Source organism: Toxorhynchites rutilus, chromosome 2 (assembly GCF_029784135.1).
Source record: "Toxorhynchites rutilus septentrionalis strain SRP chromosome 2, ASM2978413v1, whole genome shotgun sequence".
Lineage (NCBI taxonomy): Eukaryota > Metazoa > Arthropoda > Insecta > Diptera > Culicidae > Toxorhynchites > Toxorhynchites rutilus.
The window spans coordinates 87,854,843-87,926,931 of record NC_073745.1 but is presented as its reverse complement, the minus strand read 5'-3'; the positions used below and the strand labels follow the sequence as shown (position 1 = coordinate 87,926,931).

The following is a 72,089-nucleotide window of genomic DNA, read 5'->3' as shown; positions in this document are numbered from 1 at the left end:
TGGATTAAACGAAATAAAGGCAGTTGAATTTGTATAGCCGAGCTAAGCGTTTCTTTTATAGTACTGTCCGAGATTTATCTCCTACACATATTTCAATCAAACATGTTCCAACCAAACATGACAATTGAAAATTTTCGGAAAACTCTGAAGAAAATGGGAAAATTTGCGAAAATTCAATTCCCATAGTAGAACATTTCATAAAGACAAGCGTTGTTAGTCCATTTGATGTTTACGCTAAAGAAATTGATCCTTGTTCGAAAGTGGAAATCATTTTTTTCATGTGATAAAACTCACTCCTATAGCTTCTTCTATCTATATAAATAAAAATGGATCGCCGAATGTGTTGATAAGAGCAAAACTCGAGGAAGGAATCGTCCGATTCAGGGCTGTCTTTATTCTATCATATTTTTTTGTATCAAACATTTATTCCATGTAACGGAGAAACATGTTATTTGCAAGTGGTTGGAAAATCTTTGAGAATTCTGTCTGAAAATAATCCTCTTATAACAATATTATAATGACGAGTTTTGGTAGAAGTACTAAAAAATTTATAGTAAAAGGTAATTTTAAAAGTTAGATTAGAAGATCAATCAATGAACAGCTCTGCGATTGGACCCATGAACGTCCGTTTAGCAAGAAAACGTGAATGTGATAACGAAACATACATTTTGGGAGGGATGAAGTTTGCCGGGTCAGCTTGTATGATTATAAACATGAATTATTTTTTGCCAACATGCACGACGAAAAAGAGTTCGCGTGGTGAATAACGGAATATATCGTAGGGACGATTGTTTCTAGAGAGGTTTTCTCGATGACCTTATCGGGTTTCCCGAAGATAACTCTTTGTCGTCACGACTGAAGTTTAATACAGAGTAAGTGTGATGAATAATGGAACATACCACCGGGTCAATTGACTTTAGGGGAATTATTTCGGTTACCTTTTTAGGTTTCCCACATTTAACTCTCCGCCAACGCAATTGAATCTCAATAGAAAGTACGTACGTTGAATACTAGAATATATAGCCGGTCCAATTAATTTCACAGGTTTTCCGTCTCAGGATGCCTGAATATAATCTCTGCCACGTGCTGTGACACAGAAGATTTTCGGATTTTTACTTCGTTCGCATTTACATAATCACATCACTTACCGAAGTGCATCCTGATTATTGCCTTTCCCCACTAACAACTAATCCTTCCATGATAATCACTAGGGAACCACGCTATAGAGGCAACCCTTCTGGCCTTCGGGCGGCGATTATCATACTAACATTCCTTCCCTTCCCCTGGTGACTGTAAGGACGTGGCCGGCGTCGTTATTGACCATTCAACACTTGAATCACCGAAAATTTCACAACGAGAATGATTTGCTAGTCCCAAGCGTCATTCGGTGTGTTCTTTGTGCAATTTGGTTGGTTGAGGTCAATCACGGAGAGCTACTACGAATTGTACAGTCCACCCAAGCTTAAGCTCAAGATTCAAAAGCTTCTGAAATGAAGCTTCTGATGATGCTGCATCCATGCGAGAAAATAGGGCACTGTTTGTGTTGATATCAAAAAAATGCTGAATGAATTCCCTATCTAATGTTATATAATATAACATATATACCAATAACGATTTTTCGTAATTTGCATTTGAAATCACTCAATTTGTCGTTACATTTTTCGTAGAGTGACCCCCCTATATAGAAATCAAAGACGTAGTCCTACGACAAAATCGAATATTTTGTAGGTAGTATAATGAGAAAAATATCATCGTCGTTCCTTTTTGTATCTTTTTCGATGTAATGTCAAAGTGAAAGGATTTTTGTAAAGTATGACTGGTGTACTTCTAACCATGGGGATATACACCATCTATTAATTTGGAACCGGAGGACTATTTTGAGATGAAGCTGTCAATTTCAAGTGAACGACGAGTTCAGAAGATTAGAGATTGAAATCCGTTCAACATACATTCTGATTATACATAAGAGGAATGAAGGATTTAAAAGTTGAAATCCACTTAATTATTCTCACTCGCTCGTCATATCGAAAAGCGAATATAATTGTTTCTTTCCTGATAAGGTGTTATTCAAACTAGGAAAAGTTCATGGTAAACCGCCACGGGAACTATCATTTTAATAGACTGGATTGAATAATTTTCAAGCACTTTAATATCCAACTAATGACACAATAAATAAATTTGATACTCTGGGACTGGTTTATTTGTTAGAGCGATACATTTTACGACCTAAAATGAATGACCTTGCGATAACAATTATGCTATTGAGTTGATGAAACGTAATGTAAACTCTATTATAATAAGAACAGTTTGAACTCAATCAAAGCTAGATCCTAAATCTTTTTTTTTTTTGCGGAATCACATTCAATATCATTTACCCGTATAGAACATTTACCCAACTACCACAATAACCTAAATGTAATATTCACTCTAATTACATGATAGGGAATAAAGAAGGTTATTGGCTAAAAAGCAAACATAAACAAAAATCATAAAACTATGGATGAGCTATACCTATGATATAATCGCAAGGTTGACGTAGGACTGCCGTTGGCTTAGTAATCAATTGTATTTCTTCAATTAGCAATAATCCCACCTCGGATGTTCCTTATTGGGTACGATATAGCCGCTGCGCAGAGCTATCTTTTGTGTGTATTGATTGAATTATAGATTAAACTAGTGAATGAATGAAACTCTTTACGAATTCAATTTCAAACAAATTCCAATTTAAGTCAATTCATGCATTATGGTAATAGTTATCGCAGCAAATAGTTATCAACATTTTGCCTAATCATCAAACGGTATGTGTAGAAGTTCAGTGAGCTGGCGACATGAACAGATGCAGTCTTGAATAATCCAGCCAAAGGGTTGCATTTGTACCCGCTTTTGTAGATCGTGTTAGCAAAACGAATTCCGGAGTGTTAAGATGCATGAGGGTATAAAAGTATTGCCGACATGAATGTATCTGCAATGCCGAGTTCCCCAACTTCTTGGTTTCGGAATCTGTATAGGGAAACACATTCCGGTTTGCAGAAACGCAAACTATGCCAAGGATTCATGCTTTTGAAGTCTGTGTTAGGGAAACATTCCAATTTTCAAAAACGCAAACGAGTACAAAGTACCCGCTGCATGCATCTGTTTTGCTAAGCCAATTTCCCCTGGCTCCATGGTTTTGAAGTCCGTGGTAGGGAAACATTCAGATTTCCAGAAACGGAAGCGAGTACAAAAGTACCCGCAGCTTGTATCTATTTTGCAATGTCGATTTCCCCTGGCTCCATGGTTTTGAAGTCTGTGTTAGGGAACATCTATCCATTCCAGCGATCGTACCTCAATCGTTGCGCAATCATAACTGAGTGAATTTCCGAGCGGCACTCGCTTATATACCGATTGGAGTGATTTCAATAGCCTGTTTTGAAAGCAATTTTAGGGCTATTGAATCAAGTTTTTGGATTTAAAAATAACAAGTATATAAAGCGTAGTCATTTTATCTTTCGAATGAAGTGTTTATCATACCATTTCGTTCAGTTGTTTAGGAGCTGTTCACGCTCAAAATCTCGTTCTCCGGCGTAACGCTTTCGTTTTCGAACCTTTGAACGTATACCCCAGTATAGAAATGAAAGACGTAGTCCTACGTCAAAAATAAAGGAAAGGATCGTGAACCATTGTGAGCTTATAAAATTGCAATTATTCAAACGACGGTCGATGTTAGAAGTTATAATTAACATAACATTAGAACGTTCAGAATGATTATAAAACTAAATTTAACTGCTGTAATTGTCAAAGTACAGCCATTCCATATCAAACCGATATAGTGGTTCTCAGATTACCGTGAAAATGACTTAACTTTTGAACTACAATTAGCTAGTCTACTTTAAAAAAATATTACACTTGCACTTACTCGGTTAAAGATAGAGGGCGCTATATTGTTTTTTTTTATTTTTTTCTTGAAAGCTGACGTTTTTCTACATAACATATCCAGAAATCACAGATGTATTTTTTTTCGTTTTTGGGTTATTTTTTTTTCATTTTCGTGAAAAGTGGTAGTATTGTTCCTTATTGCAAAATATTAGACCCGTATTTTTTTTATTTTTCAAATAAAGTGGCCATATTCGTTTTAGTGTGGTATATTTTTGCACCTTTTTCCAAAAATGACTTTTTTCATAACTTTTGAACTACTGGACCAATTCCAATGATCAACATATCAAATTGAAGCCAAGTAACTAGTCTTCTCTAAATTAATACAATGCTTGCGAAAAATGGATTTTATTTTTGTAGATATTGATATTTTTTTGTTTTTCATAGTTCACATGGTCTCGGGACCAAGGGTATTTTTTTATATATTTTTTCTTGAAAGCTGAGGTTTTTTAACATAACACATCGAAAATGTTATTTTTCGTTCTTGAGTTATGATTTTTCAAAATTAACCGATGGTACAAAAAATCATTGTACATTGTACATTGGGAAAATCTCACTAAAATGATTTGGAGAAAAAACAATGTTTCAGGTGCATTTTTGAAGCTATTTTCGATTTTATTTTTATCAATGCATTGGTAGAACCTATGGCTAATTTTTTTTTTACTCTGCTGAAAAATTGTGGCCAAATACAGTGAAACTTTCAGAATCATGAACTAACGTGGTATTATATAGCGTTGTTTGGACCTGTGATAAGCATTCGATTCCCGAGCACTCCCTGCGGCTTGTTACGAAGATGAGTCCATACCACTGGGATGAATACCTCATTGATGAACCGAAATATCATCTATCAACTGTATTCTGAACCTATCGTTATAGGTAACCATGTGACTTGGATCAATTTAGTATCCTAAATTTAGAACATTGTAATCTAGAATTTGTTAGCTGAATCTGAAACTCAGAATCGATACTATGCACATTAGAGACTGCAATATACCATTAGAAATGCGGAAGCTGAACTCTGGAATGGGAATGGAAACCTGAAATTTGGAAGTTATCAACAGGAATTTTGAATCTATAGTTATTTATTTATTGATGATCTGAGATTTGAAAACTTAATAGGGCATTTGACTCTTGAATCTGAATATGATGTCTAATGTCAGGGTTCATAGTTTGCATTTGAAATCATTATTTCTCGCCAAGGTGTCTGCATATAAATCTGTGTCCAGAATTCAAAATTTAGACACTGTAACGTGTTGTTTTGTGTAGGTTGTGATTTTGGAAACCCCAGTCTTTATCGATGCTCAGAAATGCTTTATCGAGGAACAGAATAAAAATTTGGATTTCAAGCGCATTGTAACATTGTTGCAAAACTGCGAAGCTTAAACATGTTTGTGTCAAGCCGAATTTATTCAGCAAACTACACCAGAACCAGTCCATCAACGATAATTTTTAACAGCCACTCTCGGTATCGCATCCAACCTTCGTCTACATCTTCATCATTCCCTTCCTCCTTGCAGCAGCGCTTCATTTTCGGGCACGTCTCGACGGGCGGCAGGTGCAATGTTTTTTTATGATTTTGATTGAATTTAATTTTCGGCTGGATATGTTTTTGCGGCCGTCCGTCCGTCTCGCCGAAGTCATTTCGAGCTCTGCCATAAAGTGCTCACGCTGCGATAAGATGAAGTGCCGATGTTTAGCCCAAAACAACCACCGAAAAAGGCATTCCGTATTTCCTTTCCAGCCGAATGAAAGCGAGTCTCGGCGTATCACCGGAGTTCCCAACCCGCCACCTCTGTCCGCTGAGTTAATGTTTTGTGGTGTGCAGGATAAAACACAAACAAATGCATGGTTTCCACTCTCATCGACAAGATAAGAGAGAGGAACATAAAACAACAACGGATACACGAGTGGAACGAGCGAATGGAAATTCGAAGGATACGCCGGACGAATGAATGCAAGAATGCTTTGCGGCGTCGTGTGGCCAGGTGCAATTTTTTCCGCTGCCGCCGGATGAGCGCAAACAGCAAAACCCGAAAACAGGTTCCTCTGTGCGGCTCGAGGCTTACTGATTTTGTCCAAACACCGCGTGGCGGTTTCATGATTTGCGTTTTCGCCTGATTGCCTCTTCAACAAAATACAAAATATATAAAAAAAAAGGTTCGAATAATTTCGACATTAGAGACGGCTGCACAAGTGGATTTGAGAAATGGTTCCGGTGTGCTTTTGCTCTCTTCCACTGGGGATATAAATATTTATTGCAGGGAAGTGCATTGCAGTTTAAAAATTGAAATGCATATGGATTGTAGAGGAAAATAATTATAATGTTTGAAATGACCGGCAAGAAGAAAAAACACGTGCCTACAGATTCCAACTACTTGGTAATTAAGAAGCCACGTTATAAACGTTATTTTCTATCTTTTTGATTTTGACTAAAAGTGTGCGGGGTTTTTATTTTATTTTAGAGTGTTTCTTCTATTGAAAACCGATTTTTTTTTGTAGTTTATTCGGTCGGCCAAAAACACATGAACAGGCTGTTAAGCCGTTAGTATGTTAGATATATTGTTTGTTTACATAGTACAGGGAAACTTCGATATAACGTACCCTCGTTATAACGTACCCTCGATATAACGTCACTCGTTATAACGTACATTTTACCTCGATATAACGTACACATTATCAAAGTCCAAAAAAATATTTTTTTTAGGATCTTTTTCTGAAAGAACAATAAATAATCTGAATTTTGATACCAAAACTTGTATTGTAACTTTAACCAACCCCGAAATACAACTGTTTTGTGATTCCGGATTCTAAATGAATCGAAGCTTCAATCAACAGAAAGATGGAAACATCATGAGAAAAGTTGGCTTCGTCTTCTTATTGATTTTATTCATCAACCTTACTCAAACAGTAACACCATAAAGTAATATAAGCTCCGTTTCAAAGTTCTTAATTATGCTTCGATATAACGTACAATTCGATACAACGTACAATTTTGAAAGTAAAATGTACGTTATATCGAAGTTACCCTGTACTGATACTTACAAGCTGCAGTTTAAATGTGATTATACATACTTCTTTCTTTGAAAAATTGTATATATATTCTAATCGAATTTATATCATCTTTAAGTGCCGGAATGCTCCCTTGGCCGAGTGGTTAGCGTCATAACTAACATGCCGGGTGTTCGGGTTCGATTCCTGTTCTGGTCGGGGGAATTTTTCGTCAAAGAAATTTCCTCCGACTTGCACTGTGATCACGCGTATTCTAGAGCTTGCCACTCAAAATGCATTCAAGGCGTGTTATTTGGCATAGAAATCTCAACTAAGTACTAATAAAAATGACGCAAGTAATAAATACTACGTTGAGACGGCGAAGTTCCTCTAGGAACGTTAGTGCCATTGAAGAAGAAGAAGAAGTGCCTGAATATCTGAGATTGCATATTTATTTCTAGGTTCTAATAATTTTTGACATTCGTTTAATATATGACGTATTTTCAATGGTTGTCTACAGTGCTCACAGTCTGGATGTGAGTTATGTGACATGAGGTATCATAAGAGACGAATGAACTCTCAGAGTTTAAAATCTCTATAATTCAAAACCTGAACCTGAGGTATGGATGTGCCAAATTTGTGTATCCCAGTCTTAGTCGTGTTATTACGACATTACGTCTCGTCGGTTTAGAGCAGGGGTTCTCAAACTGTTTTGAGCAAGGGACCCCTTTTCCAGAATTAAGTCATACCTTAGATCCCCATAGCTAAATTTCTTTGAGAATCCTATCTTTAGTTTTTTTTCCTACTGAATAATTATCAATTTGAAAACATTGCAGTTGGTAAAATGAATAAACTTGACATTATTTTTTCACGGAGGCGATCTGGCGTAGTAATAATATGCGCACCTTTCACGCAAAAGGTCACGAGTAAAATTCACACTCCCGACATTGTTCCAAAAAATAGAAGTAATATGACAAACCAGCCAAAAGTTTAAAAAGTCACTATAATACAGAAAAAATTATTTCCTCATCATATTCAACAAAATGAATAGAGATAAAATTTAGTAAATATCAAGTGTAATATAATTATTTATTACACTTGATATTTACTAAATTAATACAAATTAATACAAATTAATCACAAACTATAAAGACATTCAAATCGCAAACCAATCTATCCATAACTACCAAAATATCAAAATACGGTTCACTATTGGTTAGTTAAAGCCTTAAATCTCCGCGTTCGTTGATTTTCAAATGGTTCCTTCAGATTCGCGTTGTTTGTAATCATAATGAAGCCTTCTTCGACAAAGTATGATGATGGAAAAACGAGAAGATATTTTCCAGCAATGTCTCACATCGCAGGATACTGTTTTTCAATGTTTCGTTATAATTAGAACATATGACAACCTTGTGCTCCTGCCTCATCTGTGCTGATGATAATCAACTTTTCTTGCATTATCACCTTGGCTCATTCCATAGATGCGATATAGTACTGATTTATTATTCATTGAAGAATTTGAAAATTTTTAAAAACATTTTAGTAAAATCCTTGTGTAATGCATCCAAGTGAGTGAAAAATGATATTATAACACGGTTTTGAAGTTTTTGTGATAATTTTGACAAATGCAGAAACTGTGAATATTCTCCTCTGCTTAAATTTTGTTTTGAAAGTTTTGTCAGAAGAGCTGATATTATTGATAATCAAGTTGAAATCGTCACCCTGCAGCTGAAACACAAATTCAGAAAAGCTGAAAATCTGCTATGCAATAGATTCCAGCGTGTAGAAGTAACCGAGTAAAGATTTTTTCGTTTTTCTCATATATCAGCAAATAATCCAGTGTTCAAAGAAGAGCTTCGAAGGTTTTTGATAGCACTCATAACCAGTGTTGCCACACGTACAGATTTATATAGAAAGGTACAGATTTTTTGGTTGTTTTTGGTACAGATTCTGTACGGCAAAGATTATAGATTTTCGTCAAAAAGTACAGATTGGCAGAGATTTTTCCGCGTGTGAAATTTATCTCTTTTTTGACGTAGGACTACGTCTTTCATTTCTATAGCGGGGTGTAAAATCAAAGTTTCGAAAACGAAAGCGTTACGCCGGAGACCGAGATTTTGAGTGTTAATAGCTCTTAAACAACTGAACGAAATGGTATGATAAACACTTCATTCGAAAGATAAAATGTCTACGCGTTCTATACTTGTTACTTTCTGATCCAAAAACTTGTTTCAATAGTCTTAAATTTGCTTTCAAAATAGGCTATTGAAGTCACCAATCGGTATATAAGCGAGCGCCGCTCGGAAATCCACTCAGTTCTAATTGAACAGCGATTGGAGCATGTTGTCGCTGTTGTGGTGAAGCTCTTCATTTATCATGAAAGCGCGGATGAACGGTGTCACCAAGAGTCTGTTTGTGCACCTTAGGCCAGAAGGGAATCCATCAGGAGGAGAGTGATGCTACAAACGGTTCCCCGGGAAGATCTCGAAGCAGCCGCTACACACACACACATACACGCACGGAATTCTTTCCGTTTGGATCGAGAAAGATCCGGAAAATAATCTGCCAGTTCCTCTAGGAATTTAAAAATACATTCATGTGAAAGAGTTTATTTGAATGTTTTCTATCCATGTAACACTGTGACCAAATATGTTTCAATCAAGTGCTATTAACAGATGGTTATCGAGTTAGCATTAACCACTGGTGGGCTTCCAGTATCGAGGAAAATGTGGAAATATCTAATCGTTACTGAAAATAATCTGCCAGTTCCTCTGGGAATTTAAAATTACATTCATATGAAAGAGTTTATTTTAATGTTTTCTATCCATGTAACACTGTGACCAAATACATCAGGTTTTGTGATTTTTCAATCAATCGCAATCAACAGGATAGCTTCTGAAGATTATTCTTCCCCATCAGTAGGATATTTCCGTATCCAATATTGGATGCATAAAACCTTGTGCCTCCAACGTAACGCTCTCGTTTTCGAAGTTCTCCAAATATTCATTCATTCAGAATGAATTCAGATTCAACTTCATACAAATGATCTCTAAATCAACGATAGTCCTACGTCACCCTTGCGGTTATACCATAGATATAACCCACTTCCTGTTTTTTGGTCAGTATTATTACTTGAAACCAAATCATATTCACCTGAGAACAAATTTCATTACTGGAAAATAAACTCATAGTAAAAATTGCGCCACGGTGGCATTAATACGTAAGTATTTGTAGTAAGTAAATGTAGACATAAAGTTAGTAACTAAATATAATATTTTATAGTAAATAAATGAGTATTTTTTCATGCTTCATGATTTTTCTCTACAATGAATATTTTCGTAGTTACAGATTTTTGGTACAGATTTTTCGAAGAATAAGTACAGATGAGAAAGATTTTTTCCCCTTCTGGTACAGATAAAAATGTGACAACACTGCTGATAACGTACAGTAAAGACTGATGCGATCAAGGGCTCAGATTTTTTGCTACAAAATGCTGTCTGTGAATCACGCAGTGAATGACCAGTACCTTACGTGTTTGTAACTTTGAGTTAGCTGTAAAACCACGATGAAGACCTGATCAGTCTCATTGTTTTTCAATGGAATAGCTTTTTCGATAGAAAAAAAACCGATCGATTCTACTTTGGTATCAGTCTTCATATATGTAGCAAAAATCATTTCTTGGCGCATATTTTCATCTTAAATATATCGAACATACCCTAACAACAGAGCTTCATTGCTGGGTAATGTAGACTTGTCCAGCTGGATCTGTTGGTCTATAATAAATTGAATAATATTTTTTCCTCTTCGCGACGTATCTCAAGTTTCCTGATATAATAAATATTTTTTTTTGTTACGCCATGCACACAGATGACCATGCATTTTGTAAATCTTTTTTTTAACCACTTTTTTCTAGTCACTTCATTTAGCTATGTAAGTACCTTGTAATCTCTTGAATTAAATTAGAATTTGAGTACATTCTCATTCAAGCTCCAGCATACTTCAGAACGCATATGATCTTGCAACCTAAGGGCTTGTTATATAGTAAAATATCAGGAGAATGTTTGTACAAGAATTTGATGCTGACTTCCTTCGTGTTAAATCGCGTATATGTTTAAAATACAGAGAAATGTTAAACATGCCTGAAGGACTCATACACTCAAACACATTATCTTGCATGAACCTGTTCACGTTTTTTTACTTGCCGAATTTTTCATCTTGTACTTTTTGTACTTTTTTATTTTCATCGCGTGCACACTCATCGTCTTGTTGAGTTTTTTTAAATGTACAGCAATAAAATGTACAGATACTTGACATTTTCAGGCTTACCACATATACAGAATATTCTGTATTTTACAGATTTTTCGCCAAATTTCAGATACAGAATCTGTATACACAGAATTACATACATATAGATACAGAATTTAAAGATATTTTTTCAAATTAAAATCTGAATGTTCAATTAATTACAGTTCATTTTTTCTGTCTACCTTCTTACTAATAAACTTTGTTTTTTTTTACCGTTGAGTCATGAAACTATGTACCTTGATTTATAAAAATGCTGAACCATATGAAATGTCACCTCACTTCTCCATTCCTGCTAAGCATCTGTTTGGGAACACTTTTTGATAATTCCACATTCATCAGCGTGTGTTGAGTGAATATTCTCGCTTCAGAATGCCAACAAAACAAAGTTCTGAAATCGGTTGGCTTTCACAATGATGGACTCTATTTTGAAAGCAAAGAACAATGTATCGGCTCTAGGAGGAGCGTCATGGATGAAATTGACGGAAAATTTAAGAAAAGCAATGTTCACCAAAACCATGTATAAACATCATACAATTTATTATGAGAAAACCTTTTTTATGATTTTTTTGTTGTATTGATACGACTTAAGCAAATCATAAATAAGAACAATAAATTTAAAATGAAAATAAACCATTTTCATTTATTCCGTTAGTTTTATGATACAGATTTATTCAGAAAATTTCACAGGATCAAATGTGACAACCCTGGTCATTCTCATAACAGGGTTGTTCACGCAACATAACTTATGGAGCATCTTGAAAATTTCAAATAAGAACTTGTGTGGTCGACATTTAGACCCCGTCGACTTCCAAAATCAATTTTCGTTTCTATCGACCCCTGGGAAACCGAAATCGACCCCAGGGTTTGAGAAACCCTGGTTCAGAGCATTTGTGCTGTTCCAATAGTTGGTGGATGTTCTTATTTCTCTATATTTTATATTTGTTGTATTAATCTAGTTTTGATTCCATGTTTCCCTAAATTTTGCTTTTACATAACTTTTTAAATATTTCGAGAGAAGGTATGTATTACTCATTGGATCCCTTAAAGATTCCTTAGCTGCGTTATCAGCTATTTCATTGCCATTAATTCCAATATGACTGGGAACAAAATAGGAAGTTATGGTTTTCCCAGTAAGGTACATTTTTCTAACATTTAATATTAAAATGTTTACAAAACCCATTCTGAAGTGCTCTTATGTTCGTTAATGAATCAGTTACAATTATGTTGTTTGTTGAATTGTCTCGTAAAATATCACATGGTTTATAGCGTTTATAGCGGAAAGTTTTACATTGTATGTTGGACAGTGATCTGACAGACGATACTTGTAAACTTTATTATGCTTTTCAGAATAGAAAGAGAAGAGAAACCCATTTTTTTCATAACGTTTTGAACCATCCATATAATAAAACATATTGTTACTTTTCCTTTCGTTGAAAGCAAGGAACTTATTTTGAATACAACTAGATTGCTTTCGGATGTTGGAACTAATCATGGTTCTAAAATGAGAATTTTTGTAAAAAGCTCCCACAACGAGCAGGAAACGAATGGTCCTGTTGATTACTGTTAGCTGGTATTTGTTCCAAAATTTGGAACATGGGATGATTTGAGTTACGTAACACTCGCGTCATCTGCTCGAGGGTATGTTTTTCCCTTCGAGAACTGAGCGGCTGAAAGTAGGTGTCTACTAACTTACTAGTTACTGGACTTGACCTGAATAACTAGATAAACGAACATCATGATGATGAACGGGGTCCAATGAGCTCGACCTCAACAGTCCAGTGAAAATCGATATTGACGGTACGCTTGGCAGGTAGGCTACTCAATGCATGCTGGAGATGGCCAACAGATTGACGGGTCAAGATTTAAAAAAAAGATACTGCAGTTAAATCGAAGAATGTCAAACTCCTCTTGCGTAGCAACATCTCCCCTTATTTTTGAATCTAGGAACAACCATTCAAACTAGGCTACCATACAAATGAAACACAGTTTTCGAGAATTATTTAAGCAAACGGAACCAAGTTTGGCATTTGGAGGTTTTAGGGTACATTAAATGTTTCTATGGTGGTTTGTCACTCTCCCCCCTACCTAAGGCAGCATAACTCGAGAATCATTCAAGCAAACGAAACCAAATTCGGCATGTGGAAGTTTTAGAGGGCACGAAATGTTTCTATGTGTCTATGGTTCGACACTCCTCACCCCTCTCTAAAGAAGGGGGGAGGGGCGATGGTCGCATAACTCGAGAACTATTCAAACAAATTTAATAATGAATGGTTTTGGTAGAAGTTCTAGGAATTTTATAGTAAATGCTCAATTAGAAGATCAATCAATGAACAACGATTGGACCCATGAACGTGCGCTTAGTAAGAAAACAAGGAGGTAATAATGTAGAGGCGAATGAACTGAAAAGTTTAAACCCTCTTAAAGCCAAAAAGAAGAAGAAGAAGAAGGAGGTAATATTCAAGGTATTGATAACAAAAAAATAGATGGGTCTGGGCCTAGGGGCACGGACGAGAACTTGACGTAGGACTGTGAATGGTTGTTGTATCGGTGTTTTCAATAAGAGCGCTTCAAAAGATTTTTTTTATATAAAACAAAAACGGTTTTGGATATCAATGAAATTCTTTATTCATGTGAAAGTACATTTGATGTCATTATGTATGGAACTCGGTTTCTTTTGCATGGCCACCACGGGCACGCTTGCAGAAGTCCCGACGTTGAACGCAATTTTCGACGGTTTTAAAGAATAAATCGGCCGATACTGCTGCCATTTCACGTTCGATATTCGCACGAAGTTTATCAATCGTCGCTGGCTTGTTGGCATAGACCAAATACTTGACGTAGCCCCACGCGAAATAGTCTAACGGCGTCAAATCGCACGACCGAGGCGGCCAATGGACTGGGCCATTTCGTGAGATAACACGCTCACCAAACTTGGTTTTCAACAAATCGTTTGTTAAATTCGCTGTGGCGCTGTCCTGTTGAAACCACATATTGTCCAAGTCCATATCATCGGGCCAAAAATATTCGGTTATCATTGAGCGGTAGCGATTCCCATTCACAATAACGTGCCGGTCTTGATCATCACGGAAGAAGTACGGCCCAATGACGCCGCCGGACCATAAACCGCATCAAACCGTAATTTTTTTGGGATGCAATGGTGACTCATGGAGTACGTGTGGATTGCTGCCTGACCAAAAACGTATATTTTGCTTATTGACGGGGCCATTCAGCCAGAAACGAGCCTCATCGTTTAAAATGATTTTTCGATGAAAATCCGAATAATTTTCAAGTTGTTGTTCAGCCCAATTCACGAACATACATCGATTCTGGTGGTCAAGCGGCTTTAGTTATTGTGTCAATTTGATCTCGCAAGGATGTAGGCCAAGATCTTTTTTGTAAAATTCACCACAACGACGTCACAGAGATGCCCAATGCTTGAGAACGACGTGTGAGAGACTGGTTTGGGTCTTCCTCAATTGATGCGCTAGCGGCAGCAATATTCTCGACACTACCCACACTTCCTTGTCTAACTGACACGGGAATATTTTGTACGGTTGAATCCACAATATTTTCCACTAGACGCTCAATTGTTGATCTGGCAGGACGATTATGACGGCCATTGGACGTAGCGCTCTTAAAGTTAAAGGCAATTGACTCCGAATTTCGGAAGTAAATTTTAATAATCTCCGCTCGTTGTTAGATCGTGAGTCTCGCGTGAGCTGTGATCGAGTGCGGACGTGTTGCTCGTTTGTTCCGTGTATAGCATTTCCGCATTTCGGCATCGATTATGAAGTGAAAATCTGTTTCCGAAACAGTCCGAATCTTGTCAGAAAAGTTTTAATAACCGTGTGTTAAATCCCAAATGTGTTAAATTTGTATAAATTGTATAAAGCGTCTGAAATTCCCTCGTTTGTGATGTTTCTGGAAGCGCCCATTTCGTTTTTCTTTTGTGTGCTCCGACACACAGGGCTGTGGCGTATGTGTGTGTAATGCGGAGGCATTCTCTGGGAGAAGATCGATGTACACCGTAATATGAGCCGGTTGTTTACGCTATCACTGCGATGTTTCAACAAGCTAAGTACTTTTACTTTCTCACTCTCTTTCTGGTAGTCTCTCTATTGAGTCAGAATCTTAGTGCATGTTCTCTATGGCAAATGTATAACATCGATGAAGAAAGGCTGTGTGAGAGTGTGACCGTACGAATCGTGTGCAGTGGGATTGCAGCAGCATGCAATTGTATTGGTGTGAATGCATTGCTTTCCGTCGCTTTGCTCGGACTCGTCCGTTTCGGGCGGCCAGAGTGGTGTGTTTCTCTTCCTCATTTGTACAATCAAGTTTTCGTAAGAGCCCGTATCCACAGTAGAGCCCGTCACAGTAGCCTTGAATTTATTCGAATATATGACGAGAGGAGGCGAGTAATTTTTTTGGCTTGATGTGGCCGATTTCGGGTGGGGTGAGGGGACACAGGCAACCGCACCAGTGTAGTTCTGTATAGCTGTTCACTCATGATTGCATACGATTCATGCGGCCGCATCTTCGCACAGATGTGCAACATATCTAACCGAAATGGAACGATATCGTATATCGTCGGATCGATTGGTTGGTTTTCAAGGAGTTTCCCTGGTTACCGTCTTAGGTTTCCATAAAATACTGTTGAATTCGCTAATTATTTAATTACTCAATTCTGTAAATATTTTATTGTTCAATTCTATAAGTCGTTATTCCTCTAACTATCTAATAGATATTGAAATATATTGCCGGTCCAATTAATTTTAGAAGAGTTTTCTCGGTCAACTTGTCAGGTTTCCCAAGAATAATATTCTACCGTCGCGATTGGAATTCGATAAAGAGTAGACATGATACATAACGTCGCATATCACTGGTCCAATTAATTTTAAAGGAATTCTCTCTGTTACCTTGTCAGGTTTCCCAAGTATAATTTGGCGCCCTTTCAATTGGAGATCTATAAAGAGTAAGCATGATAGAATATGAAATATATTACTGGTCAGATTATTTTGAAGGAATTTTCTCAGTTACCTTGTCAGGTTTCCCAAGTTTAATTCTCTACCGTCACGAATGGATTTCGATAAAGAGTAGGTATGATAAATAACGGCTAATTTTAATGAAATTTTCTCGATTACCTTGTCAGGTTTCCCAGAATAATTTTCTGCCTCCGCGATTGATAATCGATAAATAGTAGGCATGATAAATATCGAAATGTATCACCCATCCGAATGGGTTTGGAGGAGTTTTCTCAGTTAGGTTTCCGAGAGATAACTCTCCGTCGTTGTGATTGGTGAGTTAAAAAAAACGCGCGATAAATAGATTATTGAAATGTAAAATTTTCAGAATTTCGTTTCGTCGAGTAGTCGATAGTTCGCGTTTAAATAATCACATCACTTACCACAGTGAATCCTGATTCTTGCCTCTTTCCACTAACAACAATCCCTCCCATGATAAACGCTAGGGAACCACACTATAAAGGCGACCCTTCTGGCCTTCGGGCGGCGAATATCATACTAACATTCCTTCCCTTCCCCTGGTGACTGTAAGGACGTGGCCGGCGCCGTTATTGACCATTTAAAGCTCGAGTCACCGAAAATTGTAAAACGAGAATGATTTGCTAGTCCCGAGCGCCATTCTGTGTGTTCTTTGTGCAATTTAGTTGGTTCAGGTCAATCACGGAGAGCAACTACGAATTGTACAGTCTACCCAAGCTCAAGCTCTCCGCTCGTTGTTAGATCGTGTATCTTTCCATTATGAAATGGCAAACCCTACTGAAGAGAAATGTAAAGAGAGCGGGAAAATATGGCGTCGTTTGTTGTTCCTATCAGTCAACTTTTGTAGCGTCCTTATATTAGACCCGTATTTTTTTATTTTATTTTTTTTCATTTGGGTGCTCATTTCCATTTCAGCGAGGTCCTAAAATGGTGTATTTGTTTTTTTTATGTTTTCATGGCTTTCGACTAGAGGGCGCTATTTTTCATATTTTTCTTGATTTTCTTATATTTCATATTTCATATGATTTTCCAAAAATCAGAGATGTGAGTTTTCAAAGTCAACCGATGGTCCGAAAAAACATGTTTTGCCTTTTTTTCCAAAATGATTTTTTTTTTAATATTTGAACTACTGAACCGATTCAGATAATCGATATATAACATTGAAGCCAATGAACTAGTCTTTTTTGAAAAAATATTTCATTTCCTATGCAAAATATTAGCTCATTCGGACTTCATTTATTGGTGTCGCAGACGTTGAAGTTTGGGTTTTTTGAAAACCAAAAAATCACAGGAAATCAAGGTTTTTGAAAAAAATTGTTGATGACAAATGTCTTGAAATTGCATGACATGTCGAGATTTACAGTTATCTCAAAAAAATATTTTTTTTTGTAAAAATCGATTTTTCAGGCGGGAAAACGACCAAGTACCGAAAAACATTTTTTTTGGCAAAAAAAAATCAAGATAAATGTGAATCTCAACGAGTAATGCAATTTTAAGGCATTTGACACAAAAACTTTTTTTGTTGAAAACCTCGATTTTCGGCGATTTTTCGTTTGTAAAAAAACTAAAATTTTAAAGTTTGTGACATCAGTAAATGAAGTCCGAATGAGCTAATATTTTACATAGGGTATATTATCGTGCAAATCAACGTTTCGTAGCAATTTCCGAATGAAAAATCGAGATAACTATTTTTATTGGCACCCAAAACCATACTTTTCATTCCGTATTCCAAAAAAAAAGTCCCAGAGTGTCGATTTTTGACAATTTTTTTCGAGATGACACTAGATCTCGACGTTTCATGCATTTTGAGACATTTGGCATCAATAATAAATTTTCGAAAACCTAGATTTACATGGGTGATTTTTAGATTTAAAAAAAAACTCAAACCGCTTTGCGCCACTCTCCCAACCCACCCGATTGAGCTGATATTTTGCATAGGGTGTTTTTCCGAGGTGGTGAACATTTTTTATGGTGGATCTTTTTGAAATTCGAGATGACCATTTTCATTGGCACATAAAAATGATTTGGTGTCCGTATGGCACGATTTAACTCGAGAACGGATAAACAGATTTCAAGAAAATATACATAGGTTTGATGCGTCATATTTGTGTGTCTAAGAAATTATTAAAATAAACCGGAAAAATGGTCAAATATATAAAATCAAAATGTTATTTATCTAGCGAATCTTGTTCATTTATAAAAAAAAAAGTTTAGTGTTCGTATGTCGGATTTCAACTCGAGAACGGACCGACTGATCTGAATAATTTAATGATTTTTCGTTATTCTTAATCTATTTGTTGTTCATGAATTCTTACAATGTCACTAGCTAGCTGAACTTTTAAGGTCCATTTGATGATGAGGATGATATGATTTCGGTAGGAAAAGTGAATGTTCGAAATTATTCAAGCTAGATATTATTCAGCTAGTAGAATAGAAATTATTCAGCTAGTAGAATATATATTTAACGTGGGAAACTCGATTTTCAGCCACAATTTTTATTTGAAAAAACTGCTGTTGCACCTGAAAAACTAAAGTCTGCTTCATTTAATATTGGAACACAAACAATTGCGTGTAGTTCAGTCATTTATTAACGAATTCATAATTTGTTTTTCATACAAATGTAGCATTTTCTTTACTCTTTCATAAAAAAAAATTGAAAAAATTATTCATTGCTGTTTCGAAGAAATTCTCGTACTTTTCCCGTAATACGGCCCATTAGGCGGCGCACACCCTTTTCGTCCACCGTTTTGGCGATTTGATTCCACCAGTTCTTCATTTGAGTCATGTTCCTAACAAGTTTTCCCTATGCCTTAAGCCTCCGCTTCGTGATTGCCGTGATTCTCTATCGGCCGGAACTGGGGGCAGTTTGGGGGGTTGAGGTCCTTCGGTATTACGCTGACCCCGTTCGTTGCGTACCATTCCATAACCGTTTTGCTGTAATGGCAGCTTGCGAGGTCCGGCCAAAACATTACTGGACGGTCGTGGGCACGAATAAACGGCAGAATCCGTTTCTGTAGGCACTCTTTTTTGTAGACTTCTGATGTCATTGTCTTGTCAGTCTTTGGTTTTCTGTCCACAACTGTATATCCCCTGCCAAATCATGTACTTGCGGGCGAATTTATCCGCAAACACGAACTTAAATTTTGCAGGTACATCCCACCGAGCCGTCGCCAAATAAAATTTTTGACCTGGGATTTGCCCAAAGTCCGCCTTCACGTAGGTCTCATCGTCCATCAGAATACATCCGTCGAACTTGGTCAGCACTTGGTCGTACAGCTTTCGAGCACGGATTCTGGCAACATTGTTCTGCTTCAGCGTCCGATTTGGCTGTTTGACTCGGAATGATCTTATTCCTTCCCGGAGACGAATTCGTCGCACCGTACTGAGCGGCCTGGAACTTATTGGCCAAATCGCGGTCTGAAAGATTGGGATTCCTCTTGACGGCCTTGATGACTTTCCCACGCAGTTTCCGGTCGACAGTTCCACTCCGACGCTTCGAATGCGGCTTCCGAGCCGTCGTCAATGTTTCCTTGTCCTGCTTGATAACACGCCATACGGTATTTCTGAGCATTTTAAGCTGTTTAGCTAGCTTAGATGCCGACAACAATGGATTTTCAAGAAAACTGTGCACAATTTTATCTCTCCGTTCGGCTTCCATGGCGGTTGTTTACAAAATGCTATCGTTTGGTGTTATGACATAAATACATGGTGAAAGGTAATGAATTTCCCGACACGTGGGTGAAAAAAGTTTCCAAATCCGTCCACTAGGAGCGCCACAATGAGCAAAAGAATTTGTTCCAATATTAAATGAAGCAGACTTTATCACATTTTGGCTTCACAATAACGGAACACGAAGCTCAATTTCGTCAACGCGAATTCCATTTGAAGAAATGAATTCAAATTGGACAGATTTTTCAATGTAATTTGACATTTACTATACTGCCGTTCTACGCAGTTGTCCCATGTTCCAAAATCAGCAACTGAGAAAAACGCAATCAAAGTTTTCTAACATATTTGGCTACCAGAAGCTTCAAGCATTTCAGTTTAGCAATAAACCGGGTTTTTTTTATGAGCAGTAAATTATTGTCTAATGAAATGTGAAAAGTTCCCCTCACCTGAATCAATCAAGCTTGATTATAATTATAAAAAATCATGGTGGGACAGCTTTGCCTAGAATATCAACATGGGACAATTGAACTTGATGTTGTTTTTTGAAATACTGGGAACAAACAATAAGTTTTTTGGTATTTTCCAAAAGATTATGCATGAAAACATCGTTTTATGAAGAAGGGAGTGATCTGCAACACCTTTGCAGAATATAAATCACATTGTATTAGGTATTCACTAACAAGATATACACGTGTTCTGTTAAACCTTTTTTTTCGAGAATTAGTTCGTTCTTCCAAACCAGAAATGAGTGCATTAGCCCTGCTGAAAGTATGGCATTGAATTCTTGTTCTTGAACCGATTTATTTATTATGGATTTACAAAAAATACATGGCGAGACTGTTACGCTTAGAATATCAACATGGGACAATTGAGCTTGGTGTTGTTTTTTTTTAAAGCTAGGAACAAACAATAACTTTTTTTGTGTTTTTCCATTCCAGATTAGGCCTAAAAACATCGTTTTATGAAGAATAGTGAAAATTGTCAAAAAGTAACATGGGACAACTATGCGTAGAACAACAGTATATGTCTGCCAGTTTTTTTTTTGTATCATAAACCAAATGTGCTTCCCCAGCTAGCCCATTGAGCAAGTATTGTAGCAGGAAGACGATTTTTAAAATATTTTTAAAATTCTCCTCCAATTTCGTCATAGACAGCGAGCAGTCAACAGCATGTTTTATGATTTAAGGTTCATTTGAAAATATACAATTTGACTTTTTTGTATTATTGCCGTTGCGGCAATCGTTCACGCCGCTTGGTGCATGCATTAAGTAGACTTACCAATACTTTTTGTACACGGAGACAGTACTTTTTTGTACTTCTCACAGTGACGTGCGCCGGGTTATGAGTTCCAATATCGGAAAAGTTAGGCAATTTCTTCGATAAAACGATGAACAGTTCGTGCTATATTTTCTCAGATGAAAAATGTTATCATCAGCATGATCCAAAAACTTGTTTCGGAATGCGATGATGGAAATATTCTGTTAGAATGCAATGTGATATCTACTTTAAACGAAGTAAATGAAACGAAATTATTTAAAACATATTTTTGGAAAAGAAAAAAAACCAACTCAGGTAACGTTTTTATGCTCAGGTTAAAATTATCAAGCATTCCCATCGTTCCTCTTGATTTCAATGTCAATCCCTTCATAATTGCCAAGTACACCAGTGCAGTACATCGCTTCCACTGATAGTACCAGCTTTATCCACTTAAACCTCAAACCGTGGGGCTCGTGAGGTGCTGAATAGAGTTCCTCAGCGAAGACCAGCGGGCAAGTACAGGCGTTTCGTGACGAAGAGCACCAAACCAGCAGTCGAGAGTTGCGGTGAGCTTCTTCATGATGTTTTTCCACGCCTTGAGTGGTGGCCCCCGGGAGGACACGGCAAGTGGCTAGATCAACCGCGACTGTGTCCCTCAAGAGTGAAGGGATGAAAACCACCATGTTTATTCAACATCGCGTGCAAGCTCTCCAGCAGCATCCTCTGGAAATCTCTCATTCCCCTTCCGACCGAGCGGCGCGGCCGTTGTATCTGGGCTGAAAGGGCTCTCGGTTTTGTATTTTATTTTCATTTTTTCGCTTCTTTTTTCTATGAAATTTCATCCAGTTTTCCAACACAGTCCTTGTGGAAGAGGTAACCGGTTCGGGTTGTATCTCTACACCGGCTCTAGAACACGACCGTTGTGCTAAATGAAATGGGTTAATGAGGTGTTTATTGTTGCGCAGTCCGCGCTCAAGATTCGAGACTCCTCCCCTCGAATGGTTGCGTTGTCAAGTGGTTCTAAAGATTGAATGAATGAATGAATGAACGAACGAATGAATGGAACGTTTTCATTCTGTGCGGCAATGCTTTTGGAAAATTCCAAGCTGGATTCACCTTCGCGCTTTGCTCTTGAAACCCTGAATCCTCGGGCAACGGAAAACTCGGCGCCGAACTCGGTGAAGGTCGTGGAAGCGTGATGGTCCAATTAACGAAGTTTCCCGGTGCCAGTGGGGAAGGTCCTTTGCGATTGAAATTGCTTTGCGTTGTCGTAGATTTTCAGAATGTATTTTCAGCAGCTACCGTCGATGGGGATGAAAATGGGTCAAAAATGGTAGTTTTCGAACTTTTTTGTTAAAGAACTATCGTAAATTAGAGTAAAATTGTGTTTACGTAGAAATGTTGTCTAATGATGAACATTCATATATTACTTTCTATTAAGAATTGTGTTTAGAAATCAATTGTCCAATAATTGCAAGATAATTTAACAAAATGTAAGCGTCTCAAATGATGATTCAAGTTACGAAAATAGTGTCAATCCACCTAGAAGTGCGATGGAAATGTTTATATACAGCCATTCCATGTCAAACCGATATAGTGGTTCTCATATTTTCGTAGTTTTGTTCTTCATTGCAAAACATTATACCCGTATTTTTTATCATTAGGGTGATCATTTCCATTTTAGGGTTGCCCAAAAATCTTTTTTTTTTCCAAAAATGATTTTTTTTTTCAAATTTCATTTCATTTTCATTTATTCATTGCAATACTTGTAGAGTAAGATTTTCTATCTTGTAAATTTCTACAATCGGTGTCTATGTTTTTCTCACCACATTATTTCAAATAAAAAAAACTCTTAACTGATTACAATTAAATATACATATAAACAATCAAACAACTAATTATATTTATTGCCTAATTCCTTCTGCCTATCCATTCCATACATTCACGATAGAATTTTGCAGCTGATTGTACAGTTTTAATGTTGGTTGGAAGCTGATTCCACAAAGTAATTGCACGAACGAAGAAGGTACTGCTGTAGTGAGAGGAGTTATGTTGCGGTACGATGTAGTGTCTTACTCGAGAGCTTCTGAATGGTTGCAACTTTTCAGAGAGGTAGTTGGGACCTTGATGGATAATTTTGAATAAGGTAACAAAACTTCTAACATTAATGAAATCAAAAAAAAAATTCATAACGTTTGAACTACTGTACCGATTCGAATGATCTACATATCAAATTAAAGCCAATTCGCTAGTCTCTTTTCGATTATACTTGCAGAAATTTTAGATTTTGGTCTTGTAATTATTAATTGTATTTATTTTATAGTCCATGGGAAAAAAAGACGACCAAAGGAAAAAAGATCTTGAAAATCTTGGAAGATGAGATTTTTTTTAGATAACATATCAACATATCCAAAATTCAGAGATGCGTTGTTTTGTGTTATTGAGTTATGATTTTTCAAAATTAACCAATAGTCCGAAAAATCATGTTTCCCTTTTTTCCAAAAATGACTTTTTTTAAATTCATAACATTTAAACTTCCGGGCCGATTCAGATGATCGATATACCAAATTGAAGCCAAATGAAATTTCAAATATGCATAAAAATTGGATTCTAGTCCCATAGGAATATTGAACGAAAACTAAAAACATGTTAATCTTGAAAAATCATAACTCAAAAACGAAAAAAAAACACCTCGCTGATATTTGAATACGTTATGAAAAAAAAATAGCTTTCAAGAAAAAATATAAAAAAATATGGCGCCCTTGTTCCCGAAACCATGTAATCTATGGAAAACAATTACAATCGATAATTACGAAAACTTTTTTCAAGTGTAATGTTTTTTAAACAATTGGCTTAATTGGCTTTTATTTGATATATCGATCATCTAAATCGGTCCAGTAGTTCAAAAGTTATGAATTTTTTGAAAAAGGTCATTTTTGGATAAAAGGGGAAAAGTTGATTTTTCGGGCCATCATAAAATGGAAATGGCCAACCTGACGAAAAAAAAATTTAAAATACGGGTCTAATATTTTACGATGAGGATTAAAACTAACAATTTTCATGAATCTGACAATATATCAATATATCGGTTTGGCATGGAATTCAGTTTTGTGCTTGATCCATTCTCACCCCCACTCAGTGTAAATAAGAGATTATTTCGAAAATATTGAAATTCGAATGGAAAAAAAATTTAATGTTCAAAATCAGTAATGACTCATCTGGCAAGACTTTAAAGAATAATTCTATCCAATATTTACAATTTTAGTGGTTCTGTATAATGCTGGGCATGAGATTTTCTCTGAGGTGTTATTTGATGGCTATTTACACATCAAACTTTGATGAATTATTAAATAATAACTATTTGTACTACAGTTAAGTATTATGCATCGAAAGTTGTATATATATTTATCTACACAGTCTTCGCAAAAAAAAAAATGCCGGACAGACTAAAATTAATTATTGATCCTTATACTAAACACATTTCTGGTCATATAAAATTCAAACAAATAAAACACTTCATTAAAACGTTGGCAACAAACATCCAAGGGGTTATTTTGTCCATATAGGGTGCGATGCATAGCTTGCCGAAAGAAAACAGATTTTCTGGTTGATCTACCTGGAGCGTTGATTCGAAGCTTGCCCAAAAGTTCTCCACAGTCAAGACTATTGCTGAGAAGGTCGAAAATCAGCAGTCTCTGGAGAAACTCACGTCGTTTTTGCAGTGTCGGTAAGTGAATCAGTGCGCAGCGTTCTTCATATGAGGTCAGATGTGGGTCGCTACGCCAAGGGAGATATCGCATATCGCATATCGGATGAAACTTTTCTGCACACGTTCCAGACGAGTGATGTGAACAGCGTGGTATGGGGCCCAAACAGTAACACCGTATTCCAATATACTGCGTACGAGAGACACATACAATGCTTTGAGACAATAGACATCTCTAAATTCCTGAGTGTGGCGTCTTATGAATCCGAGAACGGCAAAAACCTTAGCGGTAACCGTTGCAATATGCTCCGTAAATTTAAGCTTGTTGTCGAGCACGAGACCTAGATCTTTGACGGCTGCAACTCTTTCCACTTCGTTCGATCCCATCGTATATTCAAAGGCGATTGGTGAGTAAAGCCTCGAAAATGTTATTGCGTGACATTTCCTGATGTTCACCTCCATGCCATTTAATGAGCACCAGTCCAGTAGAGCATCTACATCCATTTGAAGAGCGCAGCAGCCCATACATGATGTTACTACTCGAAACAATTTCAGGTCATCTGCATACATTAACTTAGGTGATTTAAGAACAGCGCAAATATCGTGAATGAAGAGTACGAATAGAAGTGGACCTAAGTGACTGCCTTGCGGCACGCCAGAGATAACTGAAAAGGGCGATGAAACTGACGAGCCAATTCGTACGTGTGCACTACGTACGTACGTGTGAAAATATGTCTCCTATTAAACGATTCACAACTTCTAAAAATATTCGCATTGTTTGTCAAGATATACCTAATAGTAACTTTCTCCGTGTATGACCAAATTTCACCCCCATAACCCATATTCACCCCCATCGACGGTACTTGAAATGTCAACATGCTATTGGATTTATTTTTTTTTAAATTTAGCCTTCGTATCATTTGCAATTATATATATCGGTGCGAATTGAATTTGAAAAAAAAATGGTTGAAAGCTCAATAAATGTGAATCAATCCTAGAATTATATTGTGTTTTATTTGCACATTTTCAATCCGCCATTACTTCTGACACAATTAAACGTTTCCCACTCAGACTCAGACTATATGATCCATTCCTCATCGTCTTCACCTAGACAAGAGATTCTACAAAACGCGCAATAATGAGCGGTAGCATATGCATGGCATAGTTCGAAATTTGATAAAAGCCTCTCCAACAGGTGTATCAAGCTGCGATTCATTGAGTTTCCCGGGGAGGGAGCATATACCCAGCAAGGAGTCTACCGTCTTCATTCCACTTCTCGACGTCAGTTTGCTGACTTGAATTGAGTGGAGCATCTTTTTCACCTTCACAAGCTGGAAATGACTCACTCGCTGAGCAAGAAGTGCTTACCTTCTTTCTCACGTTGAGCGTTCTGACAAATGAGCCTATCCAATGTTTCGCAACCCCTCGAAATAAAAAAAAAATCCAACTAGTGGCGGTTGAAGATGGGAGCGAAAAAAAATAGGTAACACAAAATCGCGAGATGAATCCGTGCTCATTAAAAAGTGGAAGACAATGGGAGTGCTTCTCGCATCCGGGTACTTGGACGATACGACACGGCGAGACCGAGAGGATGGAGCATTTGCGACAAGTTATTATCTCTGCTGGAGTGAACAACCGGACAGTGAGTGCTGCTGATTCGGCACTTCTGCTGTCATCTCAAGATGCGTCCTTAAGTCTGGAAATCGGGCCGATGAATTTACGCCGCAGTAACTCCGTGACAGCGAAACACGAGAAAACCTGGGGGGGGGGGCTGGTAATTATTATCAAACATTCCGTTACGTAACGATCTAGCCAGGAGTGGCCATACTCCGGCGCCTGTGTACAGTTCATACCGAAATCGACTGCTTAAACAAATTCAAGGCTTCGCCAGATTGCATCGTCATCGGAGAGAGGATGAAAAAGAAAACGCCGCATCACTTTTGGCACGTTCCTAAGTCCTGCTTGAAAGGCCATTGGGCTGTGTGCGTGGGTGATTATTGGGAAGTGGAAAAAACACTGATCATCGGCAGCCGAGTGGATGGATGTTTTGTTTTTCTAAGGTTGGAATGTTGATTGCTGGGGAAAATTGAAAGCTGAAAGCTTTTCAACACGTGCCCTTCATTTTGAACATAATGCGGTTGAGTTTGTAATTAATATAATATGGATGATGATATGTAGCTATTCAATGACTCCATTGAAACAAAAAGAAAGAGAAAAAGGATTTATGTAGACGAAAATATAATATTTTACTGTTTGGTTATTCTATTTCGCTCTACTGAACCAAAATTTCATTTCACTTCGTATTGTATATGTTTATATAGCACTAGCTGACCCGGCAAACTTCGTCCCGCCCAACATTAGTTTTTTGTTATCAATACCTTCAAACATTCACATTTTCTTACTATGAGCAAGTTCATGGGTCCAATCACAGAACTGTTCATTGTTTGATCTTCTAATCGACCTCGTTGAATTTACCTTTTACTATAAAATTCCTAGTATTTCTAACAAACTCAAAACTCGTTAAAGATTTTTCAACCACTTGCAAATAACATGTTTCTCCGTTACATAGAATAAATGTTTTATACAGAAAATATGATAGAATAAAGACAGCCCTAAATCGGACAATTCCTTCCTCGAGTTGCTCTTATCAACACATTCGGCGATACTCAGTTTCGAACAAAAATCAATTTCGCAAGCACAAACAACAAATGAACTAAAATCACTTATCACTATGTAATTGTAGAACATATGGGAATTTAATTTTCCGAATTCTCCCTTTTTCCATCAGAGTTTTCCAAATGTGTAATTGACCCCCTCACCATTCCAGAGGAGGGGGGGGGGTTGTCATACCATCAAAAACCCTCACATCCCAAATTGTGTTTGATTAGTTCTCGAGTTATGCAGAAGTTTGTGTTTGTTGGCCCCCTGTAATTTGTGTTTCATTTGTATGGCAGTCCCCCATTAGAGTGGGTGGTGGAGAGTCTAACTACCATAGAAACATTTATTGTACCCTAAAACCTTCACATGCCAAATTTGGTTTCATTTTCTTGATTAATTCTCGAGTAATGCAGAAATTTGTGTTTCATTTGTATGGCAGCCCCCCCTTAGAGAGAGGGGAGGGGTCTCAAACTGTCCAAACCTTCCCCGGCCCCTATATACCAATTTTCATGTTAATCGGTTCAGTAGTTTCCAAGTCCATAAGAATCAGACAGACAGACACACAGAAATAAATCCATTTATATATATATAGACTAGCTGACCCGGCAAACTTCGTCCAGCCAAAAATTTGTTTTTTGTTATCAATACCTTCAAACATTCACGTTTCCTTACTATGAGCATGTTCATGGGTCCAATCGCAGAACTGTTCATTGATTCAACCACTTGTAAATAACATGCCTCTCCGTTACATGGAATAAATGTTTTATACAGAAAATATGATAGAATAAAGACAGCCCTGAATCGGACAATGTTTTCCTCGTGTTCTGCTCTTATCAACACATCTGGCGATCCTTTTTTTGGTATAGATAGAAGAAGATATAGGAGTGCGTTTTATCACATTAAAATCCATTTCCAGTTTCGAACAAAGATCAATTTCGCTAGCGCAAACATCAAATGGACTAACAGAACTTGTCTCTATATAATTGTAGAACATATGGGAATTTAATTTTCTGAATTTCCTTTTTTTTCCTTCAGAGTTCTCCGAAAATTTTCAATTGCCTCCACAACCTCCATATGCCAAATTTGGTTTCGTTTGCTTGATTAATTCTCGAGTAATGCAGAAATAAAAACTCCACATGCCTAAAACCTCCACATGCCTAATTAGGTTCCATTTGAAAAATTCTCGAGTAATGCAGGAATTTGTGTTTCATTTGTATGGCAGCCCGCCCTTAAAGAGAGGAGTGGAGAAGTCTAACTACAATAGAAACATTTATTGCACCCTGGAACCTCAATTTGCCTAATTTGGTTGCGATTGATTGAATAATTCTCGAGTAATGCAGAAATTCGTGTTTCATTTGTATGTATGGTCCCAAACTATCACGAAAACCTTCCCCGGGCCCAAAAACCCCTACATACCAATTTTCATGTTGATCGGTTCAGTAGTTTCCGAGTCCATAAGAATCAGACAGACCGACAGACAGATAGACAGAAAGAAATCCATTTTTATATATATAGATAGATATATTAACCCTTTGCGGTCGTTTGTCTGCTCTCAACTACCACATGAAGGAAGTACACTAATCAAATACTTAATGCAACAATATACCAGCTTACACTTTTTCTAAAATAATTCTAATGTTTAGTGAATCTGTTCACGAATCCAAACGGAGTTCCTAAGAATAATATATAACGGTACTCAGTATGAACAAGTGTTGTCACCCATGTTTGAGAAAAGGCTTAATTTGAAACTTCATGTACTGCGACAGAGATCAATGTTTTGTATGTTCAAACAGAAAGATAAAAGGGGGAACACGCCAAACTATTTTTTGATGATACCTGAACTGCATTTTGGGAACTGTTTCAAAGGATACTATAGGAATTATAGCCTAAATTTTTTATCTGAAAACAACACATCAGAATACATTTTTTAGTGAATACATATCTGACGTTTACATAAAAATAAATAAATATTGTTCATCTTTCATAATCTCACAAGTTATACATATTCTGCATATAATCTCACAAAGTTATACATCACTGCTTTTGCAAGTAAAAATGGAGTATCGTCCCGATTATATCACGCCAAAAAAAAATTTCTCGTGATATAATGGAAACGTGGTATATTCGAAACAGATATTTTTTTCAAAATGAAAAACTTATTTTTACTTTAATTTGCATGATTATAACATTATTTTCCGTGCAACATGCTAAATTTATAGATAAACACTGATTACAATATTTATCACATTGACACGTAAAACAACACAATATAACATAGTATAACGAAACTATTGTTGCTGTACTTTTCTCTAGTTATTTCTTGTATATTTCTCAAAGACAATGTATGAGACAGATAAAAGTTGTTCGTTCTGTCCAGTGGCGTAGTGTAGGGGGGAGAGGGGGCGGCCATCACCATAACCAGTATGTTATATTGTAACAGAATCATGATTTTGAACGAAGGTGATCGATTTTACTTATGGTATTATCTAACAAAACAAGTCACAATGGAAAAGTTCAAAATAACATTATTCGAATAATAAAAGATCTGCGAGAGATGCTTTTTACTTATTGGCCATAAAAACTTATTTCAATAGCTCAAAACTACTTCGAAATCAAACTATTTAAATCATTATAAATAGCGATAGCTTCTTGAAATTTCATTTCAGTCACGATGGGTTTGCGATTGCTGCATGATGCATGATGCGCCAACTGGCCAAACTCTGTCCGTTTCTCTTTTGCTGCCGTGAAAAAGTGGAAAACAAAACATCCTTTCATCCATTTATTGAGAATTAATTTAGATGTAACTTTAAACAAATGATTACTAAGCCAATGGTAGCCTTGTGTTAATCTTGCGGTTATATCACAGATATAACCTAGTTTTCCTAGTTTCCTAGTTTTTTAGTTTTGAGTGAGAAAAACTGCAGATTTTAATAACGTCATCCTTCAACAACTGGAATACAACTGTTTGGGCTCATGAGGACAACATGATTTTGCTAAGAATCCACGGTGTGTGACCAACTCCTTCCAGAAGTTTGAGATTTAATATTTCTGTGTTGTCTGTACCTCTTATGCATCTAGCGCGGAATATTTGCAAACCGAAGGATCATCTCTGAGTAACGTTGTGATCAGACTCAATGCACTGGCAATTTTTCTCGCTGTTGATAGAAACAGTCTTGACGAAACGGTCATTAAGAAGGTTTTATGAAAATTCATCGATTTTCTTATTTTGTAACTGTTTGATTTTTCATTCGAAAACGAAAACTAAGTATTATAGAAGGGTGACGCCTTAGTAACCCGCCCCGGGTGTCACCCGGTCACGCTACGCCACTGGTTATGTCCATTCTTTCGTACCACTCATATTTTGGGTTGCCGTTCTCTGTAGATTGTGAGGGATGCGTTGACGTTATCAGATCGCATATTTAAGAATAGGCATTTTCGGTTGATAGCTTTATCCAATAATGTTTCACTTCATCTTAATCGGTACATTTCTGATTTCACAATTTCTTAACTAATATGTGACCTATTATTTCTACTTCGAGCTCCGGTACTACTATTTAAGTCTAAGAATCAGGAGATAAGAACAAGATTGACAGAGAAGTTCGCACCACATCTATTTGCTTCACATTTAATAAGATTAACATAATAAGTTGTAATAATTGTGGTTAACAAAACATGCTGTATGGACTCCAATAGTAAAGACGCTACATATTTAAATGGTTTTTTTCAGTTCAGTATTTCTGAACATGACATTTTTTCTATCATTTCTAATTTTTCTCGGTAGATTAGTTTTATATTTTGAATCTTTCCCTGGTTCATTGGTAGAGCAACAGATGTTGCATTCGGCGGCTGACTTTTATCAATCTATTATCAGAGAAATTGACATCCCTACAATGGCGAGCTTCTCAGTTATCTATTAATAAAACGGATTTAGGATGTAGTTTTATTTTGGGCTAAAACCTTACGCGTTTCCGGAACAGAAGGATTTTGGAACAATTCACAAAGTAGCTGCCATCTAGGTGACCAAATTGTTGGCAAACTTAGGAACATGGCATGAAACTTATGCGGTTTTGCAAATTTGGATTCCTACAGCGCTTTCTGAGTTAATCACCCCGATTATGTATTCCGACGGATTTGCATTTTATTCGAAAGTGATATTTCGATCGAGTTCGAATTTGCCGCTCCCTATTTCGATCGTTTTGCTCGTATGGTGTTCGAAAAAAAAACATGTCCGAACAAAAGATATTCGAATTAACAAAGAACTCGAACGAAACAGGGATTGTGAATTGCCAAGCCAATCGAATAAACAAGATTCGTCACAATCATATACCTGGATTCTCAGTTCTTGGAACTATCCTGTTCAGTCCCTGTAGAAGAATGAGACATTGCAAAAGAAGTTCCACCCATCTACTCTTTGCTCCAGCGAGCTAGCATAGCAGTCTAGCAGCAAGGATCACATGAGTATTTTCCAACCACCGAAAGCAGAAACCAATTAGAATCTAATAAGAACCAATAGAGAAGGGAGAAGCAGAACAACATCTCCAGCAGGAGTAAAATCAACAACAAGAAGAAGTTGAGCAGCAGCCGCAGCAGAGCGAGGGACCATTTTCGAAAAATCGTGAACGTGTGCAAAACGTTTTTCTTCCACCAGAATAACGACGAGGAGTGAAAGTTGAAGGATCCGGTCAAGAAGTCGAATAAAAGTGTTTTATGCTTGATTCTTGTGTTTTTTCTACCGTTTTATAAGTAGTGATTGAACAAAACCTTTCAAAGAGAATTCCTGTGAGAGTTTCCGCTGTGGACTTTCGGTTCAAGCGTCCAGAGGCATATTTCCACCGGTGAAACGTGCATCATCCGACCAGAGTCTCCGCTCTCGAGACTATCGAATTCATCAATCCGTTGCACCAAAAACGGCCATTAACTTTTCGCCGCATACAATATTTTAAGTTTTAAGTGTAGCGGCTGCTTCGAGATCTTCCCGGGGAACCGTTTGTAGCATCACTCTCCTCCTGATGGATTCCCTTCTGGCCTAAGGTGCACAAACAGGCTCTTGGTGACACCGTTCATCCGCGCTTTCATGATAAATGAAGAGCTTCACCGCAACAGCGATAACATGCTCCAATCGCTGTTCAATTAGAACTGAGTGGATTTCCGAGCGGCGCTCGCTTATATACCGATTGGTGACTTCAATAGCCTATTTTGAAAGCAAATTTAAGACTATTGAAACAAGTTTTTGGGTCAAAAAGTAACAAGTATAGAACGCGTAGACATTTTATCTTTCGAATGAAGTGTTTATCATACCATTTCGTTCAGTTGTTTAGGAGCTATTAACGCTCAAAATCTCGGTCTCCGGCGTAACGCTTTCGTTTTCGAAACTTTGATTTTACACCCCGGTATAGAAATGAAAGACGTAGTCCTACGTCAAAAGGAAATTGTTCTGGGAAACAATTCCGCTTTTATGTGGACAAAGAACAGTGCTGCGAATTCTTGGGAAATTCGATTCGCATAATTGATCGCTTTGGACAATCTGGAGAGGAGTAATTGGACTGTCGACTAGGAAGGACGTGCTTCACAGGACCGTGGTGGAATTAGGCTGACATGAACACCAACTGGAGAAGAGCATAGTTTTCACAGGTAATGCTACATGTTGGTGTATGTCTAGCCGAAGTTTAATGCAGTGACTAACACAATATACCGTTGTTTCTTGGATCCGTGACTGTGATGGAGTGACTCGGCAACTCATTTTAACTGGATCTGGTGGTTTACGGATGTGGACAGTCTAGGAAGGTACTGTCGCGCTGGTGTAATAAGCATCAAACGGACATTGGAGCATTGTGACGACAAGAAGAGGAGGCGCACTGTATTTTTTGTGTGGTGAGTGAGAAATTAAACGTATATGCCAGCCGAAGTATTCGGAAAATACACACAATTAAATAAAATTTATCCTCTTCAATCATTGCCATACAATCCTTGACAATTCTTTGGGAGATGCTGTTTTGAGTGGAGCAACTATTGAGCATATTTGTGGATGAACTTCATCATTCTGGTGTTTCAATTTTCATATCACCCAATCAACACTTTGGATTTATTCGACGCATATTTATCGATATTGGTAGCAACTAAAGGGCGTAATTGCGAAACACAATCGGGACTATTTAAATGGTTTATTTAGTCAGCTGTTAGTTTCTCCAGGTGAGGCACTACAGTATATGGTCGCCGAGGCCTGGATAGATTGATACTGCAAGTTGGTTTTTCCTCCTCCTCTCCTCACCTATCACAACAATTGGAATTGTTCGGTCGACTGGTTGGTTTACGTGATTGGAAAACTCAACACAAATTCATTTGGACATTGAGGGAGGACGCTTTGGTGGTCTGGTTTAGCTGATTAATTATCAACGATTGGTATTTTTTTTTCTTCAACGGTGTATTTGGGCACCATAGACTAGTTCGTCAGTCATCATGCCTTCTGCAGCTGGATCTATCATCACGAGTACCCAATCCCTCAAATTGTTGAGAGCGAAGTTGAGGGACATCCAGTCGTCCTTCAATGACATTCGGCGCTTCGTTCAGAACTTCCGTGGTGACATCAGCATATCCTATGTGGAGGTTCGATTGGAGAAGTTAGATGAACTCTGGGAGAGGTTTGGGACTGCAAGGGTGGAAATGCAGGCCCATGATGATTACGATGAGTCAGACGATAGCTTCGAAAGGAATAGGGAGGAGTTCAGCGATATGTATTACGAACTCAAATCGTTTCTGCTGGACAAATTGAAGGAGAGGGATACAACTTCGGAGGGCTATAGGTTGATGGAAGGTACCCATGATCGTGTGCGACTACCTCAGATAAAACTGCAAACTTTCGACGGGAATATTGAAGAATGGTTGAGTTTCAGGGACTTATTTAAGTCACTCATCCATTCCAAGACAGATTTGCCGGATGTTGAGAAGCTTCATTACTTGAAGGGTTGTCTGCAAGGCGAACCAAGGTGTCTGATTGAACCATTGCAGATAACAGCAGCCAACTACAATATTGCGTGGGACGCTCTGTTAAAACGATACGACAACAGTAAGCAGCTGAAAAGAAGGCAGATACAGGCTTTGTTCAGGTTACCGACGTTGTCAACAGAATCTTCTGAGCAATTACACGCATTGCTGGAAGGGCTAGAAAGGACGATTACGATACTGGATCAATCAATAAACCCGGCAGATTTCAGGGATCTTCTGTTGATCCATATTATAAGCTCATGCCTTGATCCAGTGACCCATAGAGGATGGGAGGAATTTTCGGCAGATATGGAGCAGGACAGACTTCAAGATTTGATCGGGTTCCTACAACGTCGCGTTCAAGTGCTGGATTCTTTGCCAGCAAGACCGAATGATGAAAAGGTTCATCAGCAACAACAACAAAAATGGCAGAACCCACAGAGAACTAGTTGTGATACGGTACAGAGGTCTGGAGTTCGTTGTATCGCTTGCGCAGCGAAACATTTCCTTCACCAATGTGTGATCTTTCGGAGAATGTCGACCAGGGATAGAGAGCAACTCGTACGACTACATTCACTCTGTCGGAACTGCCTGAATCGTGGGCATCGAGCAAAGAACTGCAGATCGAGGCAGGTGTGTGCAAAATGCAATGGTCGACACCACTTTATGTTATGCTTCCGAACGGAATCAGGGGAAAATGTAGAACCGAAGGTCAGGGCTTCTCCGAGAAAATTCTCCAATACAAATATACCAGATGGAGGCAACAATCCTTCTTCGGACGCATCGCAACGTATTTTCTCAGCGGCATCGACAGCATGTCAAACCGGTAGAGTTTTTAAAACATCGAATGTTTTTTTGGCCACTGCTGTGGTGGTAGTGAAGGACAATGACGGACATCGGTTTACGGTACGAGCTCTCCTGGATCCTAGTACAGAGAACAATTTTATTTCGCAGCGCTTGACTCAGAGGATGAAGGTCATCCATGGTTTTGATAATGTCAGTACAAAAATCAAACAAAGGTTTAGAGCAACGGTTTGCTCACGAATTTCACAATTCTCGCGAGAAACGGATTTTCTGGAGCTTCCAACTTTGATAACGAATTTTCCTATGAACACCTTCAACAATTCGGAATGGACAATTCCTGAGGGGATTCGACTGGCTGATCCCTTGTTCAGCGAAGCTTTTGCTGTCGATATGGTGTTAGGCAGTGAGTGTTTTTTCGACTTCTTCGAGTCAGGTCGAAAGATGGTTCTTGGAGAAGGAAAACCAATATTCTACGAAACAGTGTTTGGTTGGGTGGTTTGTGGAACAGAATCTATGGCGCAATGTACAGATTCTAACCTGAAATTCCAACGCGTATATTCAGAACGTGGTTCGAAGAGGAATATTATTCAGCAAGCGAAACCAAGATTGCCAATGCATGGATATGAATGGAGAAGATCAGGTTTTCCGACGGTGGGTGAGAATTGGAGATCTCACTAGGCTTTTAATACCTCAAACAATCGTGATGATGTTGCTGAATCATATAGTGAATTATTTTGAAATTTTCTGAAGGGCATTGAAAACAGCGCTTGGAAAAAACCCAAACCAAATCCTTTCCCATCACCCATCCCAGAAGAGGATCATTTTATTTATATTTTCAGAAACTGGAGCACTTTCTGGGTGGGTGAGGATGTTCGGGACTAACGTGGCATCCCTAGATCCCCAGCATTTATGAGATCAATTCTTCACATCAGCTGATCGCAAACAAAGGGAGATTTATCAACAAACCGACGCGGCAACATATTGGTTGGTACGAGTCGTCAGCAAGCAGCCAAAACGAGAGAACGGCATCCATGTGTATTCACTGTTCACTCCACATGAGAACCTTGGATAAAAACGGATGATGAAATTCACCACTGCCGATGGAAACATCTTCGGAGAACATCGCCCTGATCTGAGAGCAATAGCATCACCAGCAGTGCGTCGGAAAACTAGAATTCTGCGGAGCAGAATCAGTTGTTATCGGACCACCACGGAAACATTATTGGACTGGCCAGACGGAGGAAAACGGAGCAATTTTAGTTTATTGAATGTTATGTGTAATTGATAAGAAATATATGTTTTTTTTTGTAATATTGTGAACCTGTAATTATAATGTATATTAAAGAATTGTGAATTATTGTAAATTGACTATTGTGATGTGTTTTTTGGAAGGAACATTTGTGCTGGGAAACGGTTAATAACTGAACAGCTGATTGAATGTATTGGCTCCTTCGATACTGCATTCGAAATGCAGTTTTTTTTGTTAGTTTGTGTTTTCTGCCAACGGTAAAGAGTTTGTGAACTTTTTTGTCGATGTTGGGAGCCTGAAAGCGTGAGCCATCGAAGTTTTAGGCCTGGCTCCTCAACACACTCTGTTACGGTGTTTTGTTCCCATCAGCAGTATTGTAGGAAATCCAGATTCACATAAATTCTACGCAAAAAACAACTCGAAACGCTTACTCCGCATATCGGGATAAGAATCGATCATTTGTAGATCGATGAGTGTGTTCTGAAAATGATTCGAAACTTTCGTCACTGCCAGTCGGAAGGCATTTCAAACCATGTCCAAATTTGTTCCTTGATATAAGGAAAATATGTTTCAAGTTTAACTTGTTGTAAAAAGTCTCGACAAATGCTGTACAATTTCCTTTTTTATGGTCTTCTGTACTGTTTTGTCGTCTATTCCATCATCATTCACTGACAAAAGTCTTTCAAATAATGCGAAGTTGTTCAATTGAACATTATATTTTAGATTTGGAAATGTTTGCCGAGGATCGTAAATTTAAGCGTATCCAATAAAATTTTTGTGGCAATTTTTGCCAATCATTGTCATCTTCAAAACGAAGTAAATGTGCAATATTCCCTTGCACAATTCCTCCCTTCTAATGACCGAATTCCCCATAAGGAAGGGGGGGAGGGGGGTTTATTTCCCACCGGTTGAAAATCACTGGTTTAGCGATTTGTGATTAGGATAAGTTGCTATATTTTAGTTTCTTCAAATTGTCCATTTTTCTCGTATAATTGACATATCTTTTTTTTCAATTTTTTGTCCAACTCTCTGGTATATGTTGTAGCCCAAACTTTCTTCAAGTTCCTCCACGGAAGTCTTGACCTAGAGGTGATCACTTCCTATAGCATTGACATACTTGAACGCCATTGAGAAACAAGCCACAGCACACCTTGTTTTAATTTACCACCGATTAATTCGATTCGTATTCTGAAGGATTCTTTTTCAATTTGCTCAGCTTTCTTACTCATCGCTACAGTGGAATAAATGAGGGGCTTAGAATGAAAGGGGTGTAAGTGATTTGATCGATTTCTCTACATCGACTCTCTCTTTTGGTCATAACTTTGCTGCAAATACATTCCCAACTGTATTTGACAATGTGGAATATAGGTCAGAACCTCATCTATCGGATTGTATAGCAAACTTAAATTGGAACGTTTTTGCAGTTGAATTATTAACTAAATGAAAAGTTGATGAAGAGAAATCGATCAAGTCACTTACACCCCTTGCATTCTGAGCCCCTCAAATATAAACTTCAGATCACAGAAGCTATAACAAAAAATGTATCACCGGCTTACCTTGAAATGAAACTTCAACAATTGACGAAATTAAATACTCCACTACTGCTTCTTACACTGGTCAAAATTGAGAAAAAATAACAATCGAGGCGTCACTGTATTAGGTTGGGGAAAAAGTAATACATTATTTTTGGGTGAAATTCAATTTTTTTCTGATATGCTTCGGAGTGTCTGATTTGGGTCAAGTATGCACCGTTTTGATGTGAAATTTGTTGCCATTCTAAAAATAACTTCATAATGCCTCTCTCATAGAAGTATTGGTCCTAATTGAAGGAAAGCTCTAGGAACAGATTTTTTACAATTTTCTCGTGATCCCAATTTCTGATCACTCCGTTAGAAAAATAATAAAATAATTTAGAAAAAAACAAAAAAAATAAAATTAAAAAAAATAGCATCTATTTTTCTGTTACAGTATCGGCACCATTAACACGATTCACAATTTCAGCAGTTCATTTTTATATTACATTTTGTACAGGGTCTTTCAGATTAAACTAGAAAAAGCTCCTTATACAATTTTTTTTGCTCCGTCGATGGGAACACTGCATTCCCCACTGCGGGACCATAATATTCGGCTACTCGTTCAGTCTGATCGGATGGTTTTTAGTGTCAAGATGTACAATTTACAAGAACGTATATGTTTTTTTAATGAAATCATACTGCTCGATCAACCGAAGGCTCCATGAAACTTTGTCCTCTTATGGTAAGAATTTCAAACATTTCTCGTCGTCGATTACTTCTTCTGGGGGTACTTGAAGGACCGTTGCTATGTTAATAAGCCACAAAATTTGGAGGAACTTCAAGAAAAAATAAATCGGATTTTCAAAAGCATCGAAGTCGTAATGTTAGAGTTGTGCATGAAGAATATTGTTCACCGTTTAAAACGCGTTATCGAAAAAAGGGGTGGTCACATCGAAAATGTTCTAAAATAAGCTTTATTTTCGGTTTTTAAAAATAAAAATCGGTTCAGATCGACCGATTTATTTATTTACAATTTTTTTTTTGACGAAACGCAGTCTAGCTAATGGAAGTACCCGAGAGTTGCGTAGTTGCGTACCAGCCCTAATAGTTGAAATCGACAATTCCATTTCAATTACTTTAAAATTGTTTTCTAATGGAAACTGCAACCCGATAGCTCTCACGTCAGTGCGTATTTTCCATGGTTTTTATTTATCCGACAATCAGAAAGCTGCCAGCGTTGCTTCCCTACTGACCCACTTCCCAGGGTTTTATAGCAGCGTCTCATCGTTACATAAACAGGAAGGTAGCACCGATATCGAGAGCAGCATCCAAAGGATGCTGCTGCAAAAACTAGGTTCCCTTTCATAGGCCGCTCCCGAGCCCAATTCGAAGCCAATAATAAATGCACCATATGCCTTTCGGCAATAAACTTCCCATTCGCTACGGTTTGAAATTTGCAATGGTAGAAAAAATTGTCCGATCGATCCACATGGCAGTGGTGATTGTAAATCGCAATTCATTTCCTCATATCAGTTTCATCTTGTCGAAATGGAAACACACATCAGATCCTAGATTTGGAGAAACGTTACCACTTTGCAATGGCATCCTTCATACGGGGTGTCGGGGTGTGTCTGTATCGGCATTGCTCATCATCTCCATTTACTCTCTCCCCTCCCCCCAAGTCGGGATGCCGATATGTGCCATCATATGCAAACAGTGCGAGAAAAGGGGTGGTCTTAAATAAAAGCCACCATCCATCCATTCCGATGCCAGAAGGCTCCTGCAAAGGATGCGCAAAATCCTGGCCGCCGAACAACCACTGGGACACACATATATGAGCATGTGTCTGCAAGCGCCAGTAGTGGAGGAAGCACCCTGGAATCGTATTTACATTTGCCCTACACTTCTGCCGGTCCGGTCTACACACCAGTATCGCAGTTTTTGATCTTGTGAACCATTCCGAAAGGGTATGAAAAAAGGGAACTCTTTTTTACTCCTTTAGATTCTGGGATTCAATGGCGGAATGATGACGAATGGATTGAACCGGCGGCTGCAGCAGTTAGGAGACGTCTTCTCTAAATTGCTAGGTTATGAAGCCAAGCTGACAGAATGATGGCTTTTTTTTTGCGTGCATTCATTCTTCCGAGTGAGTGTGTGAAGAGGGATGTGGTTTATTTCGCCTGCTGGTCTGGTCTTTGATTTTCCGAATGAATGGAATGAACGAGTTGACTACGAGAGTACAGAGTGAAGAAAGTGAAGCAAAAAAAAACGGGTTATGGTGGGAATACGGCTGTGGAACAAGAGGAGCAGAGGATAAAAATAGCAAACAAGGAAACCGTCAGAATCAAGCTTGCTTCCTGTTTTTATTCTGCCATCATTTGGAAATATTTCCGCCAGTTTACAGGCTGTGTGTGTGAAAATGTGTTTCGTGCATAATTTTTTCTTCATTTTTTATGACTGGAACCAGCTAGTTTTTTCTTGTTTGACGGACACGGAAGTTTGACAAAGAAAAAAATCTAGTAAAGTTCTTTGAGCAAAACATTTTGAAAAAATGATAAATTTCATAAAAAATCTCTTCATTAAAGTAGTTCACGTTATCTCCTGATAAATTTAATATAATATGGGAATGTAATTTTTGCTATTATATCGACGGCTCCGTTTTTGTTCGAATGTAGTAAGAATTTTACAGTTTTAATTTATTCTCTGGAGTTTAAATTAATCCTTCCACGCTATTTCAAGTGTTGCAAAGTTCTTGTATACTAGAATCTAGAATTACTGTGTTATGATGATGAGAACTGCGAAGTATTTTCCCATTAACACCAGAGGAATTTTCCACCGATAATAATTTTATCAGTATCACACTCGATTAGAGATGGGCAAAACGGTTCATTTCAGTGAGCGGCTCAGAGCCGTGCGCTCAATGAAAAGAGCCGGATCATTTGAGCGGCTCGACGGCTCTTTTCAAGAACTGGTTTATTCGGATATGTAAAGAATGGAAGACGTAAAAAATAAGGTTTAAAACAATAATCAGTGCAGAGAAAAGTAAAAATATGACTTTACTAAAGGTTTTCTCTGAAATATTTCCATCACAATGATATTCTTAATTTTTTTTTTTAATTTATAAACATTATCTTTCCAATGTTATATGATGGAAGTCTACTACATCTTTCACTGCAAACTTGTCTTGCTTTCGGAAAAACTCGCTCATATGGTACTGAAGTCGCCGGAATACATAATATTTTTAAAAAAAAACATAGAGCCGCGGAGAGATAAATTTCCTTTCATTCCACCAAAACGAAGGGTCGCTTAGTCTCAGCAAATGTGGTTCCGCTAAATGTTTATCTACAATAGATATTGCAACAGCTTTTGGATCATGTGAGGATCGAAGATTGCCAACCAATGCATTAAACTTCTCCCATACAGATGACAGCGCTTCATCACCAACGATTTGTGGTAGTTTCGTAGGTGAGTTCTATGGATGTCATTTTTAGCATCCTTATCAACGACTGGTGTGCATAGTTGTACTTTCTGTTATCCCCAAAACCTTGCTCCTTGAAGCGAGGATCTAGCAGTATTTGTTAGGCTACTAATTCGTCTGACTCAAGATTTGTAGATCGCTTTACCAGCTCCGGAATCAATTTATACAGAGCTTTTTCATAATCACTAGAACTGATTTCACTTGATCCATATAATGTTGATCATGTCGAATTATCAGTCGGGAGAATAAAGCAGTTTTCAATAACGACACAGTTTTCTCCCCGTTTTATATCCCAAACGTTTTTAAAATATTTCGAATGGAATATTTTCATGATTAACTGTATTATATTAGTCAAATCATTTCATTCGATACCCATATACGGGTTGGATTTATCATAAATAACTGTGATTTACTAGTCAACACCGTTCATCTGATACCCATATGATGGGGTTTTCAGAAGAAATGTAGTCTGGCATTTCGTAACGGTCGCCATTTTAGATTTCCATTTTTCATGAATTACTGTCTACTAGTCTACTAGTCAAGTCCTTTTATTAGATACCCATATTGAGGGGGTTTTGGAAAAAAAATCATATTTCGCCATTTTGGGGTGGCGGCCATTTTGGATTTACATTTATCATAAATAACTGTGATCTACTAGGCAAACCCTTTCATTTGATACCCATATTGATGGGGTTTTGACGAAATTAGTAGTCTGTCCATTTTACATAAATATCTGTGTCTTACTAGTCAAGTCCTTTCATTAGATACCCATATTGAGGGGGTTTTGAAAAAAAATACATATTTCGCCATTTTGGGATGGCGGCCATTTTGAATTTACATAAATAACTGTGATCTACTAGGCAAACCCTTTTATTTGATACCCATATTGATAGGGTTTTGGCGAAACTAACTGTCTACCATTTTGTAACGTCCGCCATCTTGGATCTCCATTTTACATAAATAACTGTGTCCTACTAGTCTAGTCATTTCATTAGATACTCATATTGATAGGGCTTCGAGAAAATATGTATTCCGCCAAAATTTACAAACATACAAACAGATAAATGAAACCGCTTGAAAAGCAGCATGGGAAACATATATTTCTTCCGCACTGCCGCAAGCCACGGTTCGACAGAACAAGCGTACGATTCACGGTTTTTTATCAATAAGCCAGCTCTCAAAAGAAACACGGTTCTTTAATGAACCGCAGTTCTATGAACTTTATTTCCAAAACCGCTTCAAACCATGTTTTGGCAACTGAATTCCCATCAATTACCAATGGAAATCGATTTTCTTAAGGAACCTAGTGCTATTGAAGGAAATAGAAACAATATGTCGTTTTTTTTTTTGACGTGGAACTACGTCTTACATTAAGGGTGCCAAATAAGAAAACAGGTCACGTTTTTATGAAATAAAGTTAACGTTAATAAATATTTTTGCTGCGAACGGATTTTAACGATTTGCATACCAATCGTATCAAAAATTTTCTAAGAATTGTTCTATATGCTATACATTACAATCCCATTCCCCATTTCCTCATACATTTGTTCTGTCCATTTGTGAGATTTCCCGAACAGAGCTGTCAATAACGGGCACCTTATGTAGCCGTCATGTGAAGGTTTTAGGGTGCAATAAATATTTTTACGGTGGATAGATACTCTTCCCCCCTCTCTTAGGGGATCTGCCATACAAATGAAAGACATATTTCTGCATCTAATCAAGATACTCTAAACTAATCAAGAAAATACCAAGTTTGGCATGCGAAGGTTTTAGGGGACACAAAACGTTTCTACGGCGAATAGACACTCCTCCCGTCTCTCTGAGGAGGGAAGGGGGCTGCCTTAAATACGAAGCATATATTTCCGCATAATTCAAGAACTAATCAAGCAAACGGAGCTAAATTTGGCATGTGGAGGATTTAGGATGCAATAAATGTTTCTATGGTGGTTCGACACTCCTCCCCCTCTCTTAGGGCGGCCTGTCATACAAATGAAAAACAAATTTCTGCATAACACGAAAACTAATCAAGCGAATGGAGCCAAATTTGGCATGTGGGAATTTTAGGGGGCACGAAACGTGTCTATGGTGAATAGACACTCCTCCCCAACTCTAAGGGGGGAAGAGGGCAGGGGTCTGTCTTTATTGTATCATATTTTCTGTATCAAACATTTATTCTATGTAACGGAGAAACATGCTATTTGCAAGTGGTTGAAAAACCCTGAACGAGAACTGTGTCTGAAAATAATCTGATATTATAATGATGAGCTTTAGTAGAAGTACTAGAATTTTTTTAGTAAAAGGTAAATTCAACGGGGTTGATTAGAAGATCAATCAATGAATAGTTCTGCGATTGGCCTCATGAACCTTCGCTTAGTAAGAAAACGTGAATGTTTGAATTTATTGATAACTTAAGGAAAAAAAAATTTTGGGCGGGACGAAGTTTGCCGGGTCAGCTAGTTACTTCATATATTTCGTTATATTTGTGAATGAATTGTGAATGATTAAAATTAATTGTATCGCTGACTATCCAAGCGAGATAACAGTAACCATTCCAAGCTACAGTGCTATTTTGCGTGTCAAAAATTCCATTCAATTGTTATTTCATTATTTTGCTAATACAGGTCGGACTCGATTATCCGGGATTCGATTATCCGGAATTTTAGACTCGATTATCCGAAGTATTTTATTTTTGATTTTCGGCAATTTTGAATAATTTGTATAACATTTCCATATTGAATAGTTAATATGGATATAAAATGAAAGGCTTTGACTAGTAGAATGCAGTCATTTATGAAAAATTCAAATCCAAGATGACGGCCACTTCAAAATGGCGGATTTAATATTTTCTCAGAACCCCATCAATATGGGTATCAAATGAGAGAGCTTGACTAGTAGAACACAGTTATTTATGAAAATTGTAAATCCAAAATGGCCGCCACCATAAGATAGCGCCAAATATATATTTTTTTCACAACCCCATCAATATGGGTATTAAACGAAAGGGCATGACTGGTAGAATTACAGTAGATCATGGAAAATCCAAATTCAATATGACCGCAGTTCCGAAATAAACAATTACTTTTTAATGGTTCTATTCAGCTTTCCCTTGTATGTATGTTTGAGTGTTTTGTAGGATTGTCCCTCATTAATAGAAAATTGACCCCGTTTCTGTCGAATGATTGATCTGATATTTGGAACATACATTTAATTCTACTGTCATTATTAAACTACGTATTCCATAATTTGGAAAAATTCAATTTGGCCGCCGCTAAAAAATGACTGAATGGCTTGATTTGGAGAATAGATAGAGATACTATGAACAACATAAATTCGATAAATTCGCCGCCACAAAATGGTTGACCATGTATTTTTTGCCATCCCCTCAATATTGGTATCAAATGACATGATTTGACTAATGGTGTATTATCAAAATATTCCGAAGAATGTAAGGTAATGTAGAGGAGTATATCAAATTACTAAAAACTAGAAAATAAAATAAGTTAAAAAAATACTTTTTCAGTTAAACGGTTTTATAATGACAGTAGAATTAAATGTATGTTCCAAATTTCAGATCAATCTGTCAACAGGAACGGGGTCAATTTTCTTTTAATGTGGGACAACCCTACAAACATTCAAACATACATAGAAACAGGTCAAGCTGAACGAAACCATTTAAAAAGTAATTAGTTGTTTGGGGGCTGCGGCCATCTTGGAATAGGATTTTTCACTATCTGCTATGTTCTACTAGTCGAGAACTTCCTTTTGATACCCATATTGCTGAAAAAAAAAATATATATGGTGCCATTTAGGATTTACATTGTTCATAAATAACTATGTTCTACTAGTCAATCCCTTTCATTTGATATACATATTGATGCGGTCGCCATCTTTGATTTACATTTTTCATATATAATTGTGTTCTACTAATCAAGCCCTTTCATTCGATTCCCATATTGATGGGATTTTGAGAAAATATTTACATAATTCGCCATTTTGTAGCGGTCGCCATCTTGGATTTTCAAAATCATGGAATACACAGTTTTATAATGACACCAGAGATAAAGATGTGTTCCAAATTTCAGATCATACGGTCAACAGGAAGGGGGTTAAATTTCTACAAAGTTACAAAGTTACAAAGTCACAAACATGCAAACGAGTCAATGTAGATAAAACTGTTTAATAAATAAGTGCAAATCATAATTATATTACGTTTACTGAGAGAAAATTGTTTGTTTATGACTCGATTATCCGGAGGATTCGATTGTCTGGAGTGAAAAAAAATCAATACTCCGTATAATCGAGTCCGACCTGTAATTGTTATCCTAAAAATGTCGAAATATACAGGAGGAATATGGTATGCAACGTTTCTCTACAAAACTATACAAATCGAGTTATTGTTCACTAACTATTCATAAAGGGTCACTTGACCCGCTGTGGTAGGAATAGGTATACATGAAACATCGGTGGGTTTAGTGTTAAAGATAAAATTTACGGAAATTCGTACGCTTACTCTTTTATCTCCATTTGTACCATTCAAAAAAAAAAGGTAAAATGACAGATACTACCAGATAATTTCACAAACATATTAGTTTTAGGTATTATTTTCCTTGTAGTGACACATCAATTTTGCTAAACATTGAAATTCAGAGGCCAATAGAATTTCAAAAAGGGGTAAGGAAACGTGTTAATACGTACGGGACCGACTTTGGGCTTTCTGTTAGAAGAGCGTTGATCACTGGGACTGACAATTACAAAGTTAAAAAACATAAATATATATATGGCTTTATTCTGGCATGTGTTACAAAACGTGACTACTTTCTAGTGGAATTTTTGACTACACTCGACAAAAAAATAGAGGAACAGAGTTCGAAGTCAGAAATTTTAAAGGATTTTTGACATGCTGTAACTTCGTGAAAAATCAACGCATTTCGATGGGATGTACATCATTTTGAAGGTACAACTTTCAGGTATTGGAATATATTACGTACATATTTTTATCTTGGTGTGTGTAGGCAACAATATCGGGAAGAAAAGAAAAATAGATTTTTCTCTGTTTTTTTTAATATTTTGAGGACTAACACAATTTTTTTTCTATAACCATCTCAACAGCAAATGCAATTGGCCTTATTAACCAGCCTTCATTTGGTTCCTAGAACGTTCCTGTAGGACCTTTCCATACAGAGATATTTCAGTTTGGATGAAAAATTACCCCTTCGTCATTGATGATGAATTATTCGATAAAAAATCATCGCTCCGCAAAACGAAAGGCAGTTTTGAAAGCTCCAATACAATAATGATACTTTGTTACTTCGACGAACAAAAAATTATTTAAATTTTTGCATCGATTTCAAAACAGTGCCGAAAACAATATATTTAGGGCTTTGAAAAATCTGCTGTTATTCTGCAAATATCACAGTACTTTCTAATCTTTGCAGGCAAATTGTTAGCCTAGTGTATTCCCTAAACATTTAAAGGGTGTGTCACATCAAATTGCATCACGGAAAAAACGCTGTAGAAATTCGCCCAGTAGACCGATCCTTTTGAAAATTTTAGACAGTAAAATAAAAACTATTAAACAACTTTTGGCATTTTCTTTTTATTCATACTTCGAGCCCAAGCCCGTATGCTCGCACCTTCCTCTTTACCCCGTCCATAAGGTTCTGTACAACGTCAGGTTGTAGTTTTTTTTGAACAGAAATCCATTTTCTCTTGAAGTCCGCCTCCGATTTGACAACTTTTGGGTTCTTCCGGAGGGCCTGCTTCATAATCGCCCAATATTTCTCTATTGGGCGAAGCCCCGGCGCGTTGGGCGGGTTCATTTCCTTTGGCACGAAGGTGACCCCGTTGGCTTCGTACCACTCCAACACGTCCTTTGAATAGTGGCACGAATCGAGATCCGGCCAGAAGATGGTCGGGCCCTCGTGCTGCTTCAATAGTGGTAGTAAGCGCTTCTGTAGGCACTCCTTAAGGTAAACCTGCCCGTTTACCGTGCCGGTCATCACGAAGGGAGCGCTCTGCTTTCCGCAAGAGCAGATCGCTCGCCACACCATGTACTTTTTGGCAAACTTGGATAGTTCCTGCTTGCGAATCTCCTCCGGAACGCTGAATTGGTCCTCTGCGGTGAAGAACAACAGGCCCGGAACTTCTCGGATCACGTCTAAACTGCTTAACTACGCGCTTGTGATCTTTTTCACTGACGGAGCATCCATTTTTGCCGTTCTTCACCTTCCGGTCGATGGTTAGGTTCTCGAAGTATCGTTTTAGTACTCTGCTGACCGTGGATTGGACGATTCCCAGCATCTTACCGATGTCCCGATGTGACAACTCCGGATTCTCGAAATGAGTGCGCAGGATTAATTCACGACGTTCTTTTTCGTTCGACGACATTTTTCCAAATTTACGAAAAATTGACAGTGAAGCATGGCCAACGTGATCTATACACTCTTATCTGATTATAAGCGAAAGCTGAAGATATAATTCCTAAAAATTAAATTTCTACAGCGTTTTTTCCGTAATGCAATTTGATGTGACACACCCTTTATGAACGTTTCATATCGATACGTTCAGCAGTTTTTTCTAGCCGATTTTTCAAAGTTTGGAGTAAATGAGAGGAGCATTTAATCGCAAATCGTACCAGAAGTACAAAATTCTACGTGACTCTCAGAATGAACGATTCGTAACATTTGTTTTCATGTGATTTTCGATCGATTTTAATTTCGTCCCGGTATTGTTAGCCACTACACCTACACACACCAAGATAAAAATATGTACCTTAAATATTCTAATACTTTCTAGTTTTTTTATTATTTTTTTTATATAAATTCGTTTATTTTTACAGGCTCAGTTACATAAGTTTAAAGGAGCCGAAATCTTAAATATATTTTTAAAACTATATATATGAACAATTTTCTTAAATCTATGGTTAGTAATGTGGGAAACCGATTACTCGTGGTGGACTCGAGATTAAAAGGGTGACATTTTCTCAGGAAAAGGATGGGGTATAAGGAAATTATTATAATGTTGATAATCACACACACTCAATTCTTAAATCTATTCGTACATCAGTTGTGAATTTACATTTCATTCTTCTGTTTATAGCAAGCGGACCAATTACTCACAAAGGAAGAAATGGAGGGTATAAGGATATAAGGATAATCACACACGAACATCGATAGATTTAAGGAAAACATATATTTGGGACATGTAATCAAGGTCTAACCGAGCCAACACATCTCTCACCGGCACATTGGGCTGCCTTCCTCTAGCCCGAAGGGAGTTCTCTAAATTCGATCTGGCAACAAGATACACCTCACACGACCAAACAACGTGTTCGATGTCGTGGTAACCTCGGCCACAAACGCAGATATTGCTGCCGGCCAGATTGAAACGAAAGAGTAGCGCGTCTAACGAACAGTGATTGGACATGAGTCGGGAGAAGGTGCGAATAAAGTCCCGACTCAAGTCCAGACTTTTGAACCATGGTTTGAGGCTAACCTTAGGGATAATCGAGTGAAGCCACCGGCCCAATTCATCTTCGTTCCATTTGCGTTGCCAGTTAGCGATGGTATTTTTACGGACTAAAGAGTAAAATTCATTGAAGGCGATTTGACGCTGATAAATATCGCCTTCAATCGCACCTACCTTTGCTAATGAGTCAGCCCTCTCATTACCCGGAATTGAGCAATGAGAAGGGACCCACACAAAGGTAATGACATAACAGCGTCTGGATAAAGCACTCAAAATTTTTCGTATTCTCTCAAGGAAGTACGGCGAGTGCTTTTCCGGCCTCACTGAACGGATAGCTTCGACAGAGCTAAGACTATCCGTTACAATGTAATAGTGTTCAACAGGTCGTGAGGCGACGCTGTCCAGCGCCCAATGAATTGCTGCCAATTCAGTAATATACACTGAGCAAGGATTCTGAAGACTGTGTGAGGTGCTAAAAAATTCGTTGAACACTCCAAATCCTGTGGACTCATTTATAGTGGACCCATCAGTAAAGTACATATTATCACAATTGATACCCCTATATTTTTCATCGAAGATCGTTGGAGCGATCCTCGATCGTTGGTAATCTGAATATCCATGGATATCTTGCTTCATGGACAGATCAAAATGTACAGAGGAATTGATGTAGTCAGGAAAACAAACACGGTTGGGAATATACGAAGAAGAATCAACCTGCATGGAGATGAATTCATGATATGAACTCATGAATCCGGAGTGAAAATTTAGCTCGATTAGCCGCTCAAAATTTCCGATCACCAATAGGTTCATGACCTTACACCGGATGAGGAACCGAAGAGATAATAAATTGAAGCGATCTTTTAGTGGGAGTAGGCCTGCCAAAACCTCGAGACTCATGGTATGCGTTGAGGGCATACATCCCAACGCAATACGGAGACAAAGATACTGAATTCGCTCGAGTTTAATTAAGTGTGTTTTGGCAGCTGATTGAAAACAGAAACTGCCATACTCCATCACTGAGAGAATAGTTGTTCGATACAACATAATAAGATCTTCGGGATGGGCTCCCCACCATGTGCCGGTAATTGTACGGAGAAAATTTATTCTTTGTTGGCATTTTTTACTCAGATACCTAATATGGGCCCCCCAAGTACATTTGGAGTCGAACCAGACCCCAAGATACTTGAATGACATAGCATGAGTGATCGGTTTACCCAAAAGTTGAAGCTTTGGTTTTGCTGGTCTATGCTTCCTAGAAAAAACCACCATCTCTGTTTTCTCCGTGGAGAATTCGATCCCTAGCCCAATGGCCCAGGTTGAAAAATTGTTCAAAGTATCTTGTAAGGGTTCTTGTAGGTCGGATTCTGTTGATCCTACGACAGAGACCACTCCATCATCTGCAAGTTGTCTTAGGCTGCAATTTTGTGTAAGGCAATTGTCGATGTCGCTTACATAGAAGTTGTACAAAAGGGGGCTTAAACATGAGCCCTGGGGGAGGCCCATGTAAGAGACCCGACTTACTGCCGAATCTCCGTGAGAAAAGTTCAAATGCTTCTCACAAAGCAAGTTATATAACATATTATTCAATAGAGGCGGTAGACCCCGAGAGTGTAATTTGTCTGTCAAAACCTCTATTGAAACAGAATCAAAGGCCCCCTTTATGTCCAAGAATACTGAAGCCATTTGTTTTTTTCCGGCGTAAGCCATTTGAATTTCTGAAGAAAGCAACGCAAGACAATCATTCGTCCCCTTGCCCCTGCGGAACCCATATTGTGTATCTGAGAGTAGGCCATTCGTTTCAACCCATCGATCAAGGCGAAACAAGATCATTTTCTCCAACAATTTCCGTATACAAGACAGCATTGCTATTGGGCGGTACGAATTGAAGTCGGACGCGGGTTTTCCGGGTTTTTGAATAGCTATAACTCGTACTTGTCTCGAATCATCTGGAACAATATTATTCTCCAGAAACCGATTGAATAAATTCAACAAGCGATGTTTCGCCACATCAGGGAGGTTTTTCAGCAAGTTGAACTTAATTCTATCCGATCCCGGAGCAGAATTGTTACATGAAAGCAGAGCAAGAGAGAATTCTACCATCGAAAACTCGGAATCAAGATCGCACCTATCTTGTGGTATATCTCGAACAATTTTTTGCACAGGAGCGGAATCAGGACAAACCTTCCGTGCAAAATTAAAAATCCATCGATGTGAATATTCCTCGCTTTCATTGGATGAAGAGCGATTTCTCATGTTTCGAGCCTCTTTCCATAATTTTTTCATTGACGTTTCTCGTGACAAACCTCCCACGAAATTTCGCCAATAAGCACGTTTTTTCCCTTTGATTAAGTTTTTAAATTGATTTTCAAGGGCTAAATACGTTTGAAAATTTTCAATGGTTCCACGTTTCCGAAAAGCTTTGAATGCGTTCGATTTATCCTGATAAAGCTTGGAACATTGGCTATCCCACCATGGATTGGGAGGCCTTCGACGAATAGTGGAGCCTGGGATGGGTTTCGTTTGAGCGCGAACCGCGCTGTCATAGATCAAACGAGAAAGGAAGTTATACTCCTCCAATGGAGGTAAACCATCTCTGGAATTGATGGCTAGAGCAATCGCGTCCGCATATTTTTTCCAGTCAATGTGTCTTGTGAGGTCATATGCCATGTTTATAGATTCAGAAAAATTCGACCCAATGGTGATGGAAATTTTGATTGGCAAGTGATCACTACCGTTGGGGTCCTGGATTACATTCCACTTGCAATCTAACGATAGTGAATTCGAGCAAAGCGAGAGGTCAAGAGCACTTGGGTTAGCAGGAGGTTTAGTTACACGTGTTGTTTCCCCAGTGTTCAAAAGTGTCATATTGAAGCTGTTACAAAGATCATATATCAACAGTGAACGATTGTCGTCGTACTGTTCCCCCCAGGCAGTTCCGTGAGAATTGAAGTCTCCCAAGATCAATCGTGGCTCAGGAAGGAGTGAGCACATGTCAACAAGTTGCTTGCGGCTAACCGCAGCTCTCGGAGGCCAATACAAGCTGACAATAATACTTTCTAGTTGAAGCTTTAAAATGATGTACATCCCATCGATATGCGTTGATTTTCCACGAAGTTATAGCGTATCAAAAATCACTTAAAATTTCCGACTTCGCCCTCTGTTCCTCCAATTTTTTTGACGAGTGTATTTTCTTTTTATACAATAAATATTTTTCGGAGGTGGGACCGACACTGATATTGTGTAAGCACTCTTCATGCGGGCTGAATAAAAAACTCAGCAAGAACATTTCGGGTTTCAATATGTTGAATGAATTTGGCAATTACAGCTCAGAAAAAAAGAAATCTTGTTGTGAAACAGAAAATACATGGAATTTATGTTTTTCTATGGATCATCTGTTAGACCAATAGAAGCGAAACCATTCGCATCGATGAGGCCATGTGACAGATAAAGTGCAAAATCTTATCATCCAACTTTCTCTTCCAATCGGTATAAATTTCCCCTGTTCCGTTCCTGCTTCCTGACTCGCGGGCATCGCGAAAGCAGAACTTTCCTAACGAACGAAGGACGGCGAACGCGTTTTCTCCCTTCTGACTATTGTTATCCTTGCGTAGCGCCAAAGCCACCGCCGTCAAGTGCATTCGACTTTCCAATACCATCCCACTCACTTCATTTACTTGTCTGTACTACAATGGAATAGTTTTTCTTCTTTTTGTATTGCTTCACTCTCTAACCAGCAAGTAAGCACGAATCATTACAAGTGGAAAATTGTGTGAGAAAGGAGAAAAAACATCGAACATTGCTAAGGATCCGAGCGAACAGAAAGCTGTGGTCTGAGATGAAGTTGTTTTACGATCTAATAGTAGCGATGGTGGACACAGTATTTATCGCCCCAGCGCCATAAAATCTTTCACTACTGCGTACAATCCATTGCTCCACCCAGAAACCTCTTTAGTCCTGTCCCAAGAACCCTTGTCTCGTAGGAACAGTGTTGTCTCATATTTGTATTTGATTTATCCTCTCGGGCAACGAGTGCAACTCACATCCTTGCTGGCTGTGCTGTTCGCCCGACCGGAGGAGCAGTTCTTGCACCATTGTTTTCCGAAGCCCACCAGGATTATCATTATAATCTACTTTCTGCTGAAGCAATTGTGGTTCGTGCTTTCTCTTTTTCCCAGCGATTTCAATCGAACAGCACTTGAAGTAAACTTACAGTTGCTGGTAATCGCATCCCTCTCGCTTGGTCTCTCGTTTTGGGCCGACAGTAGACGAGATCCAACTCAAACTTTAATAAATGTCGAGCCATAGATTGAAAGTGAGAAAATCCCAGAAAAAGTACTTTAGCACGAGCAACTTTGAAAGGGGGTAAAATCCTATAAACCTATAAAAGGAGATTGAATAGAAAATTGAAGTAATAAATTTGAGACCTTAATAAATTAAAGCTATCGTTCTGTTTCCTCTCCTTAATGCTGCTGCTGCTGCTCGAAGGAATCTCGTATCCTTCGCAAAATCGCTTCGCTTGTTTCCGTGAATAAAATCCCGTTCGGTGGCATCCGAACAATTGGATGTTGACGTCTTTGTTGGTCAACACGCAGAGTGTCCATTTCTGGATTGCTGGCGATAACAAAAGGCTATTATGCGTTGGGAAATTCTGCCGCAGCGGGTGTCCTCCACCGAAGAGGATAAGTGCGAGACGAGTGGCTTCGCGTGAGTCCCAGACTTTCGAGTGCTTCGGGTGACCTTTCACCCGAAAATTGCGGCCGTTTTGCTATCCACGCTGACCACGCTGAGGATGAGCAGAAGCGCAAAGTTATGATTTCTTAGCTACCACTTTGGCTGGACTCTTTGGATTGGTTATTGAAAAACGATTATGATCGATAAATCAAGTGAGAAATTCTCTGCAGCCGGAGGACCTCCCGCTGGGATGCCTGTCAAAATACACCATTGTTCGGTTGGATTTATTCGATTCGCTTCAGTTTTTTTTTTCGTGCTGCTCTGTTGGTAACCAGCCAGACCTACAACAACGTTTAGCGGATTCAGGTTCGTTGAAAGATGCTTGTCTTCGATGTTCGATTTATTGTTCAAAGAAAGTTATTATGGTTTGAACTTTGCAATATTGCAGGTCATTGCATTGAATTATGTGAGAAGGAATCAGTATCAAAAATTGATTTCAGTCGTTTTGGAAAACAATAATTAAGATCTTGTTAAGATCATTTCGCCCAATCATTTCAGTGTTTAGCACCATTTGAGCATGCGAAACTGTTTTTGTTGCGTTTTTTTTTACCTCCGTTCAATGCTTGCGAAAATGTCAAACGAATTTCAGTCTTGCAGCATCCACTCGCAGCAGTGGAATGGCTTGTCTGAAGTGCAACAAATCGTACCAAATGACTGGCACTAGTGTTCCCGGCAATCTGTGCTAAATCGTTCGAGATTGCTCTGGTGACTAACTTTTTTTTTCAGTTTGTTGTTATTACTAATGATGGTAAAGAAATTCCGGGGACTAACACGATTTGATAGGGGAAGTGGGGGGCAAAGTGGTCGTCCTAAAGAGCCTGCCCCTTTCCTGTGTCCACATACCACTACAATTCCCGTTCTTTGAAGAATATTGAAGTTCAATTTAGTGGTGGCAAGTGGCAAAGTGGTCACTCGCACATATCATGCTAAAAGGGATAGATTAATGGGTGGTTTATTGTCCAAATTTGTTTAAATCATTATTCAAATAGTAGGTACATGTAAGAAATAAGCTAGGCCTATACACCTAGAATCGTAATTGAAATTTTCTCATACCTACAAAAACCTTCAAATATAAGGTGACTATCAATACGGCGTCAATATTCAATAGTTATACTACCAAGCAAGCAGGTGATCACTTTGTCCCCACTAGCCCTATCGCCTTATCATCGAATCGTACTTATTAATTTTGAACTAACCTTTGGGGATAGGTTCTCCACTAATTCGAGCCCGTGGAATAAGTTGAAGACTGGCCAATCCACCAAGTCTATTTTCTGGTTCTTGATTATTTGTTTGGTTTCCTTGTTTCTATGAATAGTGGTATTGCCCTACTGAGATGTAACGCACCACGATACACCAAAAAAGCAGTACAAAGCAAACGGCCTCAAAACATTCATAACCACGCTCAATGGAATTCCTAATAGCTCTCGGCTAATAACATGCAAATGGGCACATTGTGTCAATTCAGTTTCGGGATTGGTATTGAAAATGTACTGTGAAACAGATTATTTTAATCTATGTTTATTTTATTATTCAAAGTAGTTTCTACCAGCTTCGAAATATTTTCCACACCAATCTAATAACGATTCAAATTCGTTATCTAGCTTTTTTTTTATAAATAGCGTTAATCGCCTTTGTTAAACCCGTTCGAATACTCTTTTGATTTTGCCTTTTTTTTTCTCTATTATAGTGACTTTCGAACACATTTCGGCTGGTTCGTCACTTTTACTTCCATTTTTGGAAGAATGTCGAGAGTGAGAATTGAACTCGTGATCTCTGCGTGAGAGGTATGGATGTTACCACTACGCCAGATCGCCGCCACTTGATTTTGCCTTAAGATTTGGGAAAAGAGAACATTTCAGCTGAACACGGCCGATGATTTAGGATACAGTCGTGATTTTGAGCCAGAAATTGACGCACGATCAGTGGAGAAAGGAGAAATACGGTCAGAATGGATGTTCTATTAGTGATCAGGATCACAAGCGTGTCGTGAAAACGTTTAAGCGGAATCCGAACGCTTCGGTCAGGGATGCGGCCAAAAAGTTGAATCTGTCCAAGTATTTCGTTCAGAGAGTCAAGGGCCGTGAGGGACTGCGTACGTACAAAGTGTAAAAGCCTTCAAATTGTGACGAACGGCAAATACGGTGGAAAAGTCACGGGAAATTGGTACACCCAGATGCTGACGAAGCCTCATTGTCTTATCATGGATGATGAATCTTACGTCAAGGCGGACTTCCGGTAGCTTCCGTGGCTACTGTTCTTCATTGCCCAGCACAAGATTGATGTTCCTGAGAAAATTAGGAAGCAAAAACTTTCAATGTTAGCCAAGAAATAGATGATCTGCTCATGTGGCAAACAGGGTTCCCATACAAATGGAACACAAATTTCTGCATAACTCGATAACTAATCAAGCAAATGGAACCAAAAACCCTGGAAGGGGGAGGGGGGTCGCATAAAAATATTACACATATTTCAACCAATCATATTCCAACCAAATATGACAATTGAAAGTTTTCGGAAACCCTGAAGGGAAACGAGAAGATTCAGAATATTCAAATCCCATATGCTCTACAATTACATCGTGATAAGTGTTGCTTTTTTTCCATTCGTTATTGAAAAGATTTTCAGCCGAAGGATGATTCATCTCTGTTATAAGTGTTGTTGGTCCATTTGATGTTTGCGCTAACGAAATTGATCTTTGTTCGGAAGTGGAAACGGATTTTCAGGTGAAAAAACGCACTCCTATAGAGCAATTCCAAATGAAATCGACTAATGACAAAACATGAGCATTTTCTTCGAATAAAAGTTTGTATTCGTTTGGGTTGGAGGAAATATGAGTTTTCCATAGCAAATGGGATTTTTTAACTCAAACGTAACTTTTCAATAGGGCGTATTAATTCTAGTAAGATAAATGTTTGAAAATTTATATGTCAAATACTATAAGTCGTACCGAAATAGTGCTTATAATGAGTTATAGGGTATTGATGTTTAAACGTGAATCGCAAAACGTTTTTTTTTATTTACACAAAAATATAATGTTCAATATCTAAAATACGTATTTTTATTTTTCTTCTAATAAAATAGAAGAAGTAGAAAATTCAAAAAATGATTCTATAATGGTAGAACTATTTTTGACGAGCTTTGTGGAACATCGAAATTCTATGAATTTTCGAAACTTCGAATTTTTGTTTGTTAACTATAAATTTTAGGCACAAATTATGAATTCTGATGTGATTTAAAATAAAAAAGTTCTTTATCAATTTCCTTCTAAATACAGCCATTCTCGAGATATTCAAAAAAGTACTTCCAATTTACCAACTTTTTTTTGTAATAGACCCTTTTAATATATTTGTCGTGTTATACCGTCATATTTATGAAATTTTAAGAATTTGCTTGTAATTTCCAACAGCTTTTTCAAATACATCATTATGGTAAAATATATGTTTAGGAGTTACGTTGAAAAACATTTTTAGACATGTGGCTTAATACAAAACGTAGCGATATTGAAAAATCTTTTTTTATCCTGATACAAACATTTAACACATTATTCATGTTGCACAATAGAAAAACGAACCGTTTTCAAAGTAGAATTGAAATCCCAACAACACAAATACACCTCGTTGGTTCAACCGGACGTTATGGGTACATCAATAATTAACATGTTTACGTTATGCCTACATTGTACCTGAAGTCAGCTATCTTTAAGGTACCTCTGTATATGTATGTAAAGTTACTCAAATTCAAACATCGTTCATCAGTCGAACAATATTCCTTATAGAGTGAATGGACTGATATCAGTCACTGATAGAGAAACTTAAGTTGATGGGATGCTAAAAATGATTGTTAACATACAAAAACTCCAGGTTCCGAAAATTCATAAAAAGTCGATGTTCCACAAAGTTTGTCAAAAATATTTTCACCATCTTGGACTGATTTTTTAAATTTTTTTACATAACTTCTATTTTACATGAAAAAAATTAAAAAAAAAATTATAAAATACAAATTAAAGTTTTTTTGTAAATAAAAAAAGAGTACTTTTTTTCTCAGTGTATATTTTTTCACGTTTAAACATCGATACTCTATAACCCTTTCTAAAACACTATTTCGGTACGACTCATAGTTATACATAAATTATCAAAGATTTCTCTTACCAAAATCGATACGCCCCTTCCAGAAGTTACGCTTGAGTCAAAAAAATTACAAATGCTCATATCTCCTCATATTTCCTCGAATCCAAACCGAATATAAGCTTTCATTAGAATCAAAAATACTCATGTTTTGTCATTTGTCGATTTCATTAGAAATTGCTCATTATGAAAACTATGGCCGTCTAGCAAAAATGATTTTATTGATCTGTTTTTAGATATAAATTTTAATCAAATTAGATTACAAAATTCTTTTAATCTGAAATTCTCACAATCTTGATGATCACTACGAGAAGGGCGAATTATTTGAGTATCTCTCCTATAATGCCTTTAAATTCCTCCTTTCCAAATGAACGTAGAGGAACGGGGGGTAAAACGCACCCGCTTGAAAAATCATTGAAAATGAAATAATTGGCGGGAATACACGACGCAATTTCTTATCGTAAATACTACTGAATATATTCTAGTACAGAAAACCTCATCTTGCTTCAAAATATAGCAATTTACAAAAATCTGCATGATTACATGAAACTTTGGTCGCTTTTGCCATAAGACCTTTGGAGCATTTTAAAACTAGTTCAAATAATGGAAACTTCAATACATTCACAAATGTTACGAAAGGTATCGAATGAGTTTTTATAAACAATTGTTAAAATTTAGATTCTTATATTAAAATGCGATTTTCTCAATCTAGTCATGAAGGGGCAGATCGCCCAACTATGAAGAGCTAGTTCACTGTCAGTGTTACCAAATAACACAGAAATTCTCTACAATTCATTTGTGCATATACCCGTTTTCTAATACCTATTCTTTTATTATGTAATAAAAACTGAAACGAACAACATTATTATAAGGTTTTGCACTACTTAAATCCATCCAATAACCAAAACATAAGAATCCCAATAAAAACTCATTCCTATATAGACCGATAGTCTGCCAGCATTTCTATGTACAGCGGCACGTTGAGATATCTTTGTGAACAGCGGCACGTATTAATAATTTTGTAAACAAAAAATTTTGGAATGAAAATTTCTCGCAGTTTCTGGTTCGACAACAAAAAAGCCTCGAAATACGAGAGCATCTGACATTTCTAGCTGGCTTATTAATACCAAAATTTTGCGATGCAGAATTTGTCAGTATCTTAATCCTGCTCAAAGTTATTGGTGGGGTTTCATCCAAAAACTCATGATTTCAATTTTAATTTACTCAAACACAAAAAATAACATAGTTTTGAAAAACACATATTATATATTGTGAAATTTGTTTTTTTCCAATTCCGTCAACAAACATTTATTAAGTTTGTGAGTTTTTAAGTGACAATGAAATGAAAAGAGCGTGTTTTTTGAGAAGAAATATCAATAACTTTGAGTGGAGTTGAGATATTGACAAGTTCTGCATCGTAAAATGTTTTTTATTAAAAAGTTCTAAACGTCTTTTGGTGACAGTCTGTATGTAACGTAGAAAAAATGACGCTATAACGGGTGTTAAATAAAAAATGAGAATTTTTTCAATCACATATAATTTTTTTTTAAATTTTTTTCTCATCGATTTCAGTATTTTTTATTAATAACATAATGTATTTTCTTCAAAAAATGTCAGTGAATGTTTGAGTAAGGGCCGTGGTCTGCTGTTCGACGCAACTTTGTCGCGATGCTCTCACAAGAACGTTGTACGGCACTTACGTCCATTTTCCGGATAAGAAATACTCTATTGGGCGGCACTGGGGCAAGTTTGTTGGGTTACGATCTTTCGGCACGAACGGTATCTTTTTCTCCACAAGATATGCCAGCATCTTCTTGGCGTAATGGGAAGACGCCTTGTCCGGCTAGAAGACGTACTACCCATCCGCGTGATGCTCGTTCAGGAACGGCAGCAGGATTTTATCGAGGCACTCTTCTCGATAGATTTGTTGGTTGATTGCCAGACTGCTCGGCTTAAACCAAGGCTTTGAAATGCCCCGGTCGGAAATGGCGATGTACAACATAACCTTTTCTGTTCAAACTTGTGCTTGAACTTATATTTCACTTCAGGCGGTGTGGATGACTTGTCGCTGGAGTAGTAATTATCATTTCCTGGAATATGCGTTTTGGACAGCGGAAATAGCTTTCGTCGTCCAGAACGAAAGACGTCCCGCTGTATTTTTTGGTCATCCGCCGACACTGTGATTTATTCGTCTCAATCTGCTCCTCCGTGTACTCCGGCGACCTCGTCTTCTTCCTGCAGACGATTCCTTCCATCTTGAGGGTCCGATGGATCAATACGCGGGAGCAGCCATATTTCCGACCGGCGTCACGCAGGCTGGTTGCGTCCTTGTTGTCAAACAGCTTCTTTAACGATGTCTTCCTCTGCTTCGTCATTATCGTCACCGGACGACCACTTCCGACCTTCCGCTCTACGTTCAGGGAACTCAGGATACGATATACCGTACTGACAGGTACATTTTCTTCCTTAAAATGTGCCACCGTGAACTTTTTTCCTTGCTGGAAATGCGTTTCGTACAACCGTACAACGTTCTTGTGAGAGCATCGCGACAAAGTTGCGTCGAACAGCAGACCACGGCCCTTACCCAAACATTCACTGACATTTTTTTGAAGAAAATACATTATGTTATTAATAAAAAATACTGAAATCGATGAAAAATAAAATTATTTTTTTTATATGTGATTGAAAAAATTCTCATTTTTTATTTAACACCCGTTATCGGTTATTTCAAGAGATAGAAAAAAAATTCTACAAAGATGTCTCAAATAACTAGGACTACAATATTGTCGAACCATATTTACCTCTATCTATAAAGATAAGAAAGTTATAGTTTTCATTTCATCGACAATTTTGGTCACCCTATTTTAGATAACATAAAAATGAGCCCTCTATCATATGTAACAACTTTGTCGAAGACAGTTTTTGTCTAGAGAATAACTGTCGAGCTCTAAATGCTAATTTTCACTTCAATGCATCTCCTGGACAATTGTGCAGTGGCACGTGTCGCCCGGAACATGTTGAGGCAACCCTAGCTTCTCTGAGAGCCTTGTATATTTTCTTCAGCATAGCAAGCGTATCGGCCTTCCTTATTTTTTTTAAGGCCTTACTTCTGCATTTGATGGCTGTTTCAATCTCTGGAGACTATCATGGCACGCAATTCTATTTTTAGCACTCCACTGATACTTGAGTTGCGCAGAACTACTGCAACATAAAAGATGAGTTGGGAGAACTCTTCCGCTGATCAGATAAATTTTCCGATTCAATTTTCATGAAAATCTTATTAAGTCGTTGCAACAAAAAAATTTAATAATGTTTAAAATATTTCATAAAAACGTGATATGTTTTCTGGTTTCCAACGCGGGGCTCAACGTGTTATTTAAACATATACGCTAAAATGTTTCCCCACATTATTCTCCGGCAATGATACTTTCTGATTACTTATTTTCCCGAAATATGCGGCCTGATTTAGCACAATAAATAAAAACTAGTTGCGACTTTGAAGAACTGTAGTATTGGAATACTTCAACCTAAAAGATAAACATAAATATCACCCCACTTCGGGTAACAAATGATCTGGCGAATCTGGCAAGAAAATTTCATCATTAGTATGCATCAGTTCAACGGAACTGAAAGATTACACACCATACTAATGAATATCGCCAATGTATCTTCAACGCATAAAATATAATAACAAAAGATATGATATTAAAATTTATCTTATCAATGGTTCACTGCATTGAAAAAAGAATTCGAAATTAAAGTGATAAACCATTATCATACGTAGCGGACCAAAACGCACCCTTATCTGAATTAAGGTAATGCTAGGCGTTTGTATATAGCCAACATGTTAACCCAAACAACGCAACGCATTTCGCTCCGAACCTTTTCAACTCGAGAACCCCGCTAACTGTACCCACAACAGCTAATTTATTTATATTTGTTCTAATTCAGTTGTTCCACTCCGCTCCATGCCCCGTATCGTTGACCGGCTTTTGAACCTATTTTGAAAATAAAAGATGTATATTCTCCAAGACCCTTTGGAGAACGGGACCCGCCGATAAGATAAGCGCGTACGACTGGCTGGCTGGCCCTAACGCTTGCACTCCAAAGTGTCATTAAAGTGTGGTTCAAAATTTATTAACGGCCCCTTAGGAACGGTTCAGAGGGACTTTTCCAATGTTTTGAAATACTAACATAGCAGTTTAATGGGATGAAAACAAAGAGTCAGGATAAAATGTCGCTTTGAATATGCTCTGCCACAAGTATTGGAGAGAGGGATTGAAGAGGGTTCGATAAAAGTGAACATCAAAAATGCATTTAGGAAAACAAAAAAGGCAAAAGAAGCAGAAGCGTTCGATTCAACATGGGTTCTCCGCGATTCCGCTTCCCGCTTTGACGATTATGATGGTTGTTTCTGCTTTGATATAACCTAGAAGTGGGTTGGCGAAATGTATCCTAAGCGAAGCATTCGTTAAGAAGGAAGAAGTCATTAGGGGCAGACTGTTTCGTGTTATTCCAGCAATCACAATCGACAACGATACTTGAATTTTGTAAAAACATGGAGAAAAAATCCAAATATTACCCACCGAATGGAAGCTTTAATTGTTGTATCAGAGTGGAATGCGAAAGAATCCGGCGAAAAGCTACACCTTTTGTATGGAATCAACCCCACGTTAACCGAAGCGGATATACATTCTCCCCAGAAAGGTAAACATGAATGAAAAACACGATGCGTCGCGAAGCCTCAATGAAAGGACTCCGACCACAAGATGACTACCGAACCGCTGGGAGACGACGCCTTGGCGCTCTCATCGCCTATCCGAGTGGATGGGTTCAAAGAGACCCACTCCCGCATTTGGCTTTCGCTTTCGGCGGTTTCCTATTCACCTTATTTTATGTTGAGTGTTATTTTTTGTTTGCACTCTTTCCCGGTTGTGTGTGCTGGTTGTGTTTTTGTGCACACCTTGCATAAAATGCGGCTGCGGCTCTGTGGGCTATGCGTTTCAGTTTGACTCACTAATGACTATGACGTTCGCAATTACGTCGGGAACCCATAAGGCTCGCCCCGATGAATGCCACTTTCCAGGAAAACGGAGAGGAAGAGCGGAACCATAGCGCGCCCGGGAAACGGGAAACGTGTGCCATAGGTTCGGGGATCGGGGAGAGATATAAAAAAACTGTGTGTACACATTGAATTAGAGGAAATGTTTTCTTGGAAATAAAATATCTCTACATAGCTGGTACACTTCATTATAGTCGGAGTCGGAACAGAAAAACAGAAACAACGAGAGCTTGTGCGGGCTGCCGAGTCGTTATCCTCCGAAGAGTGAATGAAACGCTGCTGTTGAATGGTTTTCATTGAGAGCGATGCATTCGGTTCGGTTTAATTATGTTTTATATTTATATAAAACATGGAGGCTCTTCTCGGAAGCGCAGGGAACCAATTGTACATATACAGATAGTATTTAAAAAAACAAGATAATGAGATAATCATTAACGCTGATGAAGCGATCTCAGTTGGGTTATCTCAAGTACGTATCCTGTACCAGCATCAGTTTACGGTTTTTTATATGCATATCGTTCTCATCAAAAGTAATGTTTGATTACTTCATTTAATTTCATTGTAACATGTCATCAAGAATTTAAGTTCGTAGTTATAAAGGAAACCCTAACTTTGAACATATTATTCTTCACACGAATCTAAATGGTGAAACGCTCGAAATGTACAATACAGGTCGGACTCGATTATATACAGACTCGATTATATGTGATTCGATTATATACAATTTTGGGGTCGATTATATACAGTTTGCCTTTTTGTTCAAATATGGCTTATTTCAAGAAGAAATGTAACCTTTCAACGTTAAGGTGAAGTTTAAGAGGCTACAGTGATAGACATTCGTTTAGCCGCACTTGAAAAAAAACTTGAAACACTTAAAAAACAACTAGGAATGTTCTTTTTAACGGGATACTTATTTGCTGTAGTGATAGTATATTTAAGTCACTTTTATTGAAAGGACGTGCGTCACAATCACACACACACACACAAGGCGGCATCGGTGGATATAAACATTCAAACGTCGTTTCTTCCCGAGACATACGTTTAGCCGCAGGGCATAAAAATCGAGTTTTCGCATAATCACCAAGCCTTTATCTGTGTTTTTTGAAAAAATACTTGGGAATGTTCAATTTACAAGATAAATATTACATATGCAACGTAAGAAGTTGGTCAGATTAGTGATTTACGTAGAATTTAAAGGAATGGCGAAAGGTATTCTATTGACGGAAGAGGGGCGGAAAAATAATAAAGATATTCAGTGAACAAAAGTTTTCTAATCGCTCGATCGTAACAAAAATTGGTCTATCTGAGAAAGTGGTACGGAATTTCTTTAAATAGTGCCCGAAATATGGGATATAACGACCAACAAATGGGAACACCAAAGTTACTTTGCGTCTTAAAGGTCGAATAAGACACGAAGCAACCAGGAAACGAAGTCCTGCTCATACATTAAGGCAGAATCGGTTATTCCAGTAACGAAGAGGCATATTGCGCGCATCTTGAATGAGTCACCAAACATCATGTGGAAGAAACCTCAAGGGAAGCCGAAACTGACCGCCACCCATAAGCAGAATCATCTCATTTTCGCCCGGCAATACATGGAATGGAAACTAGAATGGAGAAATGTTGTATTTTCTATCGAAAAAAGTTCAATTTGGATGATCCGGACAGTTACAGTTACTATTGGTACAATTTAAGTCAACGGCATGTCGTGGGATCGAAACGAAACTTTGGGGGCGGAAGTTTGACAGTGTGGGGAGCCGTTCTCAAGGTTCGCAAGGTTCTCATTTGTTTCATTTTCACCCGAATGAACTCCGAAAAGTATCTTCAATTACTGGACGACGTTTTGAATGGCCATATTGAGAATAACGTTACCGAGGATGTCGTTTTTCAACAGGATTATGCATAGATCCACGTTTCCAAGCTATCGAAGGCATGGTTTGCCGAGAAGGACATTCCGCTTCTTGAATGACCTGCTGGCAGTCGATTGCAATCCCATAGAGAACCTATGGAGAATCTTGGCCGAGATGGTCTATGCAAACGGATGACAATTTGACAACATTTCCAGTTTCAAGGCAGTAATTCAGGAATGTTGGACAATAATCAATATGGCAACACTTTAAAAGCTGTCTGACACGATGCCAAATCGAGTTTTTGGAATGGAGGTGGACATACTAAAAACTAGCTAATTTTCGTTTATTGAAATTTTAGGATGCTGCTAAACGAATGTCCACCCTGATTTCACATATTTGAATTACAAATAAACAATAATCGTCTTTTATGAGCCAAACTGTACAAAGAATTGACTTATTTTTAAAAATATTGAGGAAAAATAGGGTGCGGCTAAACGAATGTCTACCACTGTATTACATGTACAGTGGGGTAAAAATCGTGATTTTTGAAGATTTTGCTTGAATTTTCACCAGGAATTGTTTATATCGATATTGCAGCCAAATTAAAGATGGATGTTGGGCGTCAAAGAACAAATTGTAGAGCTGTTAAAGAACTTCTATTTAATGGTTAGAAACAACTTAGTTTAATATCAATTTTTAGGATAAAATTAATAATAACACATTAAGAATTATAAACTTTTAAGTTTTCACTTCCAAAATGTTATTAAAATCCACTAATTTTGTTGTCCCACTACTATATCCTGTACCAAATTTTCTCATCTTTCAAATGAAAGCATCAGAATCGTCTTCCGTAGCTTTTTAATGTAGAGCCAGTTTGAGGCAACAGAGTCCGAAACAAAAAAAAAAGTTCTATAGCTCTGTCATTGTTGAAATTCGAACATATGCGTAGGAGGATTTTTTTCATCAAATAGAATTGTCTATCATCTCCTGAGAGAATCTGAATTAATTTTTTTCATGTGAGAAAGATGTTTTCTGACTTTAGTGGGATGAATCAAAAATCAAATTCCTCCTTTATTTTCAAAAAACGAAAAATACATGCAAAAAAAAAATTTTTTTTTTGACTCGATTATATACAGCGAAAAGGAATCAAAAACTGTATATAACTCGACGAATTTTATACTTTCTCTTTTATAAGGGCGAAAATGCAAGCCGGACCGCTGAAATTGTGAATGGTGTTTATGGTGCCGATACTGCAACAGTAAAATACGTGCAATTCAATTCATTTTGTTTATTATTTATTATTAAATTATTATTTTTAGCAGACCTATCTCACTTCTTAACTAGGCAAACCTAGCCAGAATGTTCACCTGCCCCCGGGCTTCTGAATGCCAAAGGGAGACTAGGCTCTGCGGAATGCACGTATCTGCATGCTCGTGCTTTTAAGTCCTGACCGAGGAATTGTCGGACAATCGCGCAGGTTCTAAGGATGACCGACTTTTGGATGCTGGCCAATTCCTTCTCCATATTCAACACCTTCAGAAGAGCTTCCAGAAGAGTCTTCGGGACAATTCCAGTTCCAGAGAGAACGACTGGAACAGTCCTTGGGACCTCCCTTAGCCCCCACATTTCCTTGAGCTCCACGGCCAATGGTCGGTACTTGCAAATTTTGCGACCGTGGGTCTCCTCCAGATTTTGGTTCAGTGGAATAGCGAAAGCTAGATTGGGATATTTTAATGCATCCACCGTATAGTCTGGACCCGGCACCAAGCGATAACCACCTTTTTCTCGCCTAGAAAAATTTCTAGAGTGATAAGAAATTGGGATCAAGAGAAGTTTTTCGCCAGTTCGAGAGAGTTAGAGTGTTTCGCCAATAAGTACCAAGGCTTCTATGATAGAGACATTATGGAGCTACTTTTAGATTGGCAACAATTTTACAACAGAACAGTACATATTTGATCCAAATCGGATAATTCGGAGCATATTAAAAATAGTTTTGAATTTCACCCAAAACTAATGGATTACTTTTTCCCTAACCTAATACTATGCCGCACTTTGAAATCAACAATTGAAATTTTAAATTCAAAAATTAGAAACACTAGAGTAAATGAAATAATGCTAGGAATCGGTAGAATATTTCTATAATGTCCAAATCATTTTTTTCAGATTTCGGAAGTTTAGACATTCAAGAATATACAAAAGTAGACCGATAGGGACAGCAAACGACGCCAATTTTTGCCATGTCATAATGGAAAGATATAGGATCCAACAACGAGTCGAGGTTATTAAAATTTACTACCGAAATTGGGAGTCAATGGCCTAAACTTTAAGAGCGCTACGTCCATTTTATGGTCGTCATGATTGTCCTGCCAGATCAACAATTGAGCGTCTAGTGGAAAATTCTGAGTCCACAGGCACAGTACGAAATGTTCCCGTGCCAGTGAGACAAAGAAGTGCTCGAGAAGTGTCGAGAATATTGCTACCGCTAGCGCATCAATTGAGGAAGACCCAAATCAGTCTCTCAAACGTCGTTCTCAAGCGTGGGCATCTCTGCGACGTCGTTTTGGCGAATTTTGCGAAAAGTGGTTCAGTTTACAAATCCGGTTCGTATAAATAATTTTAACACTTACTAAAGGGTGTGTCACATCAAATTGCATCACGGAAAAACCGCTGTAGAAATTTAATTTTTAGGAATTATATCTTCAGCTTTCGCTTATAATAAGATAAGAGTGTATAGATCACGTTGGCCATGCTTCACTGTCAATTTTTCGTAAATTTGGAAAAATGTCGTCGAACGAAAAAGAACGTCGTGAATTAATCCTGCGCACTCATTTCGAGAATCCGGAGTTGTCACATCGGGACATCGGTAAGATGCTGGGAATCGTTCAATCCACGGTCAGCAGAGTACTAAAACGATACTTCGAGAACCTAACCATCGACCGGAAGGTGAAGAACGGCAAAAATGGATGATCCGTCAGTGAAAAAGATCACAAGCGCGTAGTTAAGCAATTTAGACGTGATCCGAGAAGTTCGGTCCGGGATGTCGCCAATAAGCTGAATTTGTCAAGTTCATTCGTCCAGCGAACCAAGAGCGGGAGGGCCTGCGTACATACAATGTTCAGAAGGCTCCTAACCACGACGAAAGGCAAAACATGGTGGGGAAGACGCGAGCCCGGAAGCTGTACACCGAAATGCTGACGAAGCCGCATTGCCTGGTAATGGACGACGAAACCTACGTCAAAGCGGTCTTTCGTCAGCTGCCGGGCCTGTTGTCTTCTCCGCAGAGGACAAATTCAGCGTTCCGGAGGAGATTCGCAAGCAGAAACTATCCAAGTTTGCCAAAAAATACATTGTGTGGCAAGCGATCTGCTCTTGCGGAAAGCGGAGCGCCCCCTTCGTGATGACCGGCACGGTAAACGGGCAGGTTTACCTTAAGGAGTGCCTACAGAAGCGCTTACTACCACTATTGAAGCAGCACGAGGGCCCGACCATCTTCTGGCCGGATCTCGCTTCGTGCCACTATTCAAAGGACGTGTTGGAGTGGTACGAAGCCAACGCGCCGGATAGAGATAGCCCAATAGAGAAATATTGGGTGATTATGAAGCAGGCCCTCCGGAAGAACCCAAAAGTTGTCAAATCGGAGGCGGACTTCAAGAGAAAATGGATTTCTGATCAAAAAAAACTACAACCTGACGTTGTACAGAACCTTATGGACGGGGTAAAGAGGAAGGTGCGAGCATACGGGCTTGGGCTCGAAGTATGAATAAAAAGAAAATGCCAAAAGTTGTTTAATAGTTTTTGTTTTACTGTCTAAAATTTTCAAAAGGATCGGTCTACTGGGCGAGTTTCTACAGCGTTTTTTCCGTGATGCAATTTGATGTGACACACCCTTTATTATAAGTCTAATTATTTTAACTATTTCTATTATTGTAATAATGCTGCGGGCAAATCTTGAATTGGGAGTAGCTTAAAGAAACCTTTGGTAGTCGATTATTCGATTCTGCAAACTTTGTCAACAATACCCAGTACAACTTACAAGCTTTTGATACAGTTTGCCAAATCACTTTAAAATGTATATGATGATCCGCAGATTTTTCGTTGAACGATTTTTTTAACATATCCTCAAAAACACAAGCCATCTTTCATCGCCAGGTTACATATTCATCCATTCTCCGTCGCCTACATAAACAATTTGTTCGCCACTTCATCGATACACTGTTCCGTCCAGAGCAGGACTCATATAAATAGAGTCTCATCACACAGCGAAATTGCTTCCAGTATCAAAAATCTAACCTACACCGTAATGGTTCGTTTTGTTTTCCTATTTTTTCTTATCGTAGGTGTTTGTTGATTCTGTTTTTTTTTTTGTATGTTTTTGTTTTTCAGTGCCTCGCCGTTGAAACAAATAAATTTGAACCTAACCCACGGCTTACCGCTCATTTACTTTTCCGAAGCTGCCTCCGGGCCTCGGTATCGCCACCGGAGGCATTTATTTTCCACGTTCCACGAAACCATCATTGCCAAGTGGAAACGAAATCGCAAAGTCATCTATCTACCCTCCCCTGGTCGGACCCGTCTGCCACCGAACCACCGGTCGAACGCAATAAAAAATGTTCGGAAAAACACAAAATGAAAGGCAACCAAGACAGCGAAGCAGCGGCGCAAAATCTATTGGTTGTGGGCGTAAGGCACGGTTTGAAATTCATTCGCAAAGATAGCGATCCATCGCTTCGGCTCCATCGCCACCCCGTGTGGGAACAACGGTACAAAATTACCGGGAAATACCATCCCCCGGAGGCGCTTCCATTGGCTACAAGTGACCACTGGCAAAGCGTTGGCAAGAGCGGCCCCTCCCGTTACCCGGAAAGTGGACAGTAAGGATGAAAGAAAACAGCAGCCTGTCCGGACCGGGCTGGCAAACTTGACCGGGAAAGGACAGAGCAAACGAAAGAGGCAGGTAAATTTGCAAGCCGAAGGATAAATTAATTCGAGATACAATTAAAAACCTAGTTAAAGAATGATTTCCGTTAAGGGAAATTTCCGAGGGTTCGCTGATTGGTGTAATGATGGCATAATAAAACTAGAGAAACGTCCCGGATTGGATTCTCAGAATTTAGGTCTCTTTGAAGAGACTTGGAATCGTAGAATTTTCGGTTAGTTTTTGTTTGTAACGAAGTGCTGTTTTCTACAATTTCAAAGATTATGTTTTATGCAATCAGGCCGTGCACTCATCTCTACGGAAATCGTACTTACGAGGGTTGTCCGATAAGTACTTAGCCTCATCGCCCGCGATGGTGTCAGTATCGCAAGAGAGATTACTTATCGTGTAGTACATTCTCGTAAAAGGCTACTGTCAAAATTTCAGCCGAAACGGGCTTGTAGTTTTGATTTGACCGTGTGTGGAAGGGGGCGTGTTCGCGGATTTTTAAAAAATGGAAAACATGGAAATTCCGCCGTCGCCACAGCCAAATTGGTCGAACTGCTCTACGAACTACTGCCCCATCCACCGTATTCTCCAGATTTGGACCAATGCGACTTTTTTTTTGTTTCCAAACTTGAAAAATTCACTCGACTGGCAGAAATTTGAGTCGAATGAGAAGGTCATCGCCTGCCACCGGAGGGCTACTTTACAGACCTCGAGAATACGTATTTTTAGATGGATTAAAGTTGAAAACGGATTATAGCATAGCAATGTCGCTAATAACTATGATTCGATTTGACCGTACTTTGAACTTTTTGTACTCACGGCTTAAATACCATTATCCACCCGACTCTGCACCTTTCGACTTCTATTCCTGCGGCTAAGTACGATTCAAACATTAATTGACACGTTGGTAGCCCCGTTAACAGGCGTTAACAGGCCCGGTAACGCCCCGTTACCCATATATGGATGACCTTTTTCTCGTTCAAATTGAATAGGATTTTTAAAATGAATTTGAAGTGTGTCACATCAAATTGCATCACGGAAAAAACGCTGTAGAAATTTAATTTATAGGAATTATATCTTCAGCTTTCTCTTATAATCAGATAAGAGTGTATAGATCACGTTGGCCATGCTTCACTGTCAATTTTTCGTAAATTTGGAAAAATGTCGTCGAACGAAAAAGAGCGTCGTGAATTAATCCTGCGCACTCATTTCGAGAATCCGGAGTTGTCACATCGGGACATCGGTAAGATGCTGGGAATCGTCCAATCCACGGTCAGCAGAGTACTAAAACGATACTTCGAGAACCTAACCATCGATCGGAAGGTGAAGAACGGCAAAAATGGATGCTCTGTCAGTGAAAAAGATCACAAGCGCGTAGTTAAGCAGTTTAGACGTGATCCGAGAAGTTCGGTCCGGGATGTCGCCAATAAGCTGAATTTGTCAAGTTCATTCGTCCAGCGGACCAAGCAGCGGGAGGGCCTGCGTACATACAAGGTTCAGAAGGCTCCTAACCGCGACGAAAGGCAAAACATGGTGGGGAAGACGCGAGCCCGGAAGCTGTACACCGAAATGCTGACGAAGCCGCATTGCCTGGTAATGGACGACGAAACCTACGTCAAAGCGGACTTTCGTCAGCTGCCGGGTCTGTTGTTCTTCTCCGCAGAGGACAAATTCAGCGTTCCGGAGGAGATTCGCAAGCATAAACTATCCAAGTTAGCCAAAAAGTACATGGTGTGGCAAGCGATCTGCTCTTGCGGAAAGCGGAGCGCCCCCTTCGTGATGACCGACCATCTTCTGGCCGGATCTCGCTTCGTGCCACTATTCAAAGGACGTGTTGGAGTGGTACGAAGCCAACGCGGTCACCTTCGTGCCAAAGGAAATGAACCCGCCCAACGCGCCAGAGGTTCGCCCAATAGAGAAATATTGGGCGATTATGAAGCAGGCCCTCCGGAAAAACCCAAAAGTTGTCAAATCGGAGGCGGATTTCAAGAGAAAATGGATTTCTGTTCAAAAAAAACTACAACCTGACGTTGTACAGAACCTTATGGACGGGGTAAAGAGGAAGGTGCGAGCATACGGGCTTGGGCTCGAAGTATGAATAAAAAGAAAACGCCAAAAGTTGTTTAATAGTTTTTATTTTACTGTCTAAAATTTTGAAAAGGATCGGTCTACTGGGCGAATTTCTACAGCGTTTTTTCCGTGATGCAATTTGATTTGACACACCCTTTAATAGGCACTTCAATAATCAATAATCATAAAATTAAAAATTTGAGCCCCACCTGAAACTCGGCCAAATCGGGCTGGATAACGGACGTGTTAAGCCATGTCCAGATATAACTGAACTAGAAGAGAGAAGTGGTAATAAAGTTATGAGTTTTAGAAAAGAAGTTTTGAATAAAAACCCATCATC

The 72,089-nt window shown here is 38.3% G+C and overlaps 1 protein-coding gene across 1 annotated transcript; it reads left to right on the top strand.

Moving 5' to 3' along the window:
* The first annotated feature begins 33,951 nt into the window (after nucleotides 1-33,951).
* LOC129765903 (uncharacterized) lies at nucleotides 33,952-69,630 on the top strand. The gene is made up of 2 exons (XM_055766349.1): nucleotides 33,952-34,935; nucleotides 69,139-69,630. The coding sequence occupies exons 1-2, from the start codon at nucleotides 33,952-33,954 to the stop codon at nucleotides 69,628-69,630; spliced, it is 1,476 nt and encodes a 491-aa protein (XP_055622324.1).
* Nucleotides 69,631-72,089: the final 2,459 nt, after the last annotated feature.

Bases quoted from the DNA above. Each gene is read 5' to 3' on its own strand.
- LOC129765903 (XM_055766349.1), top strand. From the start codon at position 33,952: ATGCCTTCTGCAGCTGGATCTATCATCACGAGTACCCAATCCCTCAAA. The intron at 34,936-69,138 runs GTACAGAGGTCT...TTTGTTTTTCAG, and splicing joins AGAGAACTAGTTGTGATACG to TGCCTCGCCGTTGAAACAAA.